The following is a 71,856-nucleotide window of genomic DNA, read 5'->3' on the forward strand; positions in this document are numbered from 1 at the left end:
GGGCAGGCTGTTTTCAGTTATATAAATATTAATCTAGAGCATAATTTACTCTGGAAATTGGAAGATTTCTAACCATCAAAGGAGTGAGGTTCTGGAATAATCTTCTGATAGGGGTAGTGGGGGAAATAACTAGTTTTAAAATGGAGCATGATACATTTATGAAAGCGTTGCCTACAATAGTAGGGGACTGGACTTTATGACCCAAGTGATCACGTCCAGTCTCATGAACTTGGAACTCTACTAAAGATACTCTAGGTTTACATCAGTGTAAATTAAAGTAGACTTTAGTCCATAGCGTATTATAGTTCAATTGAAGTGTGAAAAACATTTTAAAAAAATCTTGCTTGTATTTTACCGGGCACTACATAACAGCCCCTTCGCTGAAGACATTTCAAGCTAAATGGGCAAAAATCTACTCAGAGGGTCCAGTTGTGCTACCTTGACATCAGAATTGGCATGACTATAAAAGGGGCAATTTCAGGCCTTAGGAATATGTAGTAAATAGTAGTATGTTAGCATAGAGACGGTTGATGAACATTGTAATAATAAACTTACCAGGGTGTAAGACAGACACTAAAGGATCAGTTCAGCACCCTTTTAGATGCAGTATTGCCATTTCTCCCTAAGATGCCAAAATGCCCACCTGATGACCAACTTGACATATTCCAGAATAATGCCAAGATTCTTTATGAACTCTGTCAGTTTTGATAAATTTACTTACAGGCATAGTAACAATGCCTTAGATTATCAAAACAATGTATTCTAAAAATCTAATTTTCCGTTTGCTAATTATGTTGTGTACTTTTAACATTTCACTCACCTTGGCCCATGAAAACAAACTAATCAGTTTCACTGGTGCACATACTGAGATGTTTAGGTTGCCAACACACACAGACAAATATTTAAATCCATAACTAACATTTTTTAATTGAAATAAAACTATTTGTATTAAGAATATATTTAAAGAAAAAAATCAACAGTAAACAAATTTATTTTCTAAGTTTTGTGAAAGATGAGTAAGGTTCTTAGGATATTCTTCAACACCAGTTACTGCAATATTTATGCTCTTCCCAGCTAAATTACACCTAGGTGGCAAGGGCTCTAGAGAACTTAAGGAGAAGCCTTCTTGCTCTTCTCCCTCCCCTAGTTTTAGGAAGTTTTGCTTGCCGTAAGCATTGTGTATTTTAAAGTCTGATTTTGGTACGAAAGCATCAACTAATGAATCTTCACAACATCCCTGGGGGGAGGAAACATCATTTATATACACACATGATGTATCTGAACCAGGAAAATTGCCTTCCCTGTGAGAGCTGATGAAAAGCTACTCAATCATACCAAGATTATGAAGCTGAAAGTCATGAAACATCCTTTAATTCAGTCTCATTACCATCGTAATGTAATGGAGGGATGATTTTCTTGTTAAGTTCTATCACATCATTTACAAAATCATAATTTCCTATGAAGTCTCCAGCAATGATGTTGATACATTCCCTCTTTGGTCCTGGATACTGTTTCTTTATCCAGAGTTTCAAGTATGGAAGGCTAGAAAGGGCCATTTTCTTCACGGATCCAAATGGATGTGCCAGAATGTACTCTAAGTCTGAAGTAAGGTTAATCCCTGCAACAAAGAAACAATCTGGGGGGGGAGGAAACATTAAATTGGTATCGGTCATTACTGAGCATTGGCTCAGCCCTACAGCTAGTGTTTTCTCTTGAATAATTAGCAGAGGAGCTTCCTCCAGAAAATTTGGTACCTTTCCAGTAACTGGAGTTGTCTCAACAGCTCACTTTCTCTTAGAGTTGTAAACTATGCTATGCAGATATGGAGCAATTAAAAACCAGTTACCTAACTCAGGCCCACATGCTTCCATGTATAGTCACTTAATTTACTCATCCTGTAAGAAAATGTTCCCTGCTTGCTAATCTCCATCAGTCAAGAAACATTTTCATAAAGGTGAAACCTAGGACCTGGTCAGTGCTGGGAAGGGAATTGATCTAAGTTACACAAGTTCAGCTATGTGACTAACGTTGCTGAAGTTGACATACTTAGATCGACATAACCATGGTGTCTTCATCACGGTGAGTCGACTGTTGCCGCTCCCCTGTCGACTCTGCCTGCGCCTCTTGCCAAGCTGGAATACAGGAGTCGATGGGAGAATGCTTGGAGGTCGATTTATCACATCTAGACTAGATGTGATAAATTGACCCCTGCAGGATCGATCGTTGCCCGCCGATCCAGCGGATAGTGAAGACATATCATAGGTCAATTAACAGTAACTGGAGTTCCCTATACAGATATAGGGCCATATTGTGCCTTGATTTGGCAATTTCTTTTTATAAACAGTATTGCACAATATCTGTGGCAAGATCCAGTCATAGGGTTCTCTGTAAGAGTTGCCTCAACTGGCTTCATTGAGGAGTCCCCTGTAAATATCAGTTATCTAATATGGCCCATTGTTCCCCCCAGTCATCACTCACCATCCCTGCATCTCTATTTGAGGAAGAAAATGAAGGGCTGACATGCCTCCTTTTACGTCTGTATCAGTACTGAAGGTGTACAAGTTGAGGCATATAACAAGGGTTAACTAACCATTAAAGAACAGTTGTCCCCAATAATATATGGCATAATGCCCAACTCTAAAGGAAAGGTATCTATATGGAGGCAATTTCCATGAAAGTAGTACATCACTAACAGGGAGGAGAAGCAGATTGATACAGAAAGTGGGTTGAGGCTTTTAAATCCCATTAATTACATGAAATGCAAAAAGTGAGAAAAGAAAGAATGTGGAAGGCAGGGAGAGGGAAAGGGGGCAGGTATACAATAGCTCTCTCTCTCTTTTACCCCCTTCACAATGCTTGGATACACCTTAATGTGTAGAGATCAATTGGATAGATAAAACATCTCTGTTGAGGTGGCAGCACTCCTGTGACGCACCAAAGCATAAAGTCAAGCTGTAAAGCTTTCACTTTCACAATTCTTCCATCATTAAGGCCCAGATTTATAAAGGGACTTAAGCACTGTGATCCTGGGCCCAGCAGCACCTAACTTTTAGGCACCTAGAAAATATCAACTGGATCCATGCCTGAGTTATGCACTTAGGATCCCAATACAACGATGCATTGAGAGAAATAGGCACCTTACAATGTGATCCAAAAAGCCAGCATGCTACACAGGGAGCCACCTAAGCTAGCTAATGGGAGATGCTGATGAAAGGGGTGTGTCCTAAGCCCCCTCGTTCTGACAGAGATTGGTCCCTCCCTGCAGCCTGGATTTCAGCCTATCTCTGCTAGCCATCCATGAATGGGAATCCCTCTCGTCGAGTCAGGGGGGTTAGGTGTCTACATTGTTTCTGATGAGACTGAGTTAGGCATCTGCCTCTCTCCACACAGAAGAAGGGGGCACCATCTAACTTCTAGGGTATTCACCTGAGATGTGGGAGACTCACGTTCAATTCCTCTTCTACCTGCAGCGGCAAAAGAATTTGAACAAGAGCATCCCAAACCTGAAGAGAGGGCTCTAATCACTGAGCTATGGGATATTCTGGTGTGAGGCTCCCTCAGTCTCTCTTCACCAAGAGGTGAATAAAGAATGAAAGTGTGATTAGAGCAGGGGAGCTTGATCCTGGGTCTCCAAGATGGGTATCCTAAGCACCCACCTAGAGTCATTTTCACTCTCTCTGGTCTAGCCCAATGACTGTTCAGAAACCCACCCACCCCCTAATTCCCTGTTTAGAACAGTCATTGGGCCAAAGAGAGACAGACTGGTGGTTAGAGCACCTACCTGGGAGGTGGGAGACCCAGAGTTCAATCCCCCTGCTCCTATCACCCTCACTTCACCCACAGTAGAACAGCTTCAACAGGAGAAATTGAGGGCACCCTTCTTCAGACTGTCCCATAGCCCAGTGGTTAGAGCTCCCTGATGAGACACAGGATTCAAACAGAGGTCTCCTTTCCTCCCCCTTTGGCAGATATGGGGAAATTACACCTGGGTTGCCCACATCCCAGGTGGAGTGTTCTGACCACTCAGTTAAAAGTTGTAAGATGCACACCAGCAGCCAGATTTTAAGTGGGACCGGATCTGGTAGGCAGCTTCAGAGCACACTTGCTAGATCAGGCCTCATAAGCAAGATAAGCATCCAGATGCCTAGAGAGAGGCAGCAGGGCACATGACCAGAGGCTGAAGTTAAGGCGCCTACAAGGTTCAGCAGGAGTTTTGTGGATCACCATGGAGCCTAAAACTGGGACTTAGGCACTTACGTATCTTTGTGGATCAGGCCCAAATGCGTATGTTGGCAATAAGTAGTTTGGGGGCTTTACTCATTTCTTGTTCCTGAGTGTGTTCCTAGTTCCTGTAAGCAGTACTGGGTTTACCGTGGTGCTGGGCCCAGAGTCAGAAGGGACCCCGGCCAGTCCGATCCCCCGGAGAGCTGAGCCAGCCAGGAAATCTGCCCCCACTCCTTCTCCTGCTCCACTCCGACCTCGCCTCTTCCCACCCCTGCCCCACTCCCAACCCTCCCCAAGCCCCCCCCCATCCTAGGGGACTGCAGCAGGGGTCGGGCCCACCCTGCACTCACCAGGCGACAGGAAGTGGAGCCACCCGACTCCAGCCTGCTCTGCTCCACCAGCTCCCAGCCACGCAGCCAGTGAGTGCTGGGAGGCGGTTCCCCACTTCTCCAAAGTCCAGGAGCGAGGGGAGCAGAGCAGAACGGGCTGGGGCCGGTCACTTCAGTTCCCGCTGCCCCAAGAGTGCCGGGTCGGGCCTGCCCTGCAATCACCAGGCAACAGGAAGTGGAGCGACCCAGCCCCAACCCATTCTGCTCCACCAGCTTGTGCTGGGGGGCAGTTCTCCTCTTCCCCCCAAGCCTGGGGAGGAGCGGTGGGGACGGGGCATGGAATGTGGAAGAGAAGGGGGCGGGGAAGCAGGGGCTGGGGGAAAGAGGCAGTGAGGAGAAGGGGGTGGGGTGGAGATGGGGCAGTGGGGAAGGGACATGGGATGGGGAAGAGAAAGGGATGGGGGAAGCAGGGGCAGGGGGGAAGGAAGGGGTGGGGTGGGTGGGGAGATGGAGCAGTGGGGATGGGGCATGGGATGGGGGAAGCGGAGATGGGGGGAAGGAAGGGAGTGGAGTGGGGATGAGATGGAGCAGTGGGGAGGAAATGAAGTGGTGGGGAAGGGGCATGGGATAGGGAAGAGAAGGGAATAGGGGAAGCAGAGGCAGGGGGGAAGCTGGAGTCCAGCATGCAGTATCCCCTTGGCAGAAGCTGGGGCTGCCCTGTTAAGCAGGCCCATCAAACCCTCACCCTGACAAGCCCCACCTCCCCTGCATCTGTACCACCTCAATGACCCCCCCCCCGACACCCTCCCCACTGAGCTCCAACCACCTGCACCTAGACCCCTACCTAAATGAACCCCACCTCCCCTGCACCTAGACTGCCCCCTGCTTAGCCTCAAACACCGTCACCTGGATCCCCTGCAGAGTCCCATTGCCCCTGCACCTGGAACCCCTCAATGAGCTTCTGTGCATCCAGATCTCCCACTGAGCCACCCACACCAGATTGCCCCACAGAGAACTCTCATACCCCCACGCTAAGTCCCTCTGTACATGGATCCTGCATTTGGCACAGAGAGGCAGGGCCCCAGGATGTTTCTGGAGCAGGCCTGGCCCTCGCAGTATTTCAGGGTCAGGTGCAGCCTCACTGCTGAGTCCTTGTCCAGGGGAGAGCTGCCCAGTGATCTCCCACCTCCATGCAACCAGTGGCCTGTGCTCCCCACTGCCATGTTGGAGCCTCCACATTTATTTATTGACAAATAAAATTTCCAGAATTTAAAAACACTATTCACAGAATTTTTAACTTTTCGGTGCAGAATGCCCTCAGGAATATGGGGTGCTGTGCTGCTGTGATGATCGGACTGTGAGGAAGGTGGTGGGCAGGTCTATGGGCGGGGGGGGGGTGCTAGGTGAGCAGTGTGGTGTGCGGGGTGCTGTGCAGTTGTGGTGGGAGGCCAGCAGGGGAGGTCTCTGGGAGGGCTGGAGGCTGGGCATAGAGATCTTAGTTGAGGTCTCTGGGCGAGGGGGCACTGAGCATAAGGGTGGGGCACTGGGCGGGGGGGCGGGCCTGCTCTCAAGGGAAAGGGGCATGCTGGCAGCACAGGGATGGGCAGGCCAGTGTGCGTCTGGCAGCTGCAGGTTTGTAAACGGTGCCCTCCTGCTGGGCTGTGCAGAGTGGGGCTGCTCCCACCGCGCTGTGCTTCATTGCCCCCAGCCTGCCCTTCACTCTGGAGACTGACCATCCCACCCCCCTGCACCTTGCCCTATGGGGGCCCACAAATATGTTTGGCACTGGGCCCACAAAAAGTTAATCCGGCCGCGCCTGTAAGTGCGATGTGGTAGGTACCTGGGCGCCCATTCTTTTTCATACGTTCCAGATACTGAATAAGATCTCGGGCTGCAGTCTTGTTTCCCCACCAATATGGAATTGCAGGCCATAGTTCACGGTGATTCATTACTTCAGTCACATCCTCATAGGAGATGATAACCTGGTACCGATATGTCCACATGTTCCGTAGCGTTGGAACCACCTGAAAGGAATGACAGTTCTACTGTTAAAAGCTGACAGGAGCTGGATGACTAGCTCCTGGGCAACTCTAAAAATTGAAATGCTAAGGCATGAACTTGCTCTAAAATGAAATAGATGCAGGCTCAATTCAGACAATGCTGCTAAACCTGCCAACAAAAAGGGCTGGCACCAGGTGAATTAGAAGCTGCTTCAGGCTGAGAGAGCTCTGTGATGGTAATAATACCTTGAGATCTTTGGGGAATCAGGAAGTCTCCATCTTTTTGGCAGTTCTATTTAGAGCACACATTACAAGTTCTCCTTTCTCCTCTCTAACAGGAAAGCAACCACAATTCCCCCAATGCCTTCCACAAACACACACCAGCTCTAGACAAGGGTGCTAATAGTACTGCAAGAGTGGGGGGCAGGGTCGGCAAACAACTCCCTCCCAGAGCCCTCAGGGAAGCACCCCCTCACCAAACTAACTCTCCTGGACCTGTCTAGGGAGAACCCTTGTCGCCAGCCTGACCCTCTTCTTCCCCTCTCTCACAATCCCCATCATCCCAATCTCCAGTGCCTATGAATCGGAACCAGTTCACCTATCTTTAAGAACAAGATGATTTGTGGGATGCTTCAGGCGATAAGGGATGTAATTTGAAATGCAAAAGTCACAGTTACTTAGAGATCATTTCAATGTATTGGCCCCTCTCTCTGATTCCTTGATAGACTAGATGTGATCCATCCATGTTCTTTAAGTAATGTTTACCTCATTTCTTATTCTCAAAGGCTATTTAGCCTGTGTCTGTTTCATGGCTCTATTGCACATGCGCCTCAGACTGCTATGCTAAGAACCCTGAATGCTTAGAGAGTGTCATTCTTCTACCCTCGCCCTGATTTGCTAGTGTTTGCAATGTAATCCATTCCTGCTCTTCCCTGAAGCAACTTCAGTGTGGTGGGGCAGTGGGCAGAGCAAGGAAAACACCTTCCTATCTCCATACTTCTCTCCCCGGCTCTCCACAGAGAAAGGGAATATCTCCCCACTGCACCATCATTGAAATGGGAAGGGGCAGAGGATCCATTGGGAGGGGCAGAAGGGGACTAAAGAAATGTGTAATTTTAAAGCAAGTTGAGATCAAACGCTGCACCTACTATAATTACCTTGGTCACTCATCCTAAACTTGGCACCACAGTCCAGATTTTTGAAATATTCCCTTCCAGTAAAACTAAAAGGAGTTTTATACCATTTTACCAGAACTAAAGGCTGGCAACATGTCAGGTTCAGCAGCATAAATGGTAGAAGCAAGAATCCAGCACTGAAAGCTACAGCACAGTATGATAGCCCCATCACGATCCAGTTCCTTTATTATTTTGTATCAAATATTCCTTTTGTGGTGAGGGCAGTTTAACTCATCTCACTCTGGCTGGCCATTCTGAATACAAGTAATCTATTCCATTACCTTCTCTAATATTGGTTCTGTTAATCCAGACTTTAGGTCAAAGAGTGCTTTGATTTTATGCATCCGATGAAGTGGGCTGTAGCCCACGAAAGCTTATACTCAAATAAATGTGTTAGTCTCTAAGGGTATGGCTATACTTGGAGGTGTGCAGCACTGGGAGATACAGCTGTCTTCGTACAGCTGTGTAGGGACAGCGCTGCAGTGTGGCCACACTGACAGCTACCAGCGCTGCAGTGTGGCCACATTTGCAGCATTTGCAGCGCTGTTGGGAGTGGTGCATTGTGGGCAGCTATCCCAGCGTTCAAGTGGCTGCAACGTGCTTTTCAAAAGAGGGGGGTGAGGGGGAGCATGGGGGAGAAAGAGAGAGTGGATTTTTGGAGCTGTCAGCTCCCTGCCTTGCAAGTTCTAAGGACTGGAACATACACATCACCAACCTGCAATCATTTTAAAAGTTTTGAGCCCTTCCCCCACCCCTCTCTTATTCACTAAATGCAAGTTATGCACTCCGAGCTCCAACATGGACTCCCCACTCCCCCTCCGCCCTGTGGCTTCTCTACTCAAGCAAACAGCTGTGAACATTCCAAAGCAATTCCCCTGCCTCTTCTCGAGCAAACAGGAGCTGTGTTTGCAGCTCCGGGGAGCCCGATCTTCCAGTTTGTTGTGAACAGGCATTCTGGGATATCTCCTAATACCCTGGAGGCCAATTACAGTGCTTTTGGTGGCCACACCTGCGGAGCAGCGGTGCATCACCAGCGCTGCAATCGTTATACCACAAGCAGACCAGGTGTACAGGCAACGCTGCAGCCAGGGAGTTGCAGCGCTGGATGTGCCTTGCAGGTGTGGATAGTTACTAAGTTGCAGTGCTGTAAACCCACCACCAGCGCTGCAACTCTCCAGTGTAGCCATGGCCTAAGGTGCCACAAGTACTCCTGTTCTTTTTGCGGATACAGACTAACACGGCTGCTACTCTGAAATAAAACAATGTCACTCATGTTTTCAGCTGAGGCCTTGAATATTAAGGATCATCTAATTTTCCCCAGAATTGTTCTATTTTAACTCTGCCGCATAAACCTCTTTGAAATGGTAATCTTGAATGGTTACCACTAAATACAGTAACTTCAAAGACTTAATTCAAATAGTAAACAGGGCCATCATTATTGTAGCCCTCCACTCTCCAGAGAAGTCTCACTGTTTATGTGCCTCTTTGAAATGTTAATTGTTTAACTGCTCAAAGCTCTTGTACCTTGAAGCTGGTTTTAAAAAAAAACTTGAAAATTGTAACTCTTAGAATTTAATCATTAAATAATCTATGATTATTAAATCAAACCCTTTCTGGAGGGCTGGTGGGTTCTAGGTTGGCAGGTCAAATCCAACCTAAGTTCAATAGAGAACGTCATTACCACCTGCTGGCTGTTGTGTGAAGTCAGTAGGTGGTCCCAGTCCAGTCCCTAGTGGAGAAGCCCACATCACAAAAGCACTAGCACTAATTAATGTCTTCTTGGCAGTTGCAGCAGAGAGGTCCAGGATCAAAAAGACAAACCAGACTACTGTGCCATTCCCTACTACTGTCCCTCTGGAACACAGCTGACATGCTTTGGTGGAGCAGTGTGAGGAAGCCTGTACTGCTGCTGCCATTATGTATCAATTCTATCAGAGAACTTTAGGGCCAGAGTTGTCAGGAGAGCACTAGCACTAAAAGTTCACTAAAAAAACCACCTCCACAGACATTCCCAGTACTACTTTAAAAGTGCATTTAACATCATCACTCTGACTAGGCACACTAGGGGAGTGAATTGTTTTCAATGCTGTCAGAGGAACCAGGTATGAATCAATCTATTAGGTGCCAGTATAATTCACAGGTGCAATTACAAAGTTCACCTAATTACCAAACATCTTATGTACTCTCAGGATGACCAGATGTCCCGATTTTATAGGGACAGTCCCAATTTTGGGTCTTTTTCTTATATAGGCTCCTATTACTCCCCACCCCTATCCCAATTTTTCACATTTGCTGTCTGGTCACCCTATGTACCCTTTATTGGACTGCAAAACAAGAGATTTTACATGGGGCCGTTTTAGGCATGAAGGGAGGGGAGAGGAAAAGGAGAAGTGTATATTTTTAAATCTGTATTTATATACTCTATTGCCTTGTCCACATGAGCAAACTTTTAGCCATAACAAGATACAGCTCTGCTAGTGGTAGCAATGGTGGAGAATTACAGGTCTAAAGTTTGCTAGTATAGATGCAGCCTATTTTCCATTTTGCAAAAATTTCTAGTGAACTGAACTAGGAGGAAACCAAACAAGAGTCCTCCAGAAATTTATCTAACTTACAGAAAATAACAGAGAATGATACACTCTTTACAGTGTTTCTAAGCCATCCTATCAAATACAAGAGTATGTCTACACTGCCCATGTTACAGTGCGGCCACAGCAGCACTGTGACCTGGGAAGCATAGACACACTTTATTGACAGCTCTCCTGGTGATAAAAAATAACCACCCTGAACCTTTCTCACCCGGAGCACAGCTCATGGTGATAAAGTGCTGTCTATAATGGTGCTTTTCAGCACTAAAACTTTTGTTGCTCAGGGGAGTGTTTTTTCACACCACTGAATGACTAACGTTTTAGCGCTGAAAGTGGCAGAGTATACACAGGCTAAAGTGATTTCTGTGCCTGCTATGAAATCTAATAGTGTCTTAAAAATTAAAAATGTTAAATTCTATGAGGGTTTTAAATTAATATCTAGAGAATCTCATTTAATTTCTGTGGCCCAAATTGTGAGCTCCCTCCTCATGGTGATAAACAGTTACTCATACAAATAATCCCATTGCCTTCAATGGAATTGTAACAGACATTGCAATCCCATGCAATATGTATGTGTGATTGTATTTTACTCCATGGGGGATGGTTACCACAGCTCCTCTAGGAACTAAAAGCAGCAGGGGGTGATTACCCTGAGGATTGTAAACAACTCTAGATAATCACCACCCAAGAAGTGTTTGCATGTGATGGTTTAAAATGAATTTTCCCGAGACTCAAATAAAGAAAGGGCTTTTGGTATAAAAAGCTCAGCTTGAACTGACACAGGTCACACAGGGCCTTCATTTTTATTCAGCAAATGGAAAGAGCCCTCTGTCCACTGGCAGCCCCAACCAGAAGCAGCATCAGGGTTTTTGCCGCCCTAGCTGGTAGCGCTTCTCCTCTGAGCATTCAGCGGCGGGAGTCCTTCCACTCTGCGTCTTCAGGGCGCCGAATTTCCACCAAAGACCTGGAGTGGAAGGACCCCCCCACCATCAAATTTCCGCTAAGCATGGCAAAAGGCCGCCCTCCAAATCCTGCCGCCCTAGGCCACCGCCTAGGGTTGCCTAGTGGAAGCGCCGGCCCTGCCTCAACCCTTGTGCAAGGGTAGGAAACACTCTGGCTTACTAGGGCCCTGTAAGACTGATAGGTGGTGATCTCTGATAAGCTTTCAGCATGCATACAGGAACCTCTGTATGTTCTCTCTGTAGTGCTTTTAGCTCAAGAATAAATGTATTTTGCTTTCCGAGTGGCAGCCATGGTAGCCACAAGTACTCCTTGTATTTTGCTTCGTGAAGGCTGGTTGATAACTGGTATGTATTGATATAGCTAAGGCAGCAGTTCTCAATGTGCAGCCTGTGGGCCACACGCAGCCCAATTAGCACACAGTCGAGGCCTGGCTGTGTGCTAGAGGCCGCAGGGGTCTGGAGCTACTGGGACTGCCCTGCCCCGCCCTGCCCTGCACAGTGAGGTCCGGAGCCACCAGGCGCAGCAGGGTCCAGAGCCGCTGAGGCTGTGCTGCCCTGCCTTGCCCTACCGTGCCCCATACTTTGGGGTCCAGGGCTGACCTGCCCCAGGCGGTGGAGTCCGGGGCTGCCAGGGCTGACCTGTCCCACGCAGCAGGGTCTGGGGCCACCGGGGCTCTGCTGTCTTTGCCACATGGCAGCATCTGGGGCTGCCCTGCCACCCAGCCCTGCAGTGGGGTCCACTCCTGGCCCTACTCTGCGGAGGGGGCTCTGGGCAGGCACTGGGCATAGGCTTCTTGGGGGGGGAGGGCGCACAGTGATTCTCAACCTGCAGCCCAGGTAACACATTGTGGCCCACAATGATAAGAAGGTTGAGAACCACTGAGCTAGAGTGACCACCTTTTTAAAAGGCAAAAGTGAGACACATGCAGAAGCCCTCCCCTCTCAGTGGCCCCACTCCTGTCCCTCCTCTTCTCCCAACCAGCTCCTCCTCTTCCCCCCAAGACCTTGCTCCCTGACCAGGCCAGAAGCCAGTGCCAGGCCACAGTAAGAGCCACCCAGGGAGCCTGGGCTGCTGAGAGGAACCCTGGATCCTTCAGTTGCCCTGGGCAGTGGGCCTGGGGGCCTGAGAGCAGCCCCCGGCCTGTGTCCCCACCCTCTGGGGCATGCCACCCAGGGCAGGGGGAGGGTCTGGACCCCAGGATGGGGGAAAGAAGCCTGAGCCCACCCAAGCCCCACCACCCTCAGCCAGGGAGGCTGAGGGGAAGCCAAAGCCCCACCTCCCTAGGCCGGGGGGCCAAAGCCCAAGGGCTTCAGCCCCAGGCAGGGGGCCTGTAACCTGAGCCCTGCCACCCAGGCCTGAAGCCCTCGGGCTTGGGCCCCAGCAAGTCTAAGCCAGCCCTGGCGACCCCGTTAAAACAGAGTCTTGACCCATTTTGGGGTCCCGAACCACACCGCTGTTCTAGTCCTTAATCAAGTAAAACTTCTATCACTATCAGCGCCTCCACTCACAGATATTAACATGTGCTTAATAACCGTACACTTCATACTTAAATATCCGAGCCATCTTATCCAGGGCTACACATTTCATACACATTGGCTCAGGAACTACATTTTCTGAACAGCGCTGAGCACATAGATGGCGCCCGTAAATAATACATATAATGACAATAATCGTCAACTTTATGGACTCTGTAGATGCGATTTCTGTTCTTTGTTCTGGTATTGGCCTGGATACAGCTGAAACCCTAAGAATTTGAGCCATAAACACATCTGATACTTATATGACACTTTCTGATTCCTTCCTTTTCTCAAACTCAGAACCAAAAATGACGACAAACTTGTTTTCAGTTAAAATGTAAAATTGCACAGCAGCCATTGCTCTACAGCCCAGCATGTGGCAGAACCTGCCACCCCTTGGGAGTTAAATAATCTCCTCTCATCTGATTCTCTTTCTCTATCCTTCCTGATCTCTGTGCTCTCACTATGACATCCGTCCCAACTTCCTGGGACTGTTTGCTGGAGTCTCAGAGAACTGGCTACCTTGGTTATGTTCCCATCTATCAGAGTCCTCTTTTTTTGCAGCATGCAGCAGAGCAAGAGGCTGGTCTGCTGGATAGGTAGCTAGTCCTGAGGGACCTGAGATCTACTCCCCCGCCCCATATGGACTTCCTGTCTGACCTCAGGCCAGTGCCTTACGGACAGAATTTCAAAACCTTTTAGGGAACCAAAGATGCAGCTTGGCATCTAGTGGTGTTTACAAAGCACCAAACCTTCTAGGCTCTTTTGAAAATCCCACTAGGTGACTAAATACCTTTGAAAATCTGGCCTTTGGTCTGTATGTGCCTCATGGCGTCATCTGTACAATGGGGATAACAGCACTGCTCTACCTCACTGAAGGGCTGTGAGGAGTAGTTTAGACCTTGTGAGGTGCTCAGATACTACAGTGATGGGACCACATAAGTACCTCAGGTAGAGTGGGAACTTTTCTATATCACGACTAGCCCTTCCCTTGGTTTTCGTCCCTTATTTTCACCTACACTCCCAGATCTCCCCCTTTTTGTGAATGTAATCTTGGCTCAGAGGGCTTGGCTGTATTTTTTCTGAGTCTCCTATGTTCTCTCTAAAACAACACACACACACATACACACACACACACACACTCGCGCGTGCGCAAGATTCCTGTTTTACAGGCTAAACTTCCAGATACTTAATTTAATCAGCAGCCCTTTCTTATCTTAATCACCCTGCCAAAATACTGACTCCCTACCCCAAGGACACCTCTCCTCTGCAGAACTTACATTTCACACCATGCTGTGCTGTAGTTAAGAGCTCCACCTAGGAGCTCCCACACCTCCTGTATGAAACTCAGGGGTGCTCCCGCCCCCCCTCTGCCGCCCTCAAATGGTGCCCCTAGTCTGAGCATGCTTACCAGATGGGGCCCTGGATTGTGGATCATCCTGGGGCTTAGGCAAGGAATTTTTGCAGAGGAAATGAAGGTGTGGAGTGAGACTTGAGTTAAGACACGACACCATAGGGTTAGATTGGACCTGAGTGGGAGCTTTGCAGATCCCAGTGGATCCTAAATCTGGGACTTAAGCTCCTAAATCTGGGAGTTAGGTGCCTGAGTACTTTTGTGGATCTGGGCCTAAGTGACTTGCCTAAGGTCACACAGGAAATCTGTAGCTCAGCAGGAAATTGAACCCAGGTCTTCCAAGCCTCCAGGCTAATGTCCTAAACCTTCCACTAATTTTTGCCTCAGTTTCCCCTTCTTGGGCTTTTCAGTACCTGTCCCCCCAGCACACAAGTCAAATAAACACCCCTTCTTTGGTTCTGGTTTATTAAGATAGCACATTTAAATATCAAATTAAATCAAAACAAGTCTTTCCTCAACTCTGTAGTTTCTTCAGCGCCTTGCTGGACTCAACAGTATTTTCCCCCAAACCCAGGTCCTGCTGCCCAGCATATCCTCAAGCCTCTTCCGCTTACGGCTTCTACCCTCACACCAGGTAGCTCCAGTCAGGTCTTTCCATCTGGATGATATGGAAAGGCATCCCCAGTCCTCTCTGGCCATGGGTCAGGAACCTCCCCACCTCCTCGCTCTTCAGTTACCCTTGTGTCAGGGCTGCAAGCCACAGCTCTCTCTTAGCTTGCCCTCCAACTCTGGGCTTCTTTAGAGTATTTCCCTGGTCTTCCCCTCTCTGACAGAGCAGGCTCATTCTTATAGGAAGCCCTGCTTCTGGGATACCATCATGGGATGCCTGGTTACCTGACCCAATCACAAGCCCAAGTCCAAACCCATTTCTTGGGATTGGATGACACAGCACAGGTGGAGCTGAGTCAGTTCCCTTAGAGGGCCACTCCACGCTATGACATCAGTTATGTGATAACTCTCTAATAACTGACTCCCGCTTTTGTTTATAATAGAACAGGTGCATGTTTTCAAAGCTTTAAAGAACATAATGATAACATAAAGCATATAACAAATCAAAGAACTACTGTATCATTCTCAAAGAAATTATGTCTGCACTTACATCTTTTGGACACAGTTTAGAATGAAAAATCTTTTTTATGCAGGAGATAAGATGATGATGGAGTTCCTTGGTCAATCCATCAAAATTCCTGCAGGCAAGAATAACGACCTCCTGAGGATGGGCCTGCAACCACTTTAAAATTTCCCGCAGAATATCCTACAAAAGTAAAGTCAAATCAACTTAGAAAAGCCAGTCTGATGGTAAGGGAGAATTAAATAAATCATAAACTAATGATTTATGATAGGCCAGACCCTCAACTGGTGCAGATCAGCATAGTTTTATTATGAATGACAACATGGGACATTCTTTAGGAAGTTTCATAGTGGCTGGAAAGCCATCCTGTCATAACTTAGTCCCAGATTTGGACCTTAGCGTCCAAAATATGGGGGTTAGTATGAAAACCTCCAAGCTTAATTACCAGCTTGGACCTGGTAAAGCTGCCACCACTCAAAAAATTAGAGTGTTTTGGGGCACTCTGGTCCCCTCAAAAACCTTACCTGGGGACCCCAAGACCCAAATCCCTTGAGTCTCACAACAAAGGGAAATAAACCTTTTCCCTTCCCCCCTCCAGGTGTTCCTGGAGAGATACACAGAAGCAAACTCCGTGAATCTAAACAGAGGGAGTCCACCCTCTCTATTGCCAGTCCTGGAAAACAGAAGTACTTCCCTCTTCACCCAGAGGGAATGCAAAGTCAGGCTAGTAAATCTAACACACACAGATTTCCCCCTGACTTCTTCCTCCCACCAATTCCCTGGTGCTGCAGACTCAATTCCCTGGAGTTCCCCACTAAAGAAAAACTCCAACAGGTCTTAAAAGAAAGCTTTATATAAAAAGAAAGAAAAATACATAAAAATGGTCTCTCTGTTTCAGGGTGACAAATACAGGGTCATTTGCTTAAACGAAATATGAATAAACAGCCTTATTCAAAAGAATACAATTCAAAGCACTCCAGCAACTATAGACATGTAAATACAAAACAACAAACCAACTTTGTACTCACAACTTGGAAACTGAAGATTAGAAAGCAGGAAATAGAAAAATCCTTCTCATAGCTGAGAGAGAGTCAGGCAGAAGAGCAAGAACAAAGGACTCACACACAAACTTCCCTCCACCCAGAGTTGAAAAAATCCTGTTTCCTGATTGGTCCTCTGGTCAGGTGCTTCAGATACTTATTTCCAGGTGAAAGAGATGTTAACCCTTAGCTATCTGTTTATGACACATCCTTTGGATTTTAATTCAGCAGTGCTATGCTGATTTCACCATTTGTGGCTCTCCACCTTATATACCAATGTATATAAGGTATATAATGGCTTTGCATCTTCAGTGTCTTTCATCCAAGGATCTCAAAGGTAGAAAGTAGAATCCCCATTTTTCTGGACTAATTCAAGGTCAAAGAGTGAGTCAGTGGTAAAATCAGGGATACAACCCAGGTCTCCTGACTCCCATGGTCTTGCTATAACAAGACAGGCATTTATTATCCCATTAGTTGCTGACACTTACATCTCATTGAAGTCATATGCAACTAACAGCATGGCCAGGCCCTATGCATGCCAGTACAGGAATACACCAATCAAAATGTGACATTTTAAGACCAAAAGACTGAGTCATTATCTTTCCAATAAATACATTTTTTCTTGAAAAACATTGTACTTGTATTACACTTTAAAATCCCATCTTATTTTTCTGTCACTTATTCCTCAAAGCAGTCACTTTGTGCCCACATCACAGAATGATGGGCTGGCTCAAGATGAGATACTGGAATCATCACAAAACACACCCTGGAAAACGGCAATCATTTGTCTGCAGAGAACAGTGGACGAGAATTCCAACTCACAGGTGGCTGCATGGAGGTTAAGCCTCGCTGACAACTGTAAAAATTAATTTCAGTTCCAACAATCAACCCTGCAGTATATTTAATTCCTTATTTTGAAGTTCCCATGTTACTAAAGAAAGAATAACCTGTTCAGAAAATCTTGGGGTCAGTGTTCCCCATCCAAAGCAATTCTTACTCAGAAGTAGTTGTTGGTTCTTTAAAAAAAAAATTAAGCAGCACTTCTTTCTGAATGCTCCTGATTTAAGAACAGTACCTCTACTACAGCCGTTGTGTATACCATGTGCACAAAGTACAAATTCACAGAAGAGTCATTCGGCTTGTGAGCAATCCTAAAATCCAAATATCTAATCCCAGCATCCAGTTGTTCTGTCACACTTAGTACCTGAATGGTAAAAACAACAAATATCAGAGGGGTAGCCGTGTTAGTCTGGATCTGTAAAAGCAGAAATGAGTCCTGTGGCACCTTATAGACTAACAGACGTATTGGAGCATGAGCTTTCGTGGGTGAATACCCACTTCGTCGGATGCATTCACCCATGAAAGCTCATGCTCCAATACGTCTGTTAGTCTATAAGGTGCCACAGGACTGCTTGCTGCAAAAACAACAAAAGAATCCTAAATTTTTGCAAGGGACATGTGTTCCTTTATTTTGAGAAATATAAAGAAGCTTATCAAATTGTCCAGTCTTAATTACCATATTTTTAGGATTACAAAATCTATTACATCTTTCACCTCTAAAATGATGTTGAAAGGTTTGTGTGTGGTGCTGACAGTTTGCTCTGAAGTTACAGAAACATCTAACATAAAGGGTTTTTATTTCCTTATGAAGTGGACACTAAACACAGATTAGTTTAAGATCTTTTAAAAAGGACTTTAAATTGTCTATATAATAAAAGCTTAGAAGCCAACCCAAGTTCAACCCCTACACATGAGTAGTTCTGATTCATACTGAGTTCTGAGTTCATTAATACTCCTATTGAAGTCATCTGGACTCTTGTATGAGAAAAGGTTGCAGGATCAGCAACTTAAAATGTCTGCATTCATTTTCCTCAGATCAAAGACTTTACAGAGATTTTCTTTAGGGAGCTCCCTGATCATGTTCCCTCAACAGAAATAATAATCCCATGGATACTGGATTTTTATTTTATGTATTTATTTATAATATTAAAGTCTTTAAGAAGGCAGAATCAGTTTCTGAATTCCTACAAATGGAGGTCTTATCAACTCTTTCCCATAGCCTTGTCCTAATCACTCTGCTGGGACAGTTGGTAAACATGGCTTTCTGGAGTGAAAGGTCTAAAAAACCACATATATTTTGATCTAGATCAGGGATCGGCAACCTTTGGCACATGGCCTGTCAGAGAAATCCGCTGGCAGGCCGGGAAGGTTTGTTTACCTGCAGCGTCCGCAGATTCGGCAAATCGTAGCTCCCACTGGCCACGGTTTGCCTTTCCAGGACAATGGGGGCTGCGGGAAGCTGTGTGGGCCAAGAGATCTGCTGGCCGCTGCTTCCCGATGCCCCCATTGGCCTTGAATGGTGAACTGCGGTCAATGGGAGCTGCAATCGGCCGAACCTGCGGACGCTGCAGGTAAACAAACCGTCCCAACCCACCAGGGGCTTTCCCTGATGGGCTGCATGCCAAAGCTTGCCGATCCTTGATCTAGATAGAGGCCTTACCTATAATAAATATCATACCTATCTAACTAAGCATTCATGGGATAAGAGGGAAGGTCTTCTCATGGATCAGTAAATGGTAAAAAGGCAGAAAACAAAGGGTAGGAATACATGGGTCTTTTTCAGAACAAAGAGATGTAAATAGTGGTGTCCCCCAGGGGTCTGTAATGGGACCAGTCCTATTCAACATATTCCTAAATGATCTTGAAAAACAGGTAAACAGGGAGGTGGCAAAATTTGAAGATGGTACAAAATTATTCAAGATAGTTAAGTCCAGAGCGAACTGGAAAGAGTTACAAAGGGATCTTACAAAACTCGGTGACTGGGCAATAAAATGGCAGATGAAATTCAATGTTGATCAGTGCAAAGTAATGTACATTGGAAAACATAATCCCAACTATACAAAATAATGAGGCCTAAATTAGCTGTTCCCTCTCAAGAAAGAGATCTTGGCGTCATTGTGGATAGTTCTCTGAAAACATCTGCCCAATGTGCAGCCTCAGTCAAAAAGCTAGCAGAATATTAAAAACCATTAGAAGAGGGATAGCTAATAAGACAGAAAATATCATAATGCCACTATATAAATCCCTTGTACTCCCACACCTTGCATACTGCATGCAATTCTGGCTGCCCCATCTCAAAAAAGATATATTAAAATTGGAAAAGGTACAGAGAAGAGCAACAAAAATGGTTAGGAGTGTGAAACAGCTTCCATATGAGGAGCGATTGAAAAGATTGGGACTATTCAGCATGGAAAAGAGACATCTAAGAGGGAATATGATATAAGTCTATAAAATTATTACTGGTGTGGAGAAAGTGAATAAGTGTTATTTACTCCTTCACGTAACACAAGAAACAGGAGTTACCCAATGAAATTAATAGGCAGCAGGTTTAAAACAAACAAAAGGAAGTACTTCTTCACACAACATACAGTCAACCTGTGGAACTCATTGCCAGAGGATGTTGTGAAAAGTATAACTGGGTTCAAAAAAGAATTAGATAAATTCATGGAGGATAGGTCCATCAGTGGCTATTAGTCAAGACTGTCAGAACCTGTGGACCTCAGTGCTAGGGGATGTTGGGAAGGCCAAAACTATAAAGTGGTTCTAAAAGAACTAGATAAGTTCCTGGAGGATAGGTTTATCAATAGCTATTAGGCAAGATGGTCAGAGACTCAACTATATGCTCTGATTGCCAGAAGCTGTGATTGGATTACAGTGATAATGTATCATTTGGTGATTGCCTGTTCTGTTCATTCCCTCTGAAGCACCTGGCATTGGCCACTGTTGGAAGAAGGATACTGGGCTAGATGGGCCATTGTTCTGACACAGTGTGGTCATTCTTACATTCTTAACTAATTCAGATTAGAAAGCGGTATGTGAGGAGTTAGTTAACAGTGTCCCTTTAACTATTGTCTTTATTTATGAATCCTCTATCCCCAAAAATATCAGCCTCTCCCACCAAAAATATCTTCCCCATAAACAGAAACATGGTACGTGCACCATGTTTTTGTCTTACTTCTCTACCTATGGTATTTAGAATTTGCCCACAAATGTTATTCACATATCTAGGCATCGATGTATTCCTTAATTGAATTGAAAAAAGTATGAACATTCAATACTATGTAATAAATTTCAAACAAGACAATTAATTCAAGTTTGAGAATGTTAGATAATTGGTTACCTGTGTTATAGACCACTTCATAATAATAGGACGTATGATGCAGGGCATACATTTATCTATCACCTGCAACAGCTTTGATTCATTGACACTTACATCAGAGTTTTTATCCAAACAGTAAGTCATAGCATCATGGCTCCCTGTAGAGTAAAAACAAAGGTTAAGTTTATTTCAATCATTTGTTAGTACCTCAAATACCATTTTCCTTTGTATTACACAATAGAAAATAATATCACATATGCACACCTAACCTTCTAACTCCCAACCTACTGCCAAAACGTAAATGTGTATTGATAAAAGATATATGTCTTCACAGCAAATGAAGATGTGTTTTTACACCAAGCTAGCTAATTTGAGATCACTATCTCAATGTACAATCCTAATGGAGAAAAGGCACTGTCATTTTTGTCTTGATGTAGCTAGGCAAGGCAAACCCTATTACAAAATAGTTAAATCGGTGCAACTCCTAGTGTGGACTTAGTCATGTGGTGTCAGTACAAGTTCATAGATTTCAAGGCCAGAAGGGACCATCATGATCATCTAGTCTGATCCCCTGTCTAAGACAGGCCATTGAATTTCCCTAAAATAATTCTAGAGCAGATCTTTTAGAAAAACATCCCATCCTGATTTAAAAATTGTTAGTGATGTAGAATCCAATACCACCCTGGATAAATTGTTCCAATGGTGAATGACTCTCACAGTTAAAAAAGTATGCCTTATTTCCAGTCTGAGTTTGTTTACCTTCAACTTCCAGCCAATGGATTGTATAATAACTTTTTCTGCTCAACTGACGAGCCCATTATTAAATATTTATCCCCCATGTAGATACTTACAGACTGTAATAAAGTCACCCCTTAACTTTTTTTCACCATCACTGGCAAACCAGCATCAATACAAAATAGACTGAAATTTCTTCACCTACCATGAAGTGTAAGCACCTCTCTGGTAAAAAGTTGCAATTCTTAAACTGTTGTGTAGTGTTGCTGAGTGCAGTTAATGGCATCAGTAACGCATACTATATCCAAATGAAATGTACAAAGACTATGTTGCCAACTCTCATCATGAGTCTCATGATATTTGATGTTTTTCTTAAAGTCTCAGTTCCTGGAGTTCCATGATTATTTGAAAATTTTGACTTTTGTTTACAAAAAAAAATGTTTTTCGCCATCATGGCCATGGAGAAAAACTTGAAAAATGTGACCCTTAAAGCTCAAAAACCAAAAGACTAATAAAAATATCCCAAATTTATTATTTTGTAAATCTCATTATTTGGGGGCCTGATTCATGATTTTTAAATGCTGGGGATTGGCAATACTGGGAGAATGTGTCAAGGTTACAGGGCTAGCTGAAGATGTGTCCCCTTAATGGTCTCTGTGAAAGCAGCCCTTCAGGAGTCTGGCTTGACGCATTTACCTCTCTTGGGGTGGAATTCTACTATTCGTCCAGTCTTACTGAGCTCTGGGATATAGAACCCTGTATATCAGCGTTGCTTTCCCAGAAAGTCTGAGTGGGTTTGTCACCTGCTCAGATGAACTTTGAGCATCTGTGACCAGTGCCATGGAGTGATCAGACAGCTTTATTAAAACCAATGTATTGTTTATTTTAACAGTGGGAACAAAAGATCTAAAGAAAAGGGATTTGAAAATGAACTACTGCATGTCTATCTTACCTAATGGCTGTCCATCCCCAAGGGTAACCTAGGCAGGGTATCATATGGCTCAAACACCCCCAGCAGGGTATCGTGTGGCTCAATCTGGTTCTCTCAAACAACTTCCCTCTTCTCAAAAGACAGAGAGCATTCTTTTTAAACCTGCCACAATTCTTTTGAGCTCCTGTGTTCACAGGCCTTTTCCTGTCTTGCCTCAAGCCAGTTTTGTAGGTTAGCTGGAGAGGAGGCAAAATCTTCAAAGCTTGTAGCTCCGGCATTGTCCCATAAGAGCCCTCCAGTGTTTGCTGAGAGGCAGCTTGTCTTGAGTCTTTCTTTGCCTTCCTGCATATTTTTTCAAACTATTGCCTGTTGGGCTAAACCAATATAGTGATATAAAATACATCCTAATAAGAGAAGCAGTGTTGCCTAATGGACAGAGCACTGTGCTGAGAATCAGGAAAGCTAGATTCTATTCCCAGCTCTGCCACTGGCCTGCTGGGTGAGTTTGGGCAGTCATCTCACCTGCCTCAGTTTCTCCATCTGTAAAACAGGGATGATACTGACCTCCTTTGAAACCTATTGAAAAGTGTTATATAATAGCTGCTTATTATTACTGGAACAAACTGATAAATTAAAGAGTAATAAGTCACCAGAACCAGGCGATATTCACCCAAGAGTTCTGAAGGAACTCAAATATGAAATTGCAAAACTACTAACTGTGGTGTGTAACCTATCACTTATATCAGCTTCAGATGACTGGAGGATAGCTAATGTGACACCAATTATTTTAAAGTCTACAGAGGCAATCCTGGCAATTACAGGCCAGTAAGCCTAACTTCAGTACAAGGCAACTTGGTTGAAACTATAAAAAAGAAAAAAATTATCACACACTTAGATGAACACAATATATTGGGGAAGAGTCAACATGGCTTTTGTAAAGGGAAATCATGCTTCATCAATCTACTAGAATTCTTTGAGGGGGACAACAAACATGTGGACAAGGGTGATCCAATGGATATAGCACATTTGGACTTAAAATCATAGAACCATAGGGTTAGAAGGGACTGCAATGGTCATCTAGTCTAACCCCTGCCAAGATACAGGATTTGTTGTGTCCAAGACAGATGACTATCCAGCCTGCTTTTGAAAACCTCCAGTGAAGGAGTTTCCACAGCCTCCCTAGGCAGTCTGTTCCATTGTCCTACTATTCTTACAGTTAGGAAGTTTTTCCTGAGATTTAATCTAAATCTGCTATGCTGTAGTTTGAACCCCTTGCCTTTTGTCCTGCCCTTTGTGGCAAGATAGAACAACCTTTCTACATCTTTTTAATGGCAGCCTTTCAAGTATTTGAAGACTGCTATCATGTCCCCACTTAGTCTCCTCTATTCCAAACTAAACATACCCAGTTCCTTCAGCCTTTGCTCACATGGCTTGCATTCCATTACTTTGGTCATCTTTGTCACTCGTCTCTGGATTTTTTCCAGTTTCTCTACATCCTTGCTATACACTGGTGACCAAAATTGGACACAGTACTCCGAGGCCTAACTTGTGACGAATAGAGCAGTACTAACACCTGCTATGCCTCTGTTAAAGCAACCTAAAATTGCATTTGCATGTTTTGCAACAGCATCACGCTGTTGACTCATGTTGAGGATGTGATCCACCACAACTACACAGATCATTCTCAGCAGTGCTGCTGCCATTCCAGTGATTCCCCATTCTGTATTTGTGCTTTTGGTTTTTCTTCTCTTAATGTAGCACCTTACATTTGTCTTCGTTAAATTTCATTTTGTTGTCTATAGTGCAGTTCTCCAATTTATCAAGATCCCTCTGAATTTTAGCTTTATCCTCCAAAGTGTTTGCAATCTCTGATCCTTTTGGAACTCTACTCAAGACCTCCTTCCAATGTGACATCATTCCTTTAATAGTTATTCATTGTTTGCAATTATTAATCAATTATGTATTCACTTAATGGTAGTTCCACTGATCCCACATTTCTCCAACCTACATATCAGAATGTCATGTTGGTCTGTGTCAAAAGTCTTGCTGAAGTCCAGATATATTATGTCCACTGCATTTCCTCTATCCACCAAACCATAATGATAATCAGAAAGCCTTTGACAAGGTCCCTTACCAAAGATGCTTAAGCAAAGTAAGCAGTCATGGGATAAAAGAGAAGGTCCTCTCATGAATCAATAATTGGTTAAAAGACAGAAAACAAGGGGTAGTGGTAGGAATAAATTGTCAGTTTTCAGAATGGAGATGAACACAATATATTGAGGAAGAGTCAACGTGGCTTTTGTAAAGGGAAATCATGCTTCACCAATCTACTAGAATTCTTTGATGGGGTCAACAAACATGTGGACAAGAGTGATCTAATAGATATAGTGCATTTGGACTTAGAATAATAGAACCATAGAGTTTGAAGGGACTGAAATGGTCATCTAGTCTAACCCCTGCCAAGATGCAGTATTTGTTGTGTCCAAGACAGATGGCCATCCAGCCTCCTTTTGAAAACCTCCTGTGAAGGAGCTTCCACAACCTCCCTAGGCAGTCTGTTCCATTGTCCTACTGTTCTTACAGTTAGGAAGTTTTTCCTGAGATTTAATCTAAATCTGCTATGCTGTAATTTGAACCCCTTGCCTCTTGTCCTGCCCTTTGTGGATCTGTACTGGCACAAGTGCTGCTCAACAAATTCATAAATTATCTGGAAAAAGGGATGAGGTGGCAGCTTCAGATGTTACAAACTACTCAAGATAGTTAAGTCCAAAGCAGACTGCAAAGATCAAAGGGATCTCACGAAACTGGGTGACTGGGCAATAAAATGGCAGATGAAATTAAATGTTGATAAATGCGAAGTATTATATACTGGAAAACATAACCCCAACTATACATACAAAATGATGGGTTCTAAATTAATTGTTCCCACTCAAAAAAGATCTTGGAGTCATCGTGAATAGTTCTCTGAAAACATCCCCTCAATGTGCAGCAGCAGTAAAAAAAAAAAAAGCTTAAGAAAGGGATAGATAATAAGACAGAAAATATCATAATGCTACTGTATAAATCCATTATACATCCACACCTTGAATACTGTGTGCAGTTCTGGTCTTCCCATCTCAAAAAAGAGATTTGAATTGGAAAAGATACAGAGAAGGGCAACAAAAATTATTAGGGATCTGGAACAGCTTCCATATGAGGAGAGATTAAAAAGACTGGGACTATTCATCTTGGAAAAGAGGTGACTGAGAGGGGATATGATAGAGGTCTATAAAATCATGAATGGTATGGAGAAAGTGAATAAGGAAATATTATTTACTCCTTCACATAATACAAGAACCAGGGGTCATCCAATGAAATTAACAGGCAGTAGGTGTAAAACAAAATAAAGGAAGTACTTCTTCACACAATATACAGTCAACCTGTGGAACTCATTGCCAGGGGATGTTGTGAAAAGTATAACTGGGTTCAAAAAAGAATTAGATTAATTCACGGAGGATAGATCCATCAGTGGCTATTAGTCAGGACTGTCAGGGATGCAATCCCATGCCCTGGGTCTCTCTGTGTCTCTGACTGCCAGAGGCGGGGACTGGACAACTGGGGATGGATCACTTGATGATTGCCTGTTCTGTTTATTCCTTTTGAAGCCTCTGCCATTGGCCACTGTTGGAAGACAGGATACTGGGCTAGATGGACCATTGGTCTGACCCAGTATGGCCATTCTTACATAATCAGACTAATAAATCTGTCCCAGAGAGTAATCGCTCCCACTGTAATTCATCAGCACAGCAGGACTACCTTGGTGACTCTTGTAAAAAGAGTCATGCAATCATTAATAATCAAGTGATCAGAATCTTGGTTTACATCTGAACCAACAGATAGCACCTTCAGTTACTCCCACTCAATCTATTTAGACTATTAGCTCCTTGGAAAATAAATGGTATTTTCTTCTATCACACAAACGCTGACCACTCTGTTGGTACTCCAAGGATCTGATGCTTAAATGTTTTGACAACAAGATCAGTATCTAGAGGAGAATGTTAATATTTACCTGGAAGGGATAAATTATGGAGAGGAACATCCCAGAGATTTTCTGGCAGGTGTGACATCCAGTCACCATTTTCATGGCACAGATGACTGGACCTTTTCGAAGTGGCTTCCATTAGTTGCAACAGTGTGTTCTCACAGGATATTCTGAAAAGAGTTGAAGTATTTTGTACATTATAAATAGTTTGAGTAGTCCATGCTCCTATTGTATAACTTACATTTGGTCTGCCTGATCAGCTGCAGTCCTAGGGCCTGATGTCAAGCGCACTGGAGTCAGTGGAGAGGCTCCCATTAACTTCAGTGAGCTTTGGCTGAGACCCCTATACTCTGGAAAAGGAGCCAATTTACTACTAAGCTGGAGGAGGTGTCTTGATGGCCTCTAAAGTTTAAGTTTGGCATCATTATCCTCTTTGGAACCACATGTTCATAACCCAGCAGGGTCACCTCAGTCTTTCCTTCTGAGGTAAATAATCTAAGCATCATGCAACTTACTGTGTGTGGCCTTTCAGGCAAGGGCACAGGCTTGATAAGCTAATTAAAGATCCCACTGCACTATCCCTAGTCACATTTCTTTCCCCTTCACCATTGTTCTGTACATCAGTCAGCCAGTCCCCTCTTCTCCCAGCATACCTGCATTTCAGTGGTGCTATGTGTACTGTATATTGAACAGAGGTGCTATGTAAGCTTAAAATAACATTTTTAAGTGCTAAACATTTGCAAGAAATTGGATAGTCTCTCTTTCCCTTTCTATACAGCCAGTGGAAACTCCTAGGTGTGCGGCACTTCTGAATATCAGGCCACTTATGTAGGTACCTAAATTATGATTATGGGGCCTAACTTTAGGCACCCATTTTTGAAAATCTTTGTTTTGGACTCCACACCACTTTTCATAGGGGTTTCTTGGGCTAGTTTTTTCCACACACGTCACCCCATTGAGTTGCAGCACAGCCTCTGAACTTGAGGCCGGTCTCCAAATTGACCTTATTAGCTACGTTAACTAATGAAATATGCCTGTGCAATTTACATTCAAGATCTTTAGGATGATGCTGTAACATCACCACTCAGTGTTCCTCCCTGACACATGGCTAAAACTCCAAGGGGCAGCTCCTCAGCTGGGGGAAATTATCAGAGTTCTATTGAAGTTAACAGAGCTATGACAATTTACATGAGCTAAGGATCTACCCATTGTGTGGCAATGACTCTCCTTACTGCCAAGGAGGACTTGATGCAGCTCTCTCTCAAGCCTGTGAAACTCAGGCTTGTGATGGAAACTGAGATTCATCTGCTATAAATAATGCAATGAAATTTTGATCCTAAAAATAACTACAAATATTGATTATATGTATAAGCAGAGTCAGGATGAGCTGACTAGTGAGGAGCCAATACATTTAGCACACAGGCTTGTGGAAGCTAAAATGGGCTACCTAAGGCCCTTTGGAGGGAACCAGTGAGTTGGTATAATAGGGAGTGTGATTTGTCTTGACGATAAATTTTCGGGTTGGGGGAGGATGTAAGCAGAGTCAGGATGAGCTCTATCCTGACATCTGGTGGTGAATTATAGTGAGTTGTGGAAAAGAATTTCAGGGGCTGATCTTGTTTGCATAGGCACACCCACCCCGCCTAGCATGAGCGCATAGCAGCCATTTGGGCTGTTGTGGGATCCCCAGTTTCTCTGTTATTGGGACAGGAAGAATAAAGTGTTATTACTCTGATTATGTGACTCAAGGACAATGAAACTGTTTTATGACAAAGGGACTCACCATCAACTAAGTAGCACTTGCTAGATCAGGGTCATGGGTTCCAAAACCCCGTGAATTAAGAAAGGTTGAGGACAGGTATTTGTACCTAATAGCATAGGCTCAAAATACCAATTGTATTTTCTCCTCTCTCTACTATGGAACATCAGTGCTAATTTTAATTCCATTAGGAGTCTAGTTACAGGCTGCTGAATGGAATTTACTTTGGGCCAATAATGCACCAGCACTGAGGCTCCCCTAGTACAATCTGAAATCACTAAAGAGCTGAAATCACTGAATGGTGTGGGAGGCTCTGAAGGTATGTTGCTGAGCAGCTGGCAGAGCAGAGCAGTTTGTGGGATGACTGGAGCGGCTTGCGGGACAGCTGGCAGAGTGGAGCAGTTCACGGAACAGCTCTAATGGCTTACGGGACGGCTGGTGGAGTGGAGTGGCTCATGGTGAAGGCTGCAGCAGAACCCCATGGAGAGGCGGGGCAGTCGGCCTCGGACCACGTAAGGTGCCCTTTAACACTGCAGTGTGCCTTGCCCCCACTGGGCGTAAAACTCTGCAGATAAACTTTTGAACTCTGAGGCTGCACTGACCAGGGACAGAGACTTTTGGGTTGTTGGACTTTTGGGTGATTTTGGGGTTGCTGGACTTAAGACCCTGAGGGGAAAAGGATACTGCCAAACTTACTTGGGGGGGAGGGTCTTTTGCTCATGGGTTGTGTTATGAATCCTGTTTGTGGTGTTTCCCCAACATAATGCTGCATTGTTTCCTTCCTTTATTAAAAAGATTTTGCTACACTCAGACTCTGTGCTTGCGAGAGGGGAAGTATTGCCTCTTAGAGGCGCCCAGTGGGTGGTATGTAATTGTCCCAGGTCACTGGGTGGGGGCTCGAGCCGGTTTTGCATTGTGTTATTGAAACGGAACCCCTAGATACTGAACCCGGCCCTTGCTGCTGCCAACTCAGATGGGCAGAAGGGTTACATATGTTTTCTCTCTTCTCTGCTTCCTCTGTTGCTTGTGTTCTTAGACCACGATCCCGCATAAGGGTCTAGCAGTACAGAGTCCCACTGAAGTCAGGGGAACTTTGCACAGGTGTAGGAGTTTGTCAGCCCATGAGCAACACATGGCAGAATCAGGGCCCTCCTCCGTTGTAGGAACTTTGAGGCAGAGATTATGTCTTCCTTTAGATTTTAAGGCCAGAAGGGACATTATAATCTAGTCTGCCTTCCTATATAACACAGACCATAGAATCTAATCCATTAATTTCTGCATTGAGCCCATATGCTCTGTTTGAGCTAGAGCAGGGGTGGCCAACCTGAGCCTGAGAAAGAGCCAGAATTTACCAATGTACAAAGAGCCACAGTAATATGTCAGCAGTCTCCCATCAGCTCCCTTGCCCTGCTCACAACGCCTTCCACCCACCAGCAGCCCCACCGATCAGTGCCTCCCCACTCTCCCTGCACCTCCTGATCAGCTGTTTTGTGGTGTCCAGGAGGCTGGTGGGGGGTGAAGTGAGGGCATGGCAGGCTCAGGGGAGGAGGCAGGAAGGCATGGAGCAGGAGCAGGGCTTATGGCAGAGCCAGGAGTTGAGCTGTGAGCACAAACACACACCCCACATTGGAAAGTTGGCGCCTATAGCTCCAGCCCCGAAGTCAGTGCCTATACAAGGAGCTGCATATTAACATCTGAAGAGCTGCATGTGGCTCTGGAGACACAGGTTGGCCAACCCTGAGCTAGAGCATATCTTTTATAAAGAGATCCAGTCTTGCTTAAAGACTGGAAAGCAATGGAGAATCCATCACACCACTAGATAAGTTGTTCTAATGGTTAGTTACCCTCACTGATTAAAAATATGTCTTATTTCTAGTCTGACAGTAGACAGGAGAGGTGTGTACAGTACCAAGCAATTTGTGGATGTTACTATAATAAAAATAATAAATATTAAACCCAGTGACTAGGTAGTATACAATTGCGTAGACATAATGGACAGTTTCATTAATATTTTAATATCTGTATTAAACATCTGTAATATGCATGATACATTTCCAAAACATAATAAATAATACAAACATACCAAAATATAATACAGAGTATTATAATATTAGCTCGTTGCCTTCTAAATTCAATAGGCCAAAAAAGATGGTGCGGCATTTCACTGGTGTGGGGTAGTTTATATTGGAAGTACATATTATATGCTTTGACCTGTGAAATTCCTGATGAAACAATGAACATGAGTTCACCATTCCTCTTAGGAACAAACTAATATTGTAGTGATTGGGGAAAATACGTTTACATAAACGAAGTGGACTGCCAGTTAAGAATAAATTGTCTCTGGAACACGCAAGTAAAAGCATCCACATCTAGAAAGAGTCTAAATAATTCAGAATCCAACTCACAGATTGCTTTCAAAAGAAGTATATATTCAAATAATTCCAGCTTTTTGATTTAGACACACTATACTTTTGTTCTCAAGGGGAAAGGGATTATTTTAGTTTTACTTACTCTTATGAAATCATTTGGTTTTCATTTCAGCTGTTCATTTCTTCAAAATGATTTCCGCTTTTCTAGTAGCTAGTCTTCCCCTGTGAAAAAACTGAACTGAATCTCAGAGACTACAGCAGGAAATAAATGCAAACAAGCACAGCACACTCCCTGCTATGGGATTGGTCAAAGTCTGCAGCACACTCTCAGATCAAGTGACACCCAGCTTTATGAGAGGAGGAAGAATAAAAGTTCCTCAGGTTCGTAGAGCTGTCTAACATGTAAGAATGAGACACTGTGTTGCTTCATGATTAATGTACATGCAAGGAATAGGGAAAGGAAGTCTAGCAGCGCACAAAGTAATAATATTTAACAAACTTTTTGCAGCATTTTAAGATGTAAGGATGAAAAGGACTGTATAAGAGCTAAACTATATTATTTTTTCAATTAATTATTATCACCTTTATCTTCCAACAGCATTTCCAGTCTCCATTTCAAGGAGAAGAACTAGATGACCTAATATTTCCTTTCCCATCTCCAACTTCTACAATTTCTACATTTAGGATGTAGGTTATCATCATTTATCCAGGTATTGTACAGACATAGGAAGTGAAGGTCCCATGCTGTAAGAGCTTACTGTCTAAATAGACAACCTGTATACAGATAGTGGGTGAATGACATGTACTGACAACTAGTTTGATTCACCAGTAAAGTTCAGCAACCACCATGCTAGTTACAAATGTGTTTCTCACCATTCCTAGAGATACTGAGATATCAGCTGCATGCAATGGAGTGAATACAGTAGCAAGCTCCCCTATTCAAAATATACATTTAATGTCTAGTCCCCAGATGAAGGAGGTGATCTTAAGGACTTATTTAGAGCTTTGGTTATTGTAATTTTAGAGGCACATTTCTAAAAGTGCCTCTACTTCACTGTTCTAATACAATGACATTTATTTTTATATAGCTTCCTTTATATAGAGCATTACAAAATGCTCCAGAGGCATGGAACAGAGACAAAGTCCTTTTCTAAAGCTGGGTAAGGAGACTATCAGCCAGGGGTGAAAGTAGGCCAGTATGGGCCAGTACAGTGTACCAGTAAGAAGTGGCCGCCAGTACCAGCCCATACGCAGCCGATGTTAAAGTGCTACCACAGCAGCTCTTTAATGTTGTTGCCCCTTTTACCCACCCACCCCCCAGGCCTCTGACAGAGCCCCGGGAGAGAGGCATGAACCAGGCAGCATTGATGGGCTGGCTGGGGGAGACTGACCCCCAGCCCCACCTCTTCTGCTGATGCCCTGCCCCTTGCAGGGTCCCAGAGCCAGGCCCCCATACTGGTAAGTGCTTAATGTTACTTTCAGCTCTGCTATCAGCAGCAGAAAGTGGAAGTTAGAAGGGTTAGAGTTAAAAAATAAATGTTTAAAAGCAGTAAAGTTACAAATTAGTGTGTCACAGTTCTTGGGTTGCTTATGGGCACCACCTTCCATCTGAGGCTGCAAAACCTATAGTCCCCTCCCCCCCTCCCGCACACACCCCAATCTGCATAAACAGGAGTCTCTGTGATGCAAAATTGAGGCAAACAGTTTGACTGCATTTGAAGAGGACCGGGCTCCTGGCTCCCACTCTCCAAGTCCTTTCAGTACAATCCAAGATTTCCTACCCCTGGAAGGGGTAGAGGAAAGTGGTACCGACTGCTTAACAGCTCACCTGAGGCTTGCTGAACCTATCCTGCCTGTCCAGTATATCAGCGTCAGTTGTCTGCTTGTAGACTCAGGGGAGATCAGTGGATGAGCGCCTCCAGGGCAGTTTCTCTGAAGCCTTCCAGAAGCCCCTCTTCAGAGCTGCTGTTTGCTTTCTCCCAGAGCTGCTCAACAACGGGCTTTTAAACTGTTATTCACCCCTGACATGACTGGCAGGGCTAGAGAGGAGGGGCCAACCTTGCCCACAGTAACCCTTTAACCAAATTTGTCACTAGTGGGGGAAGGGGGGTGGAAAGCAGATAAACCCAACAATGGAGAGAGTAGTGCAGGGTCCATCGAGCACAAAAGCAAACAGGATTTTTTTTTAAAATAAGATTTGAAACTCAGAAATCACTAGGGAAAGAGGAGACAGATGTCAAAGGAGGAGGTGAATGTACAGTGAATAGAGGGATATGAAGTCAGCGATACAGGGGGAAGTAGACTCCCTGGAGAGTTTTAAAAATCAGGAAGAGAAAGTTAAATTTGATTCAGAGAGTTCATAGGAAGGCAAGGTGAGGGAGGATGGTTGAGAAGAGAATTACTTGGCTCTCAGACACAACTGTGATGAGTGCATTAGAAATAGACAGCTAGGTTCCTGCATGCTAGAGCAAATCTGGCTGCAACTGTCTGGACACTTTCAAATTTAAGAAGTAAAGGGCATGAAGTCTCCTCTCTAGAGTGACAGTGGTGATGTCAATGGAGATATTCCTATTTAAATTGCTCTGAGTGAGATCACAAACTGGCCCTAAGGATTTAGCACAATCATAAAAGAAGAAATAATAGGAAACTGATCAGCAAGTGATTAAGCAATGACACAGTATTTCAACAGAGAGTCAAGGTAAGGATGAATTCTGGTAATATTGCAGAGATCATGATAAGCAGATTTACAGATGAGGAAGCTGTGGGAGGGAAGAAGTCCAGATTCTTGGCTTTGGTTGCGAAAAATGTCTGAGTTAAAGTGATTAATAGCGGAATTAGAAATAGTGGACAAAAACGAACTCAGGAGGAGTTGGTGACTTTTGAAGCATTTAATAAGAGGAAGTTATGGCACTGACAAACAAGACAGGGAGCTATAAGGGGATCAAAGAGTGAGTTGATGGACACAGAAAGATGCTTTATGTTTGTGTATCTGAGTGAAACGTCTCTATTTTGTTAGTTATGTAGGCATCCATCACAGCTCCATAGTTAAAGCTCATTTGAGTTTTGCACTTAGAGCAGGGATTCAAGCATTTTATTGTGCGTGAAGAATACACTTTATTTTGCTCCCCGTTGCACCACTTACTCTTTGAATTATGAATGGATTTTCTGAAATTTTACAAGTAAGTCTGTCCCAGTTAAAAATAATTTAAAAGGGTCCCTTAATAACTTATGCTGCTGCCTGAGACCTTTTTTTGTCCTGAATGATCTTGTCTCAGACACTGTCAAGCTAAGCGAAAAGTGGCAAAGAAGCAACTCTTTAATAGATTTGGTGCAATGGGTAAGTTTTTTAAAAGAAATGTTTAGGACTGATGGTCTTTTTTCCGTGCTATAAGGCAGGGTTGCTCAAACTTCATTGCATCATGACCCCCACCCCTTCTGCCAACGATTATTACTAACCAACCCCGGGAAGGAGGAGACCACGAAGACCGAGCCCCTCCACCCTGGGCAGGGGGACCAAAGCTGAAGCCCAAGTCCCATCCCCCCCGGGAGGGGGCGCAAAGCTGAAACTTAAGGGCTTCATCCCTGGGCAAGGGGAGACTGTAACCTGAGCCCCACTGCCCAAGGCTGAAGCCGTCAGGCTTTGGCTACAGTTCTGGGCAGTGGAGCTCAGATTTTCGACTTCATCCCCAGGCCCCAGCAAGTCTAATGCCAGCCCTGGCGACCCCATTAAAAAAGGGTCACGACCCACTTTGGGATCCCAACCCACAGTTTGAGAACCGCTGCTGTAAGACATGGAAATGCAATATTAAAAAATCCGAACAGTCTTTAACTGTGAATTTCTGGGTTTTGCAATGCTTGTGTTAGGTAATGCACTGTACCTCGGAGAGCCACCCTGGAACCTCCATATGCAGCACTGGCATACAAGTATGACATGTTGTATACAAAGTGTGCCTTGTGAGGTATCTTTTTAGAAGTTTTGAGCTGTTGAACATGAATATCCTGTTAGATTGTATGTGCTACCCTTGTATGGGCAGTTATGACGTTTTGCAGTGTGTTACTGAAATATGTTTGGAGTGGGGAGACGCCCACAGTCAACCTTTTAATTGCAACAAAGGACCAGCCAGACGTGCTGATGGCCCATTAAAGGGAAGCCACTCTCAAAACAACAGCCATCCCAGAAACTTCTCAGAGAGAGCATGTATATACCATGGAGACTGCTTGACCAGTGAGGACTACCTGATCCCCACATCACAGCAAAAGATCGTTTCAGCAAGCTGGAAGAAAATATAAATGAGGGAAAGTGACATCATCATTTGGCCTCTCTTCCCCCCCCAACTCAACACCTGGAAGAAACGTCTGGAGGCTAAACACTTTGAACTGAGGAAGGGTGGGCCCAGCCTGGAAGACAAGTCCCAGCCCATATATTGAAGATCTGTAAGCTGTTTGTTCCATCTGTCAGGCTGAGACACTGCTTGATTTGTAGAACTTAGACTGTGAATTTATTTTTATTTCTTTAGTAACCAACTTTGATCTCTGTGCTTGTGACTTATAACCACTTAAAATCTCTCTGTAGTTAATAAACCTGTTTTATATTTTACCTAAAATGGTGTGTTTTGGTTCAAGTGCTTGGGAACTCTCAGCTCAGTTTACAAAGGCTAGTGCGTTGTCCTCTGCATACTGAGGGAGTGGTGAACGTACACTGGTCAGGCTTCTGTGTAGTTCTAGGATGCAAGGCTGGGGAGCTGGGGGAACTCGCTGGAGTCTCCCTATTGATGGTTCAAGAGTAGCTGGGAGACCATTCATGCAACTCAGTTGGGTGTATCCCTGCCTGTGGATGTCTGTGCAAGTACAGTGCCTGTCAGAGGATTGTAATTTGACAACAACATAACAGTGTGATATTCCAGGTTGGTGGGACAGAGGGCTCAGTGGTCCCACAGTCCTAGTTGCACCCCAGGTACCTCATCATAGTGGCACAGCGAGCAGGGTGAAATGCACAGCTTGTTGATCTGAGTGAGATTTGCTCTTCATACGGTGGTGTAGAGATTTTAAGTGAGACTTTAAGTGTGGTGGCTGAGAACAGTCAAAGCGCAAGTTACCAGTTTGTTATTTTCTGTTTGCTTATTTCGGGAAAGGAACAGAAAAAGCAGAAAGATGGGTTAGAGTGATGGAATTGCAAAACTAGAGATGTACAGGCTGCATGTGGCAGAAAAAGAGAAACAACATCAATGACTCTTGGAGTTAAAGGACCTGGCGATAAAAAAGAAAGAGAAAACTGATGAATTAGCGCATCAGTGAATCCTAGAACTGCAAGCCTAAGCAGGTGAGCGTAGTTTGTTTGTCTGGAGATAAATGAATGGCTTAGTACTTCTGAGGTGAAGCGGTAACCCTAAGATGCTAAGAGTACTGGCTGCAATGAGTTTTGAAGGGGGAAGGTTCTGTGGCAGTTGGGCTGGTGGTTAGTGAGGAATGGGTCACAGAGACAGAGTGTCAGGGGGCCGAGGGAAGAGGGTATTTGGAGGTAGTTGTTGAACTGTTTTTTGGGACCCATCGATGCTAGAGCTCATTGGGCCCAGCAGTTGAAGCACCTTTAACACTTGCCTCTGAGTTGTAGGTACAGATAGTGCCCTACCAATTCCGGTACTAGAAAACAGATTGATGACCAGAGCCCTCCAGCAACCATGGGGGAAGAGAATTACACAAAAAGGGTTACTCATCTGTATCATTATTGGGACAATGTTCTTTCAAGTAGCCAGACTTAGTAAAAGAGAGCTGGAGATGGTCCACTCATGGCAGGGATCAATATCCATTGACAGCAGTGGCTATTGCTACATCATATCAGCAAATACATTGACTTTGACAGTTAACATTTGACTTGGCCTAGTTCTGGTAATTAATGTATTCTGAGGCACTGGACTAAAGCTGATGGATTCGAGCGAGGTCTACACTCAAAAGTCAAGTCGACCCAGCAACGTTGCTCAGGGATATGAAAAATCCACACACTTGAATGACGTTGTTAAGCCATCTTAATCCCCAGTGTACACAGGACTGGGTTGATGGAATAAGTCCTCTAGTGACCTAGCTACTGTCTCCCAGGCAGGTGGCTTAACTACACTTACCAGAGAACCCCCTCTTGTCGCTGTCTACACTGAAGTGCTTCAGTTGTGCCACTGTAGTGTTTCAAGCATAGACAAGCCCTCAGAGGAGAGACCCAAAGAGGGAAAGGAGGAGGACAGGGCACTCACTCATAAGATAAAGTAATCACTAGGCCTAAGGGAGTAGCATCAATGTGACCTTTTGTTTTCCAGAGCTTTGTAGCTTACTGAGGAGCTCTGAAGTCACAGTGAAGTGGGACGCTCCCTTCTTACACAGCAGCTCTGGTCTAGTCTATACTGGTTTTTATACTGCCCTCATCACTTTAGTATCTGAACACCTCCAAGTAGTGCATTAAGCAACATGACTAACAACAGGCACAAGTGAGCTGTTCTCTTTCTCTAATCCCAGGGGAAGAATTGTATGTGCAGCATAGTGTTGTATTTTGGTAGGGTTTTGGTTTTAGGTGTGTTTTATTTTTTAATATACACACTGTTCTGGGTTTGATAGGGAAGGCAAGGTTGAAAAAGTATGCCTTGCACTTGAGGAGAAGGTGGGGAGGTCTGTAACAGTCCTTATTTCCTGTGGGAGTTCTTTCTACAGCCTCTGAGAAAGCTCTGTCTCATGCACAGACAAGCTTTATTCTTATGGTAGAAAGCTCCATTGTGCCTGAGGAGCGGAGCTGTTGAACATGGTCTCTATCTGGAGCTTTAGGCAATTGTTTAAAAACCTTGGGCCCAGGGCTTTGAGTGCCTTGAAGATAAGGACTGGCTTGACAATATTCTCAGGGAAGCCATTGTAGAGAATGAAGGACAAGTCTGATATTCTTGCAGTAGCCTGTGTTGCTGTGGAGAAGCACTGATGCATTCTGTACTAGCTGGAGTTTCCTAAATGCTGGTGGCTTCATACCTGGCATATTGAATTGCCGTCGTTCCAGCCAAAAGGTGTAAATAACCAAGGCCAGGTCATTGTTTGGGATGGAGTTTCCTAGCCATACAGAAAGGGTAGAAAGCATTACTTGTGCATGCTACTATGTGAGAGCTTAGCATCAGTGAGGAACCCAGGGGCACTGGTGAATTGACCAGTTGTGGGGGTATATCTTCAACCAACAGCTGCAACTTTTCAAAGTACTTCCCTCTGCCCACCAGCTGTACCTCTGTCTTCATTGGGCTCACCTTCACTTAGCTATCAGAGGGGTAGCCGTGTTAGTCTGGATCTGTAAAAGCAGCAAAGAATCCTGTGGCACCTTATAGACTAACAGAGGTTTTGGAGCATGAGCTTTCGTGGGTGAATACCCACTTCGTCAGATGCATGTAGTGGAAATTTCCAGGGGCAGGTATATATATATATATATGCAGGCAAGCTAGAGATAATGAGGTAGTTAAATCAGGGAGGATGAGGCCCTGTTCTAGCAGTTGAGGTGTGAAAACCAAGGGAGGAGAAACTGGTTTTGTAATTGGCAAGCCATTCACAGTCTTTGTTTAATCCTGAGCTGATGGTTTCAAATTTGCAGATGAACTGAAGCTCAGCAGTTTCTCTTTGAAGTCTGGTCCTGAAGTTTTTTTTGCTGCAGGATGGCCACCTTAAGGTCTGCTATAGTGTGGCCAGGGAGGTTAAAGTGTTCTCCTACAGGTTTTTGTATATTGCCATTCCTAATATCTGATTTGTGTCCATTTATCCTTTTTCGTAGCGACTGTCCAGTTTGGCCGATGTACATAGCAGAGGGGCATTGCTGGCATATGATAGCGTATATTACATTGATGGAGGTGCAGGTGAATGAACCGGTGATGGTGTGGCTGATCTGCTTAGGTCCTGTCATGGTGTCGCTGGTGTAGATATGTGGGCAGAGTTGGCATCGAGGTTTGTTGCATGGATTGGTTCCTGAGCTAGAGTTACTATGGTGCGGTGTGCAGTTGCTGGTGAGAATATGTTTCAGGTTGGCAGGTTGCCTGTGGGCAAGGACTGGCCTGCCACCCAAGGCCTGTGAAAGTGTGGGATCATTGTCCAGGATGGGTTGTAGATCCCTGATGATGCGTTGGAGAGGTTTTAGCTGGGGACTGTATGTGATGGCCAGTGGAGTCCTGTTGGTTTCTTTCTTGGCTTTGTCTTGCAGTAGGAGGCTTCTGTGTACATGTCTGGCTCTGTTGATCTGTTTCCTTATTTCCTCATGCGGGCATTGTAGTTTTGAGAATGCTTGGTGGAGATTTTGTAGGTGTTGGTCTCTGTCTGAGGGGTTAGAGCAGATGCGGTTGTACCTCAGTGCTTGGCTGTAGACTATGGATCGTGTGAGGTGCCCGGGATGGAAGCTGGAGGCATGAAGGTAGGCATAGCGGTTGGTAGGTTTTCGGTATAGGGTGGTGGTAATGTGACCATCATTTATTTGCACCATGGTGTCTAGGAAGTGGACCTCCTGTGTAGACTGGTCCAGGCTGAGGTTGATGGTGGGGTGGAAGCTGTTGAAATCATGGTGGAATTTTTCCAGAGACTCCTTCCCATGGGTCCAGATGATGAAGATGTCGTCAATGTAGCGTAGGTAGAGAAGGGGCGTGAGTGGACGAGAGCTGAGGAAGCGTTGTTCCAGGTCGGCCATAAAAATATTGGCATATTGTGGGGCCATGCGGGTGCCCATAGCGATGCCACTGATCTGGAGATATATATTGTCATCAAATTTGAAATAGTTGTGTGTGAGGATAAAGGCACAGAGCTCAGCAGCCAGTTGTGCTGTGGCACCATCAGGGATACTGTTCCTGACAGCTTGTATTCCATCTGTGTGTGGGATGTTCGTGTAGAGAGCCTCTACATCCATGGTGGCTAGGATGGTGTTTTCTGGAAGGTCACCAATGCTTTGTAGTTTCCTCAGGAAATCAGTGGTGTCACGGAGATAGCTGGGAGTGCTGGTGGCATAGGGTCTGAGTAGAGAGTCCACATATCCAGACAGTCCTTCAGTGAGAGTGCCAATGCCCGAGATGATGGGGAGTCCAGGATTTCCGGGTTTGTGGATCTTGGGTAGTAGATAGAATAACCCTGGTCGGGGCTCTAAAGGTATGTTGATTTGTTCCGGTGTTAGTGTAGGGAGTGTCCTGAGTAGATGTTGCAGTTTCTTAGTGTATTCCTCAGTGGGATCTGAGGGAAGTGGCCTGTAGAATTTGGTGTTGGAGAGTTGTCTGGCAGCCTCCTTTTGGTAGTCAGACCTGTTCATGACGACAACAGCACCTCCTTTATCAGCGTCTTTGATGATAATGTCTGGGTGGTTTCTGAGGCTGTGGATGGCATTGCGTTCTGCACGACTTAGGTTATGAGGCAAGCGATGTTGTTTTTCCACAATTTCTGCCTGTGCACGTCGGCGGAAGCATTCAATGTAGAGGTCCAGACTGTCATTTCGACCCTCAGGAGGAGTCCATGTGGAGTTCTTCTTCTTGTGCTGTTGGTGGGAGAGTATCTGTGTATCAGCGTGCTGTTCAGTGTTGTCCTGAAAGTATTCTTTGAGTAGGAGACAGCGAAAGTAGGCTTCCAGATCGCCGCAGAACTGTATCATGTTGGTGGGAGTGGCAGGGCAGAAAGAGAGTCCCCGAGATAGGACAGACTTTTCTTCTGGGCTGAGTGTGTAGTTGAATAGATTGACGATATTGCTGGGTGGGTTAGGGGTACCACGGTTCTGGCCCCATGAGGCAGGTAGGAGTTTAGACAGCTTATAGTCCTTTTTCCTTTGTAGAGAGGTAAAGTGAGTAATGTAGATCTCCTGTCTTATTTTAGTGAAGTCCGTTTGTATGGAAGTTTGGTTATTGATGAGAGTCTCCAGGTTGGAGAGCTCTTTTTTGATGTTTTCCTGTTTGCTGTATAGGATGCTGATCAGGTGGTTTCTCAGTTTTTTTGATAGAGTATGGCATAATCTCTCACTGTGATCTGTGTAGTATGTAGATAGCAGTGGATTTTTTACCTTTAGTCCATTTGGTATGATGTCCATCCGTTTGCATTGCCAGCAATGCACCTCTGCTATGTACATCGGCCAAACTGAACAGTCGCTACGAAAAAGGATAAATGGACACAAATCAGATATTAGGAATGGCAATATACAAAAACCTGTAGGAGAACACTTCAACCTCCCTGGCCACACTATAACAGACTTTAAGGTGGCCATCCTGCAGCAAAAAAACTTCAGGACCAGACTTCAAAGAGAAACTGCTGAGCTTCAGTTCATCTGCAAATTTGAAACCATCAGCTCAGGATTAAACAAAGACTGTGAATGGCTTGCCAATTACAAAACCAGTTTCTCCTCCCTTGGTTTTCACACCTCAACTGCTAGAACAGGGCCTCATCCTCCCTGATTGAACTACCTCATTATCTCTAGCTTGCCTGCATATATATATATATATATATATATATATACCTGCCCCTGGAAAATTCCACTACATGCATCTGACGAAGTGCGTATTCACCCACGAAAGCTCATGCTCCAAAACCTCTGTTAGTCTATAAGGTGCCACAGGATTCTTTGCTGCCTTCACTTAGCTGTTCTTCATCCAAGAGCTGATCTCATGCAAGCACTGGGTCATGTTGGTGGTAGTGGTGTGGACATATGTGGTGAAGGTCAGATAAACCTGTGTATCATCTGAATCTTGCTGGTACTTGAGTCCAAGTCCCTGATCAGTTCACCTGCTTGTAGAAGTTAAATAGGACTGGAGAGAGAATTGATCCTTGTGGAACTCCACAAATGAGGGCTTTAGTGATGGAGGTAGTTTCCCATCACTAGTCATTGATTGTGTCCTTCCAGGAAGGACTTAAACCATTCTGGCATAATCCCCTGGACCTCTGCAACTCTCTCAGGTGGGACAGCAGTATTTCATAGTCAGCAACATTGAATGCTGCACAGAGGTCCAGGGGATGAGAATGAATTTCTGCCCTCTAGCCATTCACAGCAAATCATCATTCATCAGCTCCACTAAAGCTATTTTCATCCCATGTCCTGTCCTGAATCCAGGATGTGCTGAGTCTAGGATAGTAAGTTATCCCTCAGAGAAACTCAGCATGAGAGAAGATCCTTTCCGTCTCTCAGGATAAAGGGCTAATCAGAGGAAAGAAAGTATCTACCAAGATCCACTCTGAAAGTCATGAGGAGGTTGAAAAAATATCACTTGCTACACTGACATCCAGTAGTAGTTTACAGTATATAACAAATAATAATTTGAGATATACCAATCTCCTGGAATTGGAAGGTCATTGAGTCCAACCCCCTGCCTTTACTAGCAGGACCAAGTCCTGATTTTCACCCCAGATCCCTAAATGACCCCCTCAAGGATTGAACTCATAACCCCAGGTTTAGCAGGTCAATGCTCAAACCACTGAGCTATCCCTCCTGCCCATGTACAGGCTGCAGTGTTTATGTTACCTTGTATGTTCGGACATAGGCACCAACTCCATGGATGCTCCGGGGCTGGAGCACCCACAGGGAAAAATTGGTGGGTGCTCTGTACCCACCGGCAGCCAAGCTCCCAGCCCTGCCCCAGCTCACCTCTGCCTCTTCCCCTGAGCACGCCACATCCCCACTTCTCCCCCTGGCTCCCAGCGCTTACCGCCACAAAACAGCTATTTTGTGGCAGCAAGTACTGGAAGGGAGGGGGAGGAGGGTGAATGCGGTGCGCTCGAGGAAGGGGCGGGGCCGAGATTTGGGGAAGAAGTCCAATAGGGGCAGAGAGGGGGCGGAGATGGGTAAGGGACTTTGGGGAAAGGGTTGGAATGGGGGCAGGAGGGGGCGGGATGGGGTGGAATCGGGGCTGGGCCAGGGGCGAGTGCCAGGAAAAGATGGCGCCTATGTGTTCGGATCATTATTGCTTAGAACAGAGTTTCTCAAATGCGGCCACTGTGGCTACTGTGGTCACATGTGGCCACCCAGGGCTTTTCTTGCAGCCACAGCTTGCTGGGCAATGATTAGGGGGTGGGTGGGAGCAAAGCAGCGGTTTCTTCCCTGGGGCTGCAAGGCAGGGTTGGGCCTGCCCCCTTTTGGAGCCACAGGTGCCAAAGGAGCAAACAGCTGGGGCTAGTTCCCCACCTTCCTGGGGGCAGTGGGGCACAGACTTCCGGCTACAGGCCTGGGGTGGCGGGTGGCAGGCTCCGGCCTCAGGCTCTGACCATAGGACTTTGGGCTCTGGGTTTTGGCAGTGCAGTGGCGGGCTCTGTTTCCCCAGCCTCTGGGATCACTACCCATTTCATCACTACTGTCCCCCACTGCTGCCTCCAGACCCTCACTCATCCACCCCATCACCCTTGGCCCCCACTGTCTCCCTACCCACCTCCTCGAGCTTGCCAAGGGTGAGTAAGTCTGCTGTGAAAAGTGGTATGTGACTGTTTGTAAATATCACTCATCACTGCCTCAGGGCTAGATAACAAGTCTGCTGCTGTGAAAAGTGATATTAACAAATATACAAATATCACTTGTCATAGGAGCAGACTTACTAGCTAGCAAGTCTAAAAACACCCCCAAAACCACAACCAAAAATACAAAAAAACCAACAACAACCAAAAAAAAGACAAGAACATGCAAAACACCTTATTTGTGTTTCTATTCTGTTTAGGTCCAGTAAAAAAAAAAGACAACTGTACATTATTATTATGAGGAGGGTGCAAATAAAAACCCTACATAAATAACTTTTGGCCATGTATATGTGCATATTTATTTGTTTTTCCTAAATTGATTATCTTAGGGGAAATTGTCATAATGGCCACCAGCAAGATTTGGTGGCTGCACTCTGAGGACACCAAAAAATTTGTGGTGGAGAACCTCTGGCTTAGAACCAGTCAGTCTTTCTGTGCTGTTCTTCATATAGATGCCATTGATGTTCCCAATTAGTATTCATTATGTGACGGAAAAGAACTGTAACTGGTATCCAGAATAATCCAGAAATCATGAATTTTTCCCTAATACTTATTGACAATTTATGGGTATGCAAAGCTGAGCAGAAAATCTAACAAGTACACAGGAACTCACATGCTATTTCCAGCTTTACTGCTTCCAGATGTGGTGTTAAAAAAAATACAGTTGACATTTTTAAACCATAAAACAGGTTCATTTCAAGTTTTGTTTGAAGTTTCAGGCTGGCTTTTATTTTGACTGTACTGATGCCTAGATGTGGCATAGTGTCTCTTGCACGGAGCAAAATCTATTAAATAAGCCATCAACAGTTCTCCCATTATTCAAGTACTATGGGGAAAAGGCTACTAAGAGATGCTGCAGTTGTTTAATATACTATGGGGGTCATACAGAGGTGCTGGAACAAGGGGTACCTGGGTTGAAGTAGTAATAACAACCCAAATACATGGTTTCTGCCATCAGAAGCCCCACTGTAGAAACTGTTCAGGCACCACTAGGGTCATAGCTAGGAGCAGACTCTTGTACCCCAGCTTGAACTCAATCCAAGTGACTGGGAGATGAGCTAAGGGACGGAAATCAACGTGCACAGACATCTGACTGACTCATGCTCCGTCTCCTACGTATACTATCTTGAGCTGGTTTTCTGTGTATGCAGCAACAGTCATAAAAATGATGCCACTGTTCTTTCAACGCAAACACTAAATGCCCAATTCTGGTTGTGTGTGTTATTAGGAAGAGATCTTACAAAAACTGCTGATTGTCAGTATTTTGCACACTAAATAAAACTTTGTAGCATAGCTCTAATGACTTAGGTATTTGCACATACATTAAAATTAGATAATGCATATAAGAAATATGCATGTTAAATCTATTTGGTATGATGTCTATCCGTTTGCATTTGGAAAGGAAGATGATATCTGTCTGAACTTGTGCAAGTTTCTTCATGAGGCTGACGGATTTCCACTCCATACGGCTAAATGCAGTGCCCTGCATGGCGTCAAGTATCAGAGGGGTAGCCGTGTTAGGCTGGATCTGTAAAAGAAGCTGCTGTTAAATCTAGTGAGCCACAAGATTTTACGGATTTCCTCCTCACTTTTTCTCACATGCTCTCTGTTAACGTCATATCCATAGCCCTGTTCTGTTCCTGTACAATGGGTTTACACTCTAGTGTTCATTACACACAAATCTGCATAGGTTCAACAGACACCACCTGAGTCTATCATATTTATTCGTTCCAACAAATTAACTTTCCCAGACACTTGCCTTTTAATTGGACTGATCTGTACAATACATAGGAGTTTCTGAGCATTCCATCCTTTTCCTGTAGTACATGGAAGATTTCACCACATTCTGATAACAATGTGTATTGTTTATAAATAAATTTAATCGTAGATGATGATTAATATACACATGATAGAATGATTTCATTTTCTGTTCTGGAAAAAACTGATCACGTTTTTCCTGACTATTGAGTTATACTGGGGAAAGATCATTTGTTCATACATCTACATCTATTCAAAGTGCAAAGTGCCTTAGCAATATTCATTATAAAGTTTTAATTGGCAAAACTAAATGCAAACAATAAACAAGCAACTGACAATACAAAACATAGGCAATAATAATACTGATTTAAATGAACACGTCAGCACTTGTTATGCTTTTATACTGGCACATGTGAGGAGCTACAATAAGGCCAAGTATAACAAGCTGAAGGGCAAGTTTTTCTAGTTCCCTGGATATGATTAGAAGACGTGCTGATGGCACACCCATGTTTCACTGTTTTGCTTATAAAGTATTTTTGTATAATTAGTCCATTGGAATCAGAGTAGGACAGTAATGTATTTCTCAGCTCAACTAATTAATTGGCCCTAAACATTAAGAGCTCCCTGTAAATATACTACCACATTGATAGCCAGATCCTGAAGCCCTTACTCATGTGAGGAGAATCACTGCCGTCAGTCACTGGCTCAATGAGTTTGAGAACTTGACGGGCATCTCAAAAATATATGACTTGTCAGTGGGGAATAGAGTCCAGGCATCTTCCAAGTGGGCTCCCTTTTTGCCCTTGTGAGGGTTAGGGATTGAGGGAATGGATTCTCCTCCCAAGAGCACTGGAAGGTATTTCTAGTCTTGTCCCAGTATCACAGGCTAGGGTAGGCAATCTGCAGCTCCCACCTGGAATCAGCCCTCCTGGTTCGCTACCTGGGAAGAGTTAGTAGATTCAAAGATCAGAAGGGACCATCCACTCTGACCTCCTGTATAACACAGGCCATAGAACATTCCCTAAATAATTCATGGAGCAGATCTTTTAGAAAAACAGCCAGCCTTTATTTTAAAATGGTCAGTGATGAAGACTCCACCACAACCCTTGGTCTGTTTGGGCTTGTGTCAGTGACAGCACCATGGAGTCTTAGGGAAGGCCTACTTAGGGGTTGGATTTTGGCAAGGGACCCTCCTAGCAACCCAGAGGCCCTGGAAAAGTGCTGTGCCAAAATGTACCACTGTGTTCACATCCTACCCACTATTCTAATAATCTTTGTGCAAAGTATGCCTTGTGAGAGGTCATTTAAAAACTCATAGTTTGCTGATCAATAATATCATGGCAAAATGTACATAGCAGCGTCATATGTGGCATTATAAACATAAGCTGAGATCATGACTAAAAGTATGTTTTCAAGAGAAGTCTGGGGAGTGACCAAACCAGATCCTCAGAGAGGAAGAGCAAGCTGGTGCCTCAGACAGGTGTAAACAAGGCTAATGGACCAGTCTTTGGCAGGAAAGGAGACAGGGGCAAAATATCTACATTTTAGCAAAGAAACAGCACTGCGTTCCCTTCCATATAGACTGCCTGTTGCCTTGCTCCCAGCTGGAAAAGCTTCTCAAAGGGGGGACAGGACAATAAAAAGAAGGGACAGACATCCCAAGGCACTCCTTTCTCCATCTCTCTCTGGCCATCGATTCAATGCACGAGAAGGGACAAAGAAAGCAGCCAGTGACCAGAAGAAGGGATCCTGGCCTAAGAAGTTTGGCCACTAAGACTGTTGAGAGCATGTGGTGAGAAAAACTTTGCTTTGACTTTAACATGGTTTGTTAAGTTAGGCACTAGTTGCATTTTATCCTTATTTTTCTTGTAACCATTTCTGAGTTTTATGCCTCACTACTTGTACTCATTTAAAATCCCTCTCTTTGTAGCTAATAAACTTATTTTACTGTTTCATATAATCCAGTATGTTTAAACTGAAGTGTTTGATCAGTTCCATTTGGGGTAACAAGATGTGTGCATAGCATTTCTATTAATGAAAACAGACTTTCTATAAGCTTGTATTGTCCACGAGAAGGGAGTACAGGACGTATATTTCTAGGGGGAAATCTAGGACTAGGGATGTGTTGCTGTCATCCTACAAGGCTAGTAAGAGCCACGGTGTGGCTGGCTGGCTGCAGCACACACACAAACATAGCTGGGAGTAACTTACATGCTGGAGACTGTTTGTGAGCAGTCCAGACTGGCGCCTACAGCAGTAAAGCCCTGTAAAGGGCACCCCAGGTTAGAGAACAGGGGTGACATAGCGAACGAATGAAGACGTTGGGACATCCAGTGAGCGCCCAACAGGTCCACTCAAGATGGGGAGGTATGTGAAGGAGTGTACTAACCCTTTAAGGACCAATCTGGATCTCACAAACAGAAGAGCCTGGGTGAAATTACCTGTTCCACCCTACTGACCTATTTAAACAGAAGGAAGAAGCAGAGGAAGGTTGGTCAATATTCAGAGCCTTGCCAGGTTGTTTACATTAGGAGGAGAAATTGATTATAACGAGTCTGGTATTTCTTTGGAGCCTGTTTATTTACAAAGAATGTACACAAAGTCCTGTTTCCCCAAACACAGGAGGAACAAACAACAGCAGGCGGTCTCCTTGCTCACAATTTCTAAACCTGCCTCTCTAGCCTAGTTCTGAGCCCCAAGGAGTTCTGTCTCTGCTCCCACCTAGGGCCATGTTCACAACAGCTTTTCTGGTTTTCTGCTAGCTTTGTCCTGATTTCCATCTCTGACACACAAAGCCTCAGCACCAGCATTTGCAATCAGTTCCCAGGGAAACCCCTCAGCCCATATGACTTAGCTACTGATTGGCCCTACATGCAGCCTAGTACCTTGGGCAGTGGCTTCTATTGTTTCAGATATCTTACTCTCTAGAGGAGCTTAATTGCTTCTTCCATTTACCCTGAAGGAAGGTTGGCTAACATACCTATCAATAGGGCCCTAGCACATTCACAGTCCATTATGGTCAATTTCACACATCACCTCCATATTGGCGCACATAACAAATTTCATTCTCCACATGGATGTAAAAAATTAGAGGGAACATTGGTTCCCAGAGGTGGAGGTGGGTCTGAGCACCCCCTAACAGTGGCTGTGCAGGGGATGGAAAAGTCCTGTCACTCTCCAGTCCAGCCAGAGCAAGGAGCCCCCTGGCTGGGGCACTCCTAGCAGCAGGGGAGATCAGATTTCATGGGGAAGAGCTTATTTCATGTTCCTGTGGTGGATTTTTCTCAGCCGTGAAATTGGTAGGGCCCTACTTATCAGCTTTAATGAGGTCTGTGATTGCAGGTTGATCAACGATACATTTTATGGCAGCCTTTAACATCTTCCAGCATAACATTATACATATTGCATCAGCTTCACTTAGCTCACCATCTGGTGCACAACATTTAAACTGTTTGTTGGACTAATTAGAGAAATCCTTTCTAGTAGCATTTCCCATTGTTGAAGCAAATACAGAAAAATAGAAGATAAATTACCAAAAAAAAACACAACCCACCCAAACCTTGTACAGTTAACTGCCGTGGTTTCTGAATGCACATAAACTTGAATTGCCTGAAACCTTTATTTTACTTGACAAATATTGGGGTTTACTCATCAGTCCCAAAGGCAGAATGTAATTATATCATATCAAAGTTGCTATTAAGATGGAACATCAGGGTTAACATAGTTGCTCTTGAAAAAAAAAATCCCTGGATTCTTTTAATGACCATGACTGGGGAGGCCCTTAGTTTTATGACAAATCCAAAAGAGAGCACCTCTGGCAGCCCAGACACTCTATCATAGACTTGGATGTGGGTCGTCAGCCCTAATGGTCTGACAAAGGCAACCAGGCCTAGTGGCTGGAGCTTTGGAGTCAGGAACCAGGAGTTCAAGTCAAGGGTCAGAGTCGGGGTCAGGAGCAGGGCAAGAACAAGGCTGGGAACAAAGCAGGCATAGAAGCGATCACAGCTACGGGCATAAGTGTTGGGCAGAGTTGGGAAGTGCTATTGCTGGGCTCAACAGCAGTCCTGGCAATGCCACTTGGACAATCTGGCCAAGAAGGGGTTTCTGCTGCAGTTAGCTAGCTGATCCCAGACCCAGCTGCAGGCCCACATTCCTGACAGACCCATAGTATCACGCCAGGGGTAATTGGCTCAATACTTTGGCACCTGTTAATGATTAATTCCAGACCACTCCTCCCACAGAAAATCCACAGACGGGAACCAGGAGGAAGGAAAGTTCCACAAGGTTCTCCTTGCTGAGTTTTTCCTGTTCTGTTGGGGGAAGGATGGATTTCCCAGATTGTTCCATTGCTGGAAGGTTGCAACATAACACTACTTTATTTCTTAGAATTCAGAATAATGCACAAGAACCCCAGAACACAGAGAGAGAGAGAGAAACAAAACAGGCTGCTCCCTAAGTCAAAGCGACATCCACCTTGCTTTAACCTGGCTCCTCCCATACAGCCTGTCTGCTGACTGACTCAGATAAGCCAGACAGCTTGTCTCAGAGCCTTCCAGCCTGCAAGCAGAACTAGGAAAGCGATAGTTTGTCATTTTTAACCAGTTTCCAGTCCAGTCCTCAACACACCATTCCCACAAGAAACAATGGTGCCCAGTTAAGTATCAAATCTATTTCTCATTTACCTCTTCCTTATTGTTGCATTTCTTTAAAAAAAAATCTAGAAGGTTAGTCTGAGGGAAATGGATCCAGCTTCCCTTTAAATAACACACAAAGATTACAGCTGTCACAGATGAAAATGCTTAATTCATGCCTCATTGTAATCTATTAATTACTTAGTGGTCCAAATTTCTCTAGGGAGTGTCCTAAATCCATATAATGCTCCCAAGAGCTATATTTTGCATTTAGATTTCTGAGTTGGCTGACAGACGTGAAAAATGGATGTAGCTACTAGACAGAAAACTCCCACATGATCAGTTTCCATGTGAGCAGATGCCAAAGAGGGTCTCTTATTCCAGCTAAGATTAATTAAATTAATGTGGATAACATTAAATGAATGCTTTTTCATTTTTCTCCTCATCTGCCTTTTTCTGATGCTATAATAATGCCTTAAAATAAAACATTTTAATGATACCATTCACTTTTGGACAGATCCCAGCCTACATGGAGATTCTCCAGTGCAAACTTGGATGGTGTGAAATTGGAAATCAGCTCTCTTTGGTGGACAGCAGCATAATGACAAGGCTGAAAATTGCTGCAGAAGCTGCTGGTCAGATTCACAGCCCCACAGTGCAGCTAATAATGGGTATCATATATGCTTTTGTGTCAAGAGATTGAATTTGGTGATCTCATTCATCCTCGTCCATATAGAGCAGTGGTGGGCAACTGTGGCCAGTCAGGGTAATCCACTGGCAGGCTGCAAGACAGTGTTTACACTAACCATTCGCAGGCATGGCCCCCTGCAGCTCCCAGTGGCCGCAGTTCACTGCTCCCAGACAACGGACGCTGCGGGAAGCAGCGCGGGCCACAGGGACGTGCTGGCCACCGCTTCCCACAGCTCCCTTAATTGGCTGGGAATGGCAAACTGCAGCCACCGGGAGCTGCAGGGGACCATGCCTGAAGACGGTCAGTGTAAAAACTGTCGTGCAACCCACCAGCGTATTACCGACGGGCCGCAGGTTGCCCACCACTGGTATAGAGCATTTGCTCACCACAAAATTTGGCATATATTTCAGGCTCTCTTCAAGAGAAATCTGGCAATTGAATATCAGAGAGATCACAGGTCAGGATAGTTTTCATAGAGCTGCGGAGAGAGGATCAGTTGATTATGCAGCATCTACCCACAATCAGTCCATTGGCTTCAATAGGACAAGAGCAGCCCAGATTGTGGTTCTAACCAGCCCTCAACTCTGACTCATCTTCTATTTTCAAAAGCACCAAACTCAGACAGTTTAAAAAAAAAAAAAGCTCCTCTTATCCATCCAAACTATTAGACACAACTTCTCATAGCCATAATCAGTGAAAATTGTTTTACGACATGGCAGCCATCCACTCTTGCTGACCTTGTGGATGATAGTAGCCTCTTTAAATGATGAACTGAAACACCTTTTGAAAATAAATATAAACATACCTTTAAGATCATAAAGGTGACTGTCCGGTCTAATTTAAGAAGATCAGGTTTGTTTCCAACTGTTATGGAAAGATTGGTTTAAAAAAAATTCCCTGCAGTCTTTGCAACCCAACTTCTGCAGCATTTTGTAAGTATATTTGGTCCAGCAAGTGAAAGAGACTTCTCTGTTTTTATTTTCCAGAGATAAATGTCAAAGTAAACAAAAAACTCATAGTAGCTATAAAATACCCAACCATTTTTAATAATCTAAGTTATTATTAGTAATATAGGTAAAGAATTTTTTAGAAATGTTATTTAAGCTAAAAGTGTCCCTTTAAATCAAGAACAAGAACACATGTGTAGCCTTGAAATTACAAATAAATGAATTTGTTAAAGTAAATCAAGGTTTTTACCTGCCTATCCTGTTGACATACCTCTAGTGACAGGCTGTAGAAGGTAATGGTTCTTTGGTGATGACCTGCTTCCCAAATAAACAAGTCTGAGTGTCGTTTGGATTGTGCACGCCTGTGGGCAGGGACCTGTCAGTTGTATTTGTATAGTAAATACCCCTGTGATGCTGTATAAATAATAACAATATAGAGCTTTACTAAGAGGTGGGAACACAAATGGGGGTGTTAGTTACTCCAGCTCACTATTGTGTAAGCACATGGAATCTGGTCTAATTACACATTGCACCAGGAAGGTGCATGGTGGAGCAGGAAAAGCAAACTAAGGAGGAGGGAGGGTTTCTACAGGGTCCTGCAAGTTGCTTTTTTCGCAGCATCACCCTTTGTGTATCCTTAATATATATGTTATTCCTACCTATATCCATTTACTGATGTGTAATTTACATCACCATTTATGTCACCGACTCCATTTTGCTTTAACTCTTTAAATGCAATCCACATGTGCTACCAAAACCCAATAGACATTAGCTGAAATCTTGAAGAATATCAGTTCTAGAGGTAGCATCGTAGAAGAAAGTTTAAATAACCACATGACATTTTAAGAGGAAAAATGGTCCTATGGTTAAGACACTGGAATGGGACTCAGCTGATCTGGATTCACCTCCCAGGTCTCCCACACATTTTCTGTGTGGTTTTACGCAGGTCACTTAATCCCTATGTGCCTCTGTTCTCTACGGGTAAAATGGAAATAATGATACTTCCCTTCTCCCACCCATTTTCTATCTTCCCTACTTAGCTCTTTGGGGCAGACACTGTCTCTTATTATGTGTTTGTACAGTGCCTTGCATACTGGGGCCCCGATGTTGGGTGAAGCTTCTATATGCAAATCATACTTTGAATGTCAGCAATAGCAGTGATAACTACTAATCAGTAAGAAAAGAAATTGAAATCCATAAAGAAAGTTAACCAGGTGGATTTTAATGCTGAGTTACAGTGTCATACAGCTAGAAGGACTTGTTTGCCAGTGAAATAAGAGCAGAATAGATTCTTTTCTTGGATGGTGCTTACAGAAAGCCATCTGACGTCAGGCAGAGTCAAGAGAACCACCAGTGTTGCTATCATTTTTAATACAGTATTCCAACTGCCAAAGCCAGACACATTCAAATCAGAAATAAGAGACACATTTTTAACAGGGTGATTAACTATTAGAACAAACTATCCAGGGAAGTGGTGAATTTTCCATCTCTTAATGTCTTCAGATCAAGACTGGATGCCTTTCTGGAAGATACGCTTTAGTCAAACAAACAATTGGGCTCAATAGAGGAGGGTAATTGAGTGAAATACTCTGGCCCGTGTGATACAGTAGAACAGACTAAATAATCTAATGGTCCCATCTGGCCCTAAAAAGTTATGAATCTATAAATAATGTACCTATAAGTATTATTGTTTTCTTTTTTATAGTTCATCTGATGTATAAAACTGTTTTCCCCTCTAAAATGAAAAGATTTTTTTGAAAAAAAGAAAATTTCTGTTAAATCAAAAAGAAATCCAGAGTTATACTAATGCTAAAAAAATTTGGAAGCAATATTACACCTTATGCTTCACAGCTTAAGCCAATTTCTGACTACCTTCCTCTGACTAGGACTCTTGAGTACTATGGTAATATAAATCAAAATAATGATTGAACTAGCCGGATCGTGGTCTGATCCAGTCTGTCAATTTCTATGTATGTTCCTAAAAAGAGTCCAAAATTTTACTATTTCCAGGCCTGTGACAGTACAGAGACATATGAATAACTCTAGTGACAAAATGAGAGTTAACTATGACTTTAAGCTGTATTATCTGAATTTGGTGTGACCTTGAGACTAGAGTGAACTGGTTTTAACAAGGACATATATAAACAAGTCTTTCAGTAATGACAATAAAAGGTTTTAGACGGTCTTGAAAGAAATAAGAAGCATAACTGAGCCGAGTGTTCCTTTCCCAAAAAAACAACAACAAAGGAAGCTTGTTAAAAGACCTCTCTCCGTTATGAGTAACAATACTTTGCGGAAAAGATAGATGAGCTAGTTCTGAGCAAGCATGAGGTGCTATACGTTCAGTAACTGGAATAGAGAGATAGCTTCAAAAAGATACTTAGACTGAAAGCTTCAGTTGGAATGAAAGATTCTCCTTTGGCCATGTTCAGCAGAACATCCAGTGATGCTTTGTATTAATGAGTGAGTATAGATTTTTTGTACCATGGTGCTTTTGATAATTTGGTAATTTCAGATCAATTCATTTCCCTTGTGCATACGAAACCCTTAAATAAATTAGCCTTTATCTACTTTTCTTGCTCAGGAAATGTTGTATTTCATTGATTATTGATTACTATGTACAGTGCCTCAACTCGCTTCATTTTGCAAGAGTCCACTCAGTTCAACAAAAATTATGCTTTACTCACAGGATGAAAGCTGGGAACTTAGGCCTGGATCCACAAAATGACTTAGGCGTTGCAGTGTTGAGTGTTGCGGCACCTAAAAAAAAAAAAAAAAAAAATCACAGGAACAACACTGCAATCCACAAGGCCTAAGTTAGGTCCCATGGCTCCTATATGATGCAGGGAGAGAGACAGACACATTAGACTGTGATCCACAAAAGCCAGCACATTAGACAGGGAGCTGCCTAAACTAACCAATGGGATATGCTGACACAAGGGTGGATCCTAAGACACCCCTCTCACAGAGATAGGCACCTGAATCCAGGCTGCAGAGTCATGACCGGGCTGCTATCCTTGCTTAGCTATCCATGAATGTGAACCCCTGTCCTAGAGTCAGGAGGATTAGACACCTAAGTAGTTTCTTACGGGAATGAATTAGGCCCCTGTCTCATTCCATACAAGATGGCCAGTGGTAGTGATTGCTGGTGCCCATCTTATAACTTTTAGCTTAGCGGTCAAAGCGCTGACCTGAGTTCAATTCCACCCCTCTGCCATGGTGGGATGGGGTAAAGGATTTGAACAGGGGTCTCCCATGTCTCAGGAGAGTACTCTAACCACTGCACAATGGGCTATTCTGATGTGGGGCTCCCTCAATCTGTCCTGTTGAAGCTGTTCCACTATGGATAACTAATGAAAGAGTGTTAGGAGCAGAGGGGCTGTCTCCTGGGTCTCCTACTTCCCAGGTGGGTGCTATAATCACCAGGCTACAGAGTCATTCCTACACTCTTTCACTCTTTTTGACCTAAGACTATTTAAGTATTTATCCACAGGAGAAGGGCTTCAACAGACAGACTGAGGGAGCCCCACATCAGAATATCTCATAGCTCACAGGTGAGAACACTTAACTCTGTGTCAAGCAGAAAGGGGGAAATGAACCTGAGTCTCACACACCCCAGGTGAGTGCGCTAATCACAAGGATTGATACGGTCTCCCACAGTATTCTTGCCAGTAAGTTAAAGAAGTATGGATTGGATGAAAGGACGGTAAAGTGGATAGAAAGTTGGCTAGATCATCAGGTTCAACGGGTAGTGATCAACAGTGCAAAGTCTAGTTGGCAGCCAGTATCAAGAGGAGTGCCCCAGGGGTCGGTCCTGGGGCTGATTTTGTTCAACATCTTCGTTAATGATCTGGGTGATGGGATGGATTGCACCCTCAGCAAGTTCATGGATGACACTAAGCTGGACGGTAGGGATACGGTCCAGAGTGACCTAGACAAATTGGAGAATTGGGCCAGAAGAAATCTGATAAAGTTCAACAAGGACAAGTGCAGAGTCCTGTACTTAGAATGGAAGAATCCCATGCACTGCTACAGACTGGGGACTGACTGGCTAAGCAGCAGTTCTGCAGAAAAAGAGCTGGGGATTACAGTGGATCAAAAGCTGGGTATGAGTCACCGGTGTGCCCTTGTTGCCAAGAAGGCTAACGCATATTGGGCTGCATTAGTAGGAGCATTGCCAGCAGCTCAAGGGAAGTGATTATTCCCCTCTATTTAGCACTGGTGAGGCCACATCTGGAGTGTTGTGTCCAATTTTGGGCTCTCCACTACAGAAAGGATATGTACAAATTGGAGAGAGTCCAGTGGAGGGCAACAAAAATGATTAGGGGGCTGGAGCACATGACTTATGAGGAGAGGCTGAGGGAACTGGGTTTATTTAGTCTGCAGAAGAGAAGAGTAAGGAGGGATTTGATAGCAGCCTTCAACTACCTGAAGTGAGGTTCCAAAGAGGTTGGAGCTAGGCTGTTCTCAGTAGTGGCAGACGACAGAACAAGGATCAATGCTCTCAAGTTGCAGTGGAGGTGGTCTAGGTTGGATATTAGAAAAAACTATTTCACTAGGTGGGTGGTGAAGCACTGGAATGGGTTATCTAGTGAGGTGGTGGAATCTCCATCCTTAGAGATTTTTAAGGCCAGGCTTGACAAAGCCTTAGTTGGGATGATTTAGTTGGGGTTGGTCCTGTTTTGAACAGGGGGTTGGACTAGATGACCTCCTGAGATCTCTTCCAACCCTAATCTTCTATGATTCTGTGATTAAATTTACAAAATGGATCAGATTTTGAATAGGACACTGGTGTGCCTGCCAGATCAGATCCCACACGCAACTTAGGTGGACAAATGCCTATTTTTTCCTGATTCATTAATTGTGCTTAGACTTAGGCAGGAGAAAGGCATCAGGACACTGGCGCTAGAATGAGATGGAACTACGTATGCCCAGAGGCAGACACATAAGTGCTGAGGGAAATTTTACACTGAGAACATGGGTGCCAAGTGAGTTACAATGTTCAGCAGGAGTTTTCTGGATCGACAGGGAGCCTAAGTACTTTTGTGGACCCCACCCTCAGTGTCTGATTCAACTGGATCACAATAGAGCTGGGGAGGAGACTCTATGTTACAAAACAGGAAGTGAGGGGTGGGGCATGGCTCCAGCCCATAATACTCTGTGTAACTAACTCAATCCTATCATGATCATTTTACTAAACATCACACCAATTTTTGTTTTAAACTGAGGATACCAGACACTGACTGGCCTCTGAATGCCCTGCCCTAGCATTCTTTTTCAAACTAGGTAAGCAGAAATCCTTGCATAATTTTCAATGCGCTTTATTGCATCTTGGCATATGCCCTATGCCATAAAGCATTTAACACTTTAGCTTCATTAGTATTCCCAGCAGATTACTTAACACTGGAATTATTGCTGGACAGAATACCGACCACCTTGCTGACCAAACGTTATGAAGGGGCTGAAGATTTTATTTCTCAACTGCGGTTACATAAAATATTTGGAAATATGGTGGCCCTTGCATACATGTACAAACTGGGGAGGGTGCAAACAGCTATCTCCTTGGGCAGAATGATGGTCTGTGTCCCAACATCCCCTGTACCAGCGATCAGACCAATTAGTAGTAGAGGCAAGCGCTTGCTGCTACCCTTAAGGGATGGTGTAGTGGCAAGTTTTCCTTGTGTGCCAGATACCTCTTCAAATAGCAGCTGGCGCTTCTCCTGAGACCACATAGCTCTACACTGCCCCATACTCTTGACCAGAGCCCAGTGGCCACTATCTGGTCCAAGACTATTAGTACATATACAAAATTATGAGAGGCAGGCACAGCTGGTCTTTACTTAACTTGTCTTTTTTTTTTTTCATGGCATTGTATTTCCTATACCATGGCAGTATGACTAGATCCTGCATCTAGAAGAGTTGACTGTTGTGTAACTGTGGGAGAGAGGGATAGGGTCTTCTCTTGGATGGAGCATATAAAAAGCCATCTGATGTCGGGAAGGATCAAGAGAATCCCCTGGGTTGCTATCACTTGTGTTACAGTATTCCAGCTGCCAGAATTTTCCTGGGTGCATTTCACCAGCCTCACACTCCTCGGGTGCAATTCACAATCTGTGGAATCCTGGGAGCCCTCGGCTAATGCTAAACTATTGCAGTGCCAGAGAAAACAATCAACATTCTTTCACAACGAGTAAGACCTGCTGAGAACAAGAAATGGTGTCATCCAGTGGTGGTTTTGTATAAATGAGTGTGTACAGATTTTTGTACCATGGTGCTTTGATGTGCGTGAGAGGGCCTTGAAATAGCTCCTGACAAAAAAGGTCAGTCAACTTCATAGCAAAACATCACTTCAATATCTGTGCCATGTATAATGAATTATTATAACGTGACATTTTGATGCACATTTTGGAATGCAAAAGTGATACAATAGCAAGATCAAGTGTTTGTAATTCACCCAAATCCAGGTTGGGACACCAGGCAGCCAGGCTGATGAGCGGATTGATTTTCTTCAGGTGTCTGTGTGACGGAGTAGGAAGTGGGGCGGGTTGACCTGCGAATGTTGCGTGGGAGTTTTACAGGGACTGTCTGCATTGGTGATGGGAATATCAGGGTGTGACTTCACTTGAGGGACAATACCCGAGCATGTAACCTGAGCCCAGGAGAGGGATTGGGGCCAGGTGACACCTTTGCCCGGAAAACCGGACAAAGGCTGGAGGAGGAGCTGGGGAGAGGTTGGATGAGACTGCTGGAGTGGGTTTCAGTTTGGAGCTGGCTGGGGAAATGGAGGGAGCCCCAGGGCTGGGGTCGAAGCTCCCTGACCTCCAACATGGACCTGACTGAGGGTCCTGTTATCAGTACCTACAAGCTCTGTTTTGGACTGTGTTCCTGTCATCTAATAAACCTTCTGTTTTACTGGCTGGCTGAGAGCCACGGTGAATTGCAGGAAGTGGGGGGAGGGGTGCAGGGCCCTGACTCCCTCACACTTCCTGACAGTCTGACTGAATGTGCATTACTTCCCCATTCCCTCCCTTTGCAATCCCTGCAATGGAAGCACATGCAAGAAGGAAAAGGCATGCTGTTCCTGCATGCATGCCCTGCTCACTCCAGGGAGGCTGAGGGCTGAGCCTTTGCCTGCATGGAAAGAGAAATCCACTGCTCGGTCCATCATCCCTGGTTCTTGACAGCTATCACTGGGGATAGAGTGAAGAATCCAGAAGTCCCTCTCATCCAGAGGAAGAAGACGAAAAATATCTGACCCACATTTTTTTGATATGGATTTCCAATATGGAAGAGAACCCTCTCTGTTCCCAGCCCCATTCCCAAGACTCCTGGTGCTGAGTTTCGAAGTCCCCAACTGTCCTTTCTGTGATGAGTAGCAGTCTGTGGGACGGACTGAGGGAATTGTTATTTATTCTTTGTATGGTGCCCACTTACATAATAGGTTCCTCACAGCGACATTTAATTAAACAAGGTTCTTGTCTCAAGGATTTTACAACCTACAATTAAGACATAACATAACAAGTGAGGGTGAGAACAAACAACAGTGGGCTAGGAGTCAGTTGGACAGCATTAAACAAATAAGATTATGCCATGACTCAGGTACCTGAGGCAGACTTCGTACAGACAATTATTCTTCTTGCCTCTTTTTTCCTTATGCCTTATGGCAGGGGCAAGATTTTAGGAGGGATATTAATGAGGTCAGATTCTGGGAGAACATTCCAGGCGTAGGTGGTGGCATGGAATAAGGCACAATGATGTTTGTGTGGGAGAAACAGGGAGAAATCAGTCAACTTTAAGAGCGTGAAGAGTCTGGGGTAGTGCAGTGAGAGACCTGGGCAGAGATATAGAGCCTTGTAAACAAGGACAAGAGCTTCAAACTCAATATACAATGTGATGAAGATCCTTTAAAGAGAGACAGAGGAATTGTAAAAGAGCAAAATTAGTGGAATAGAGAGAGAGAAGGCAGGAGGAAGATAACAAGGCACAAGAGAAACAAAGAAAGAACATGGAATGTGGGGGATGAAGGAACAGACACTAAGCAATGGAGGAAAAGAGATGCCACATCTGCAACAGGAGTGAAGGGAGGGAAAGAAAGTATACCACGGCAATAAAGAGAGAGAGAGAGAGAGAGTGAGTGTGTGTGTGTGGCCATCCATGGATTTGAAAAATTGGAAAGAGTCCAGCGGAGGACAACAAAAATGACTAGGGGGCTGGAGCACATGATTTATGAGGAGAGGCTGAGGGAACTGGGATTATTTAGTCTGCAGAAAAGAAGAATGAGGAAGGATTTGATAGCTGCTTTCAACTACCTGAAAGAGGGTTCCAAAGAGGATAGAGCTAGGCTGTTCTCAGTGGTAGCAGATGGCAGAACAAGAAGCAATGTTCTCAAGTTGCAGTGGGTAAGGTTTACATTGGATGTTAGGAAAAACTTTTTCACTAGGAGGGTGGTGAAGCACTGGAATGGGTTACCTAGGGAGGTGGTGGAATCTCCATCCTTAGAGATTTATAAGGCCTGGCTTGACAAAGACCTGGCTGGGATGATTTAGTTGGGGATTGGTCCTACTTTGAGCAGGGGCTTGGGCTAGATGACCTCCTGAGGTTCCTTCCAACCCTGATATTCAATTATTCTAACCTTCTTCCCTCTCTCTCTACCATCAGCCAGCAATATAATAGGGTAAGCCTATATCTCAAGGCCTGAGTGTAGGCTGACTGTGTGTGTTCACATTCATACAGCATTCCCAGGATCATTTTTGTTTCAAAAGAACTTTTTCAAAACACACTTTGTAACATGATCACAGTTTATTTTCAACTGCACAGAATTTGGCCTCAACTAAAAAGACAAGACAGAAATAAAGACAGTGAAAGGACAAAAGGTTCAGTGGAGCAAAACAAAACTGAAAATGGAGAAGAGTATGACTGCCAAAAACAGACCCTTATGGGAAATCCAAAAGCAGAAGAACTGTCAGGTTCAAGTCAGGACATTTGAAAAAATAAAGTAAATCGGGGCATATCTCGTTACAGTTACATCATTGTAACATGAAAACATAAATCAAATTCTGCCTTCAGAACTACATAAGTAGGCCAGGGCAGAACTGGCCATAAGAATTTTTGTTTTAAACTAGGAATGCTGGACTAAATAATAAAAAAGGCTTATGCAAGAGCATAAGAAATTTTACAAGCCTACGCATTCTGAAAATCTGTTTTCATTTCTAATGTTACCTGATTTATCTGCTTCTGCTAAAATTCCACTCTGGTACCATGCTGTAGAGCCAAACATGGAGAATTAAAAATTAGTCCTAAGCTCCAAAAGGTGCACAGAAGACTCTTCAGATAGATAGTTTTGCAATTCAATGAACGGTTCCTGTTCAAAACTCCTCCTGCATGGGCCATGCATTTATTTTGTTTGCTATAAAGTGTTAATATTTAAGCAGCATATGAATATTGTGGGATTCCTTTCACACCCAGGCCCGTTATCTGTTTAAAAAGAAAAAAGGTCAATCTCTAACTGATTGCTTTGGAAGCATTCATATCTCACGCAATCAGAACACACATTATAATTTATTAAACTCTACTCCCAAGTAGAGTTCACTATAAGCGGAAAAGGGAGAAGAACCATCTGACTGCATTAAGTTCAGGAGGGACTTTACAATTGCTAATATTGATCACAGTGATTGGCAGCAGTACAAAACCCTAAGGTTGGATTCAAGATCATAGAACACAACTCAGTAATTCTCCTGTTCTACAAACTATCTGTCTTAGGGTTCATTTGGCCCCCGTTACCATAGGGTCTGAGTGCCTGGCACTCTATTTACTGTATTTATTCTCACAACACCCCTGTAAGGTAGAAAAGTACCATCTCAGTTTTACAGTTGGAGAACTGAGCCACAGAGGGGCTAAGTGACTTGTTCCAAATCACACAGGAAGGTTGTGGTAGGTCAGGGAATTGAATCTGGGTTTCCAGTATCCCAGATTCATGTCCTAACCACTGGACTATCCTTCCGAAGAGTCTCTAGACTGAAGATATACTTTTATTTGACCAGGGGCGGCTCCAGGCCCCAGCACACGGGGCCAGAGGACCCTCCGCAGGCACACCTGCGGGAGCTCCACCGGAGCTGCGGGACCGGCGACTGGCAGAGCACCCCATGCAGCACGCCGCCGTGCTTGGGGCAGTGAAATGTCTAGAGCTGCCCCTGTATTTGACCCACTATAGCACAGTAACTACCCTTTCATTTCATGCTATTGTCGTTCTCTAAGGGTAGGTCTACATTTGTGGTGGTGCGTAGAGTACAGATACTGCGTCCCCACCTAGCATGGGTATACATAGCAGTGTAGATGGGGAGGCACTGCTTAGGTGAGCACAGTACAGACCCGCCTGAATAGCAGCGTATATATCCTACACAGCTCTCTGTACACCCAAGCTGTGCCTCCCCATCTACACAGCTATTGTTAGCAGTGTAGTGTCCCACTGCCAAAGACTTTCCTCTCCACAGTGAAGGGCTCTGGCAGCAGAAGACAAGGCTGGCCTTAGGGGTGAGTGACACTGGTGACTGTCCAGGATGCTGTGATTTTTGGGCGGAGGGAGACACTGTGATCAAGAGGCACAGAACAGGGCAGGAGAAGAGTCTGGGGTGCAAGGCCGTGGAGGGGAGCTCTGGGCAATGGTGGGGGAGACAGGAGGGCCTAGGGATGATGATGAGGAGCTCAGGGAAGCAGCAGGAGCCAAGGGTAATGGAGGTGCATGGTGGGGAACCCAGGGAGGCATTGGGGATAGAGGGGATGGATGGGAAGCACGGGGAGGCAGCAGGGGCCAGAGGGGATGGGTCAGGAGCCTGGGGAGGCAGTGCGGGCCAGGGGCAATAGAGGAATGGATGGGGAGGCAGCGGGGGCAGGGGTACCAAAATACAAGTTTGCCCAGGGTGCCATTTTCCCTTAGGCTGGCCCTAGCAGGAGAAGGCTTTCCCTGCTGCCTTTCAGAGCCTTTCACTGCCACGTGTAGCTACACATCTTAGTGAATTCGGATGCAGCCTACCTTTTCCTAACCTACATGTCACTGCAAGCATTGGCAAGGTCTAAGTGTTGACTCTGACTACAATCTGTGAATTGTGTTCTATTCTCCCAGCAAATATTTTTTCAATACACCTGAAGGTGAAACAAAATGACCAACAAAAAGAGTAGTTTTGAATTCACTAGTTATAGCTAGAAAATAATAATTAATTAGCTGAAACATGTCACTCACTTGTAAGGGACTAAACAAACATTTCTTAATCTGTTTTTGCCCTGCTGTCATTGGGTTTTAATAAAAAACTTTTAATTGTCTTATAAAAATGTAGCTACCCTGTGACAATTCAAATGAGAGAACTAACATAATTGATGACAGTACAATAGAAAAAAAGAGTGATGTTTGCAAAACTGATACAACATATAATAAGAAATAAGGGTCAAAAGGTTGAACAAACAACTCTAAAGGACATAAAAGTCCAGAATCATACGGATCACAGCTGTGTTTAAATCTGGGGGCAGAGGTGACAGGTTTGAACCAGCACTAACCAACCTAGAATGTTTAAATCTTTTAACTGAAAGAAACAAAATCCAATCACCTTGAAAATCTCCCCAGCCCGAGGTTCCTTTGCCAAAGCTGCCTTGTCTAGCCCATCATAGGCAGAAGTCACATACATTTCTGAATAATCTTTTCCACCAAAGCAGCAGGAGGTGATCCTTGAAGCAGGCAGCTTCAGAGTCTGGATTCTTTTCCCTAGAGGAAAATATATTTACTTACTTTAAACTTTCTGGGGAAAAATGTAACATGTAATTTTCTGTTAAGCAACTAGACAGCCAGTACTGTGATTGTCAGACTGAGCCTTTTACAATATGAATATAGTGTTTCCCCATCAGAAAGAAGCAGTTTCCGTAAGGACTGTCTATTGAGGAAATGTGCTGAATTGATTCGACGGCACCATCTCTTACATTTTACTTTTAGCAAAGCTTCTGTCCTCTGTCTCCATGCAGCTCCATTTCCTTTTTCACATGCAGGCAATACTAGAGTGTGTGAGGCAGTGAGATCAGAAACAGGCAGGCCACGTGTTAACTGAAGCACTAATCTTGAAACAGTATGTCATGAAGGTGTTTCAGCACTGAAGAGACTCTTAAATCAATTGCAAGTTTAAAAAGCTAACATAATGGTCTGTACCATAGAGCACCTAACAGTTGGGTCAAATTCAGAGGGGGAATAAATGGGAAGTGGATGTTACACATCAGTAAATCAGCATGAGCAAGTGAGTGAGTGTAACTTATTTGCCAAGAGGCTTGAAGGGTGGGGTTTTGTAATGATATAATTCCCCACTCTGAACCTTAGCGTCCAAAAGATGGGGTACCAGCATGAATTCCTCTAAGCTCAATTACCAGCTTAGTACTTGTAACGCTGCCACCAACCTGGAATTCCAGTGCCTGGTACACTCTGGTCCCCCAAAAAACCTTGCCCAGGGACCCCCAAGACCCAGTCCCTCTGGATCTTAACACAAGGAAAGTAAACCCTTTCCCTCACTGTTGCCTCTCCCAGACTTCCCCTCCCTGGGTTACCCTGGAGGATCACTGTGATTCAAACTCCTTGAATCTTAAAACAGAGAGGAAAATTCACCTTCCCCTCTCCTTCTCTCTCCCCCTCCCAGACTCTCCCTGAGAGAGAAAGTAATCCTAACACAGAGAGAAAATTAACCTCTCTCTCCCTCTTCCCTCCTTTCTCCCCACCAATTCCCTGGTGGATCCAGACCCAGTCCCCTAGGGTCTCACCAGAATAAAAAAACAATCAGGTTCTTAAACAAGAAAAGCTTTTAATTAAAGAAAGAAAAAAAAACAGTAAAAAATATCTTTGTAAATTTAAGATGGAATATGTTACAGGGTCTTTCAGCTATAGACACTGGGAATACCCTCCCAGCCTAAGTATACAAGTACAAATTAAAATCCTTTCAGCAAAATACAAATCTGAACTCCTTCCAGCCAAATACACATTTGCAAATAAAGAAAACAAACATAAGCCTAACTCGCCTTATCTACCTAGTACTCACTATTCTGAACTTATAAGAGCCTGTATCAGAGAGAAATCTGGTTGCACGTCTGGTTCCTCTGAGCCCCCAGAGTGAACAACAACCAAAATTTAACAGCACACACAAACTTCTCTCCCTCAAGATTTGAAAGTATCCTGTCCCCTGATTGGTCCTCTGGTCAGGTGACAGCCAGGCTCACTGAACTTGTTAACCCTTTACAGGCAAAAGAGACATGAAGTATTCCTGTTCTATTAACCCTTAACTATCTGTTTATGACAGGTTTGCAGCAGGAGAAGCAACAAACAGAAAATAAAGGAGGTGAGTCTGCTTTTTCCTCACACCTTCTTACAGTCTCCTGCTGGTTGCCTTTCCTGCAGCAATCCCACCAGTCTGCCCCGCTGGCACATAGATTATGCCATCTTACTGAAATTTAACCATCTGCATCATTTCTGACTTTGGCCCAATGGTTCTATTTCTCTTAACTCTGCATTACATCACCACATCCCTGGTGATCTATGGGTTAGGATTTGGCAATCTCAGTGCCACAGCCTGGGTTTGATTCCCAGTCAGGGAAAGGTGACCTTATGGGAGGAGGGATAGCTCAGTGGTTTGAGCACTAGCCTGTGAAACCCAGGGTTGTGAGTTCAATCCTTCAGGGGGCCATTTAGGGATCTGGCGCAAAAAAAAATAGTTGGGGATTGGTCCTGCTTTGAGCAGGGTGTTGGACTAGATGACCTCAGGAGGTCCCTTCCAAGCCTGATTATTCTAAGTGACCAAGGGTACGTCCACACAGGGATAAAAACCTTGCAGCATGGCCGTGGCTGCCCAAGGTCAGCTGATTTGGGCTCCAGAGCTAAAAATTGCTGTGTAGACTGGAACCTGAGCCATGGGACCCTCCATCCTTGTAAGGTCCCAGAGCTTGGGCTGCAGGCCAAGCCTGGATGTCTAAACAGCAGTTTCTCAGCCCAAGCCCTACAAAGGCAAGTCAGCTACCCTGGACCACTGTGGGGTTTTTATCCCTGTGTAGACATGCCCATAGAGGAAACAGAGTTATAGTGGCAAGTAATCAAACACATATGGAATACAGAATTCTCAGCTGGTGTAAATCAATATAGCTCTGAGAATTCAATGGAGCTGTGCCAATTTACACCAGCTGAGGGCTTGATCCAAGATGTTTAACTCAATATCCAATTGGCAGTGACAGTACCTCTACCCTGATATATCACGGGTTCACATACAATGCAGTAAATCAGCTCTCCAGCTGGGGTGCTCTGCTTCCCACCTGCGGGGAGGTTGGGGAAAGGACGCTCACCAGCAGCAGGAAGCAGAGCGCTGCAGCTGGTGAAGTGGAGCGGGCTGGGGCTGGGCTGCTTCACTTCCCACCGCTGCAGGTGAGTGCCTGTCAGGGGGCGGGGGGTGTGGATAGGGGACAGGGAGCAGGGGGGTTGGGTGGGGTCCTGAGGGTGATTAGGGATGGGGGGTCTTTAGAGGGGGCAGTCAGGGGACAAGGAGCAGGGGGACCAAAGCAAGTTTGATATAATGTGGTCTCACCTATAGCACAGTAAGATTTTTTAGCTCTGGAGGACCACGTTATATTGGGGTAGAGGTGTACTATTATTTATTAAGCACTGGCAATGTTCTTAGCTCTTGACAATGCACAAGGGCCCAGATCCACAAAAGTATTTAGATTCCTAAAGTCCAGTGATTTCCAAGATGGCTACAGTCCCCCTAGTACCTTCAACAGTTTACCATCTAATAAGCAGAAGGAAGACAGGATTGTTCAGGCCTGGAAAAAGTGTAACTTAGACTTTTTTATTTAAGGTTTGATTTTATTCCCTTCCTGTGAGTTTTTAAGAGGGATTTGGAATGTGAGAAGAGAGGAGAGTGGTGGATTGTGCCAGAGTAACAAACAGCAATTGTGCGTGACGGAAAGAAAACATTCATCCCAAACCTCAGTTCATGCAGATGATCTCTTCAAATCCCTTGGGTACAGCAACACCAACATTCCAAACTCTTCAGAATATCCCACCAACCTCAGCTTCTCAGTTCTAAACTTTCTTTCATGGAGCCAAGCTTCATTTTTACCTTTTCAACCTGCTTCATGATTTCAGTATTTTCTCATGGTCTTTGGAAGCCACCACGAAACCTTTGTGCCATTCACAGATAATTAAGGTTCAATTTCCAAAATTTCTCATTTAAAGCAAAATTTTACAAACTCCAATTGCTTTGGTCCAAATTCAACAAGGCACTTAAGTACATACTCAACTTGAAGCACATACGTGAGAGCTTTGCTAAATCATGGCCTTTATCCAGTTTCCCATCTTCTTCTACAATCACACCCAACATTCATTGTTTGCAAACTGAAAATACAGCATTGTCTCCATGGCACAACCGAACTTGGGCTGGAAGGATTCCACATTTTACTTGTTATTATTCATTCTTACTATTCATTATTTGTATTGTCATAGCATCTAGAAGCCCCAGTCATGGACCAGGATTCTGTTGTACTAGGTGTTGTACAAACACAGAACAATCCCTCCCCCAAAAAGCTTACATCAATATAAGAATTTAAGAATGTCCTCACTGGTTCAGATCAGTTGTCCATCTGGCCTACTATCCTGTCTTCTGACAGTGGCCAGTGCCAGATGCTTCAGAGGGAATGAACAGAACAGGGCCTGTCATCCCATCTTCTGGCAGTTAGGTTTAGGGGCTCCCTTAGCACAGGGTTGCATCCCTGACCATCTGGATTAATAGCCACTGATAGGCCTATCCTCCATGAACTTATCTAATTCTTTTGGAACCCAGTTTTACTTTTGGCCTTCACAACATCCCCTGGCAATGAGTTCCACAGGTTGATGTGCATTGTGTGAAGAAATTCTTCTGTTTGTTCGTTTTAAACCTGATGCCTTTTAATTTCATTGGGTAATTCCTGTTCTTGCGCCATATGAAGGGATAAATAACATTTCCTTATTCACTTTCTCCAAACCATTAATGATTTTATAGACCTCACTCCTATCCCCCTCAGTCTTCTTTTTTCCATGCTGAACAGTCCCAGTCTTTTTAATGTCTACTCCTATGGAAGCTGTTCCAGACCCTTAATATTTTTTTTTTTTTGCCCTTCTCTGTACCTTTTCTAATTCAAATATATCTTTTTTGAGATGAGGTGACCAGAACTGAATGTACTATAAGACAAGAGATGGACAGGGCCGGCTTCAGCTTTTTTGCCACCCCAAGTGGAAAAGCAAAAAAAAAAAAAAAAGAAAAAAAGATAAAGCCTCGATCGGCAGCACTTCGGCAGCAGTTCTGCTGTGCCATTTCATTTTTCGGCGGCAATTTGGTGGCAGATCCTTCACTTCGAGAGGGACCCGCCACCGAATTGCTGCCAAAGACCTGGACATGTAGCCCCTTTCTATTGGCCGCCCCAAGAACCTGCTTCTTTGGCTGGTGCCTGGAGCTGGCCCTGCAGATGGAGACAAACAGAGCCGGGAGTACGAGGAAACTGTGAGACGCTGTTGGTCTGCATGATCAGCTATGGACTCAGCACATCAGCAGCCTAACTGTTGCCAAATGTTTTTTGTAGACATTATTGTCATAAACAGATAGCTAAGGGTTAATGTCTCTTTCACCTGAAGCACCTGACCAGAGGACCAATCAGGAAACCGGATTTTTTCAACTTTGGGTGGAGGGAATTGAGTGTCTAAGTCTTTTGGGAGTCTGCCTGCTTTCTCTGAGCTTTGGAGAAGTACTTTCTACTTTCTAGTCTTCTGTTTCTAAGTGTAAGGACAAAGAGATCAGATAGTAAGTTCTATGGTTTCTTTTCTTTGGTATTTGCATGAATATAAGTGCTGGAGTGCTTTGATTTGTATTCTTTTTGAATAAGGCTGTTTATTCAATATTCTTTTAAGCAATTGACCCTGTATTGTATCATCTTAATACAGAGAGACATTTGGATGTATTTTTCTTTCTTTTTATATAAAGCTTTCTTTTAAGACCTGTTGGAGTTTTTCTTTACTTCAGGGAAATTAAGTCTGTACTCACCAGGGAATTGGTGGGAGGAAGAAATCAAGGGGAGATCTGTGTGTTGGATTGCTAGCCTAATTTTGCATTCCCTCTGGGGGAATAGGAAAGTACTTTTTGTTTTCAGGATTGGGAACAGAGAGGGGGAGTCTCTCTGTGTAGTTTCACAGAGCTTGTGTCTGTGTATCTCTCCAGGAGCACCTGGAAGGGGGAAGGGAAAAAGGATTATTTCCCTTTGTTGTGAGACTCAAGGGATTTGGGTCTTGGGGTCCCCAGGGAAGGTTTTTCAGAGGGACCAGAGTGCCCCAAAACACTCTAATTTTTTGGGTGGTGGCAGCAGGTACCAGGTCCAGGCTGGTGGCTAAGCTTGGAGGTTTTCATGCTAACCCCCATATTTTGGACGCTAAGGTCCAGATCTGGGAATAAAGTTATGACAATTATGGCAAAGGAGAATTTTAAGGAGGGATTCGAAGGAGGATAATGAGTTAGATTTGTGGATGTTGACAGGTTGATTATGAGTTTATGGGTGTTGCCATTTTCTTGTGCCTACTCCCCAGGGGAAGCGATCTGTTATCAGAGTAGGCCACAGACAGAACACTTAATACAAAATAAGCCAACCCCAATAGAACAGAGGGAACCTGCCTAGAGCAATGCATGTGGCACAGGCAGAGGTGAAAGTAAGCCGGTACGCCCAGGTACAACGTACCAGCAAGAGCCAGTGCGCCGTACCAAGGAGGATCATCTTCCCCTGGTGGCAATTTAAAGGGCCTGGGGCTTCCAGCAGTGGCTGGAGCCCCGGGCCCTTTAAACTGCCGCCAGAGACCTGCTGCCAGAGTCCTGGGGAAGTGGCAGCAGGGCTCGGGCAGCAATTTAAAGGGCCTGGGGTGCCTGCCGCAGCTACTGCCCTGGGCCCTTTAAATCATCCCCAGAGCCCTGGGGTAGCACTGGCGGGGCTCCAGTGGCTATTTAAAAGATCCGGGGTTGCAGCAGACACTACCACCCCAGCCCTTAAAATAGTCACCGGAGCCCCGCCGCTGCCTCCCCAGGGCTCCAGCAGTAGGGCTCTGGGGACAATTTAAAGGGTCCAGGAATCCAATAGCTGCTACCGCCCTGGGCCCTTTAAATCATCCCCGGAGCCTGCTGGAGCCCCATGGTAGCAGCAGCAGCCGGGGGCTCAGGTGGCAATTTAAAGGGCCAGGGGCTCAGCCGCCGCTACTGTCTCGGCCCTTAAAATAGCCACCATAGCACTGCCGCCACTACCCCAGGGCTCCGGCAGCAGGGCTCAGGTGGTGATTTAAAGGGCTCGGGGCTCCCACTGCAGCTACCCTCTGAGGTCCTTTAAATTGCCACCCGAGCCCCGCTGCTGGAGCCCTGGGGTAGCAGCAACAGCCAGGGGCTCAGGCAGTGATTTAAAGGGCATGGGGCTCCCGGCTGCCGCTACTGCAGTGGAGCCCCGAGCCCTTTAAAGCTCCGCCAGAGGCTGGGGCCCTCTCTGATGGTGATTTAAAGGACCCGGGGATCCACTGCGGTAGCAGCAGCTGGAGCCCTGGGCCCTTTAAATCACCTCCACGGCTCCCAGCCACCTCTGCAGCTGGTAGCTCCTGGGGCAATTTAAAGGGCTCAGATCTCCCAGCTGCTGCTACCACAGCCCTAACCCCAGGCCCTTTAAATCCTGATTTAAAGTGCTTGGGGATTTAAAGCCCCCCCCTCTTCCAGTTGAGGCCCCAACCCCTCCTAAAGACTCCGGAGTACCAGTAAGTCCTTTAAGTTACTTTCACCCCTGGGCACAGGTGAGTCCCATCCTGAAATTGGGTTATTTAATACAGAATTCCAGTTCACCTTTGTGAGGGCTTACCTGTCTCAGGATCTATACGGATCACTCTCCCTCCATCAATACAGGCCACCCAAAGTTTCCCTTCTGTGTCAATACACATTCCATCAGGCATTTGTTCCTCCTTTTCTAATTGGTACAAAACTTTACAGCAGGCTGTAGAAGGAATTATGAAGTCAGCACTGAGTGTGATAATTTAGCCCGGACACTATACCATATACCAATTTAACAAATTCATTGAACGTCTTCCACAGTCTCCTAAATGCTCTTACAAACAGATCAGCTCATTTTCGTAATGAAAGGCAGACAACAAACATTTGATTTGCACATGTGCCTAGAGATGGCTGATGGAGCACAGTTAGACTGATATAAATAAACAGCCATTAGAACTGCTGTCTGAGGCTATACTGCATTCAGATGCCTGTGCTTTTACCAAGCATAGAGCACAGATCTTTGCTGTGGAATAATTTGTTCTATCCATATTGCTCAACATATGAGCCCTAGGCCAGTTTATGACTATCACAAGCACAATGACTTTACTTTAGGTACTCACCACTCATCTCTGCCTGTGTGTTTTTTTCATATGCAAATCACAGAACTACTTAATTTAAATGTAGGTAATACATAATCTCTCCCAGACAAAGACCAGGAAGCCACTTTAATACAAAGAGATACTGGCTTCTTGTTGACCAGCTATAAACTCATTATTTAATTGGGCTTTGGACACCAAGGACATGATTGTCAAAACTAGACACAGAAAATTACATGCTAAAACTACAATCCAGTGTGGTGTTCTGCGCTAAACACTGAGGATGGAAAGGAGGTTAAGGATAACCTAGGCATGGCCCAATATCTAAATAAGTACTTTGCCTCAGTCTTTAATAAGGCTAATGAGGAGCTTAGGGGTAATGGAAGGATGACAAACGGGAATGAGGATATGGAGGTGGATATTCCCACATCTGAGGTAGAAGCCAAACTTGAACAGCTTAATGGGACAAAATCGGAGGGCCCAGACAATCTTCATCCGAGAATATTAAAGGAACTGGCGCATGAAATTGCAAGCCCGTTAGCGAGAATTTTTAATGAATCGGTAAACTCAGGAGTTGTACCGTACGACTGGAGAATTGCTAACATAGTTCCTATCTTTAAGAAAGGGAGAAAGAGTGATCCAAGTAATTATAGGCCTGTTAGTTTGACATCTGTAGTATGTAAGGTCTTGGAAAAAATTTTGAAGGAGAAAGTAGTTAAGGACATTGAGGTCAATGGTAATTGGGACAAATTACAACACCTTCTTTGAGAAGGTGACAGATTATTTAGAAAAAGGAAATGCAGTAGACCTAATTTACCTCGATTTCAGTAAGGCACGGTTCCACATGGGGAATTATTAGTCAAATTGGAAAAGATGGGAATCAATATGAAAATTGAAAGGTGGATAAGGAACTGGTTAAAGGGGAGACTACAACGGGTCGTACTGAAGGGTGAACTGTCAGGCTGGAAGGAGGTTACTAGTGGAGTTCCTCAGGGATCAATTTTGGGACCAATCTTATTTAACCTTTTTATTACTGACCTTGGCACAAAAAGCGGGAATGTGCTAATAAAGTTTGCGGATGACACAAAGCTGGAGGGTCTTGCTAACACGGAGAAGGACCGGGATATCATACAGGAAGATCTGGATGACCTTGTAAACTGGAGTAATAGTAATAGGATGAAATTTAATAGTGAAAAGTGCAAGGCCATGCACTTAGGGATTAATAATAAGAATATTAGATATAAATTGGGGACACATCAGTTGGAAGCAACAGAGGAGGAGATGGACCTTGGGGTATTGGTTGATCACAGGATGACTATGAGCTGCCAATGTGATATGGCCGTTAAAAAAGCTAATGCGGTTTTAGGATGCATCAGGCGAGGTATTTCCAGCAAAGATAAGGAGGTGTTAGTACTGTTATATAAGGCACTGATGAGACCCCACCTGGAATACTGTGTGCAGTTCTGGTCTCCCATGTTTAAGAAGGATGAATTCAAACTGGAACAGGTTCAGAGACGGGCTACTAGGATGATCCGAGGAATGGAAAGCCTGTCATGTGAAAGGAGACTCAAAGAGCTTGGCTTGTTTAGTCTAGCCAAAAGAAGGCTGAGGGGGGATATGCTTGTTCTTTATAAATATATCAGAGGGATTAATATTA

At 44.4% G+C, this 71,856-nt stretch overlaps 2 protein-coding genes across 4 annotated transcripts in view; both read right to left on the reverse strand.

Annotated features, from left to right (window-relative positions):
• Positions 1–901: 901 nt before the first annotated feature.
• Positions 902–32,204, reverse strand: PLCXD1 (phosphatidylinositol specific phospholipase C X domain containing 1). 2 transcript variants are annotated; one of them, XM_050919566.1, is made up of 8 exons: positions 32,125–32,204; positions 30,439–30,518; positions 26,196–26,338; positions 20,503–20,639; positions 17,398–17,526; positions 15,310–15,465; positions 6,394–6,577; positions 902–1,636 (listed from the first exon to the last, which is right to left on the reverse strand). In XM_050919566.1, the coding sequence occupies exons 3-8, from the start codon at positions 26,305–26,307 to the stop codon at positions 1,356–1,358; spliced, it is 999 nt and encodes a 332-aa protein (XP_050775523.1). In that variant the 5' UTR covers positions 26,308–26,338; positions 30,439–30,518; positions 32,125–32,204; the 3' UTR covers positions 902–1,355. The 2 variants fall into 2 exon arrangements, with proteins under 2 accessions (XP_050775523.1, XP_050775529.1); XM_050919572.1 differs by lacking the exon at positions 17,398–17,526.
• A 19,798-nt stretch (positions 32,205–52,002) lies between these two features.
• The window catches only part of LOC127032368 (regucalcin-like), a 32,931-nt gene continuing 13,077 nt past the window's right edge, over positions 52,003–71,856 (reverse strand). Inside the window, exons 5-8 of one of the 2 annotated variants that reach the window (XM_050919573.1) lie at positions 69,695–69,826; positions 62,380–62,534; positions 53,470–53,542; positions 52,003–52,167 (exon numbers count right to left, since the gene is read on the reverse strand). In XM_050919573.1, the coding sequence (XP_050775530.1) occupies positions 52,151–52,167; positions 53,470–53,542; positions 62,380–62,534; positions 69,695–69,826 (377 nt within the window). In that variant the 3' untranslated portion in view covers positions 52,003–52,150. Of the gene's footprint in view, positions 52,168–53,469; positions 53,543–59,585; positions 60,257–62,379; positions 62,535–69,694; positions 69,827–71,856 lie in introns of those variants that run through there. The other variant, XM_050919581.1, reaches the window with a different exon arrangement.

Source organism: Gopherus flavomarginatus, chromosome 1 (assembly GCF_025201925.1).
Source record: "Gopherus flavomarginatus isolate rGopFla2 chromosome 1, rGopFla2.mat.asm, whole genome shotgun sequence".
NCBI lineage: Eukaryota > Metazoa > Chordata > Testudines > Testudinidae > Gopherus > Gopherus flavomarginatus.

Excerpts from the sequence above, each read along its gene's own strand:
- PLCXD1 (XM_050919566.1), bottom strand. The coding sequence starts at position 26,307 with ATGGAAGCCACTTCGAAAAGGTCCAGTCATCTGTGCCATGAAAATGGT. Across the intron at positions 20,640-26,195 it reads CCATAATTTATCCCTTCCAG|GGAGCCATGATGCTATGACT; the intron begins GTAAATATTAAC and ends TTTACTCTACAG. Across the intron at positions 17,527-20,502 it reads TGAAGTGGTCTATAACACAG|GTACTAAGTGTGACAGAACA; the intron begins GTAACCAATTAT and ends TTTACCATTCAG.